Source organism: Ostrea edulis, chromosome 3 (genome assembly GCF_947568905.1).
Source record: "Ostrea edulis chromosome 3, xbOstEdul1.1, whole genome shotgun sequence".
Lineage (NCBI taxonomy): Eukaryota > Metazoa > Mollusca > Bivalvia > Ostreida > Ostreidae > Ostrea > Ostrea edulis.
Window position 1 is genome coordinate 52041547 of NC_079166.1, and position 57851 is coordinate 52099397.

Sequence of the window (57851 nt, forward strand, 5' to 3'; positions counted from 1 at the left end):
AATACTAACAGACTCAAAATAGGGGATCAAAGTTTTTCATGTAGATGTATAATAAAAATCTTTATTAAAATCTTCTTCTTAAGAACCACTGGGCCAGAAAAGTTGAAATTTACTTGGATCTGAAGCTTCCTGACATAGAGTAGGTTCAAGTTTGTTCAGATCATGACCCCTAGGGGTAGGGTGGGGCCATAATAGGGGATCAAAGTTTTATATGTGGTTTTAAAAATCTTCTTAAGAACAGAACCACAATTAGTCCTGTTAATATTCAATTAAGCATCCCTAGGTACAGTCCCTGAAACGTTTTACTTTACCATTTTCCCGTTCACTCACCGTGCGCTCTCCGTTTACAGTTTTGCGTTCACAAAGCATTCACTGTGTGTTCATTGTATGTTCACCATTCAGTCTTTGCATTGTCATTCAGAACTCCAAAGTGAAAGTGAACGGATCGATCTTCATAGTGAGGCAAAAATAAAAAAGGAACGTGTGCATAAGAGTGGATGGAAACTTTCTTACTATATCAGAAATTTAATTTTGAAGTACAAATTTTCAGGACAAATTGTCATCAACTGTGAAAATTCAAAGAAAACTGCAGACCACTCATCAATTTGTTATATTAAGACAAGTCATCCTAAATTTCATAAATTGATTGGACACGGAATACCTACATGTATACTGTTTGTATTGTTTGTTTATTGCATCTAACTTGACTCCTTTCAATGGTGTTTGTTAATTACATGTATCCCAAACGTCTGAGCTCATAAATATTGAAGCCATGCATGTGTACCTGTAAATTCTGGATGTTACTATGTAAGTGCTCATTCTTTATCACATACGTTATATATACTAATGCATTAAAAAATGAAATACCATGTATCATTTGTCAAAATGTAATAGTATACCAAGATGATGCCCTATTACTCATGATTTATCATGAAAAGGTCAAAAATTCTTAATATTATAGATACTGAACATGCATTTTTTTCTACTTTTTCTTGTACATGATTATGTATATACATACATACATACAGTAAATCTACACAATGTAATCTGATTTTTGTTTCTGTATAATTGCTGCGTGCATTAATCATGTAAAATTTACTATCATTTCATGAGAAATATACATTCAAATACTAAGGCTTGTAAAAAATGTACTATGCTTTGTTTAGACTGAATATATTCAGAACTGTACAGAACATGCAGTTTCCCGATTCCAGTTTATTTTATCGAATATTCAAATCTTTTTTCTTACCTGATAATGAAATAAGTACAGTTACCTCTCAATGAACTGCCACCTTTTGTTCTTTTGAATTTGTAGGGTTATAATGCATTTGGTGATGAATTGAATTTCCACCATCTTGGGGAGAAAGAGTTACTATTCTTGTATATGTAAGAGTTATCTTTCGTGATACTTATATGTAATGATGATAATGTAAAAAATATCTCGTAACATTTTTTCCCCCAAATTTTCTACCATGATTAAAATAGTTTTATCCATGATAAGGTTTCATTTTAAAACAATACATGACAAATGAAGACACATATATACAGTATGTTCAAAGTTATCTAAAAACCTCATTCAGTGTCGGTATTTAGCACACTACATGGCCGTTTCCAGGCAGGCTAGCCGTCATTAACTGGAGGGTTGACAAGAATTTCATCTTTTGCAATCAAGATATCACCCATTGTCCTCCTTTTTATGGACTTTTCTCATAAAACAGTAAAATGAGTGGTGATTTCCTGTTAATTGTACATTTCACATGGTTTCCGTGGTATGTAATAGTTTGCTTATTTTCTTTGAAATTCAACAGAAACCTCTTTCATAGCAAAGCCATAGCTAAACTGAAATATTTTTCTATGATGTAAAAACAACAAGACTACCTTTCATGTTAAGTATTTTTCTTGTTCATTTATGTTTGTAATACAGTAATTACTGGGATACTTCTGCTCACGTGTAAGCCAGAGATCGATAATGACCAATTTTCCGCTTCACTAACCATGTGCACCCATGGCGGTTTATCAAGACAATTAATACTTTGAAATCAACTTTTGTAATAAAAACACTGTGGCAAATGGCGATAGCGATCCTGGCGTTTTAGGAAAAACATTCTTGGAAAAATGCGGCGTTATAACGAAAATGGTGATGAATTGAGTGGTGATATTTCAAGAAATAACTGTATAATCCAAGGGAAAATCCGAATAAATAGATCATCTTGCGTTCACCGTGCGCTCGCCGTTCACTTTGCGCTCTGATCGCATTGTGTGTTTACTTACCGTTCAGCATTCACCACATTGCATTCACCGTGCGTTCACCATTCACTCATTGTACTTTTACCGCTTGCTCACCGTTTAAATTGGAAAGAAGAACGTTTCAGGGACTGTATAGTGCTGATTCAAGTTTGCTCAAATTGTAGTCCCCTGATGTAGGGTGGGGCCACAATAGGGGATAAAAGTTTTACATAGGAATTTATATGTTAGCATCTTATTTATGGAAACAAAGATTGAAAAAAATACTTAAATCACAGCAGGAGGGCCAAGGTCACCCAGGTGAGCCATATTTGCCGGTATTTGTCTGACTTCAATCTAAATTAAAAAACCAGCAAAATAAAAAGCTGTATATATGGATATGTAAAGGTGCAGATTTTTGTGAATTTGATGATCCACCCTGGCATACAGTAGAGATCCAAGTTTTATATTACCAGTGGGAATCTTTTAGAATTTTTACAATGCAAAGAAACAGAGATTTCTAGCATATATAGGTGTCCAAAAGCAGATTTTGACTTATTGTTGTATCAATGTTGGTGTTCTAAACATTTTTAAGTCTCAATCATCTTCTTGCAAGCAAGGTGGCATAAGTAAGAATAATGGCCCATGGGCCTCTTCTTTGTATGCATGTGTTTATCATGTGCTTTATGAATTCATGAAGGTTAATTTAGGATCTCTTTTTAGGTGAAGGTCAATTTGGTAAAGTCTATTCAGCTGTCAATATGGACAATGGTGAATTGATGGCCATGAAAGAGGTGGGCATTCATTAGCTCAAGTCAGCTTTTTTGATAAAAGTTTGTCTATCTGTCTTTTGATTTTTCACTTTTTCAACTTTTCAAGAACCACTTAGCCCTTTTCAATGAAACATGCTACAAAGCATTCTTGATATATAAAAGAGATTTAGTTTTGTTAAAATGAGGGACCATACCCTAGTTCTTCCAAGAAAGAGAAGTGAAAGTAAGGTGAAGTACTAAGTAAAAAATCTTAACATACCTCATAAGACCCACTGAGCCAGAAAAGGCAACACTTGTATAACAGCTTCCTCATACAAGAAAGATTCAACTTTATTCAAATCATGTCCCAAGGCCAGGATAGGAACACAAGATGGGTTAAAAGGACTTCCAGTCGTGTGATGAAGATAAAAATACTAAGTTTTGAGTGTTCCACAAAAAAATCTAAAAAAAAAAAAAATTCTTAAAAACATTGAAAAGCTTCAAAAGATACTGAATCAAAGAAAAAATTGTTTTCCAAATGTTTCTGTGAATTTTTGTGACTGGATTTGACCTTGTTTTTCTTTGAAGTATAAAAATCATCATGAGTACTCACTGGACTGTGTCTCAAAATATGGATGGGAAACAAAAGTCAAAATTTAATGGATTTAACAAATACTAGAGAAAAATTCCAAGAACATCTGAAAGAATTAAAATCAATGCAAAGCACAATGAAAAGATATCATTAACGGAATCTGCTTTAACTCTGGCGAATCACAATCAGCAATCCACAAAAAACCCCAAAAAAACCAATATTGAATTGTTAGGGTGGAAGAAGAAAGCACAGGAAAACCTTTGTGAAGATTTGTGCACCATAATGAAAGACACAGCGGGCGTGACCATCGACCCCTCAGATATACTAGCCATAATCATTAATCTTAGGATTCCCAGGGGAGAAGGAAAAACCAGGCCAGATATTGCCAAATTCAAAAACTCTGAAGCAAAATTTAAAGTAATCCAAAACAGGCCAAAGGAGGAAAAGAAAAAATTATTCCTTATGTTCGACCATCTAATGCAGATGAACTTGCAACTTCTAAGAGAACTAAACATAATGTGAGAATCAAGAGTGCCTGAAACATATATGGTTCAAATACTGATAAACCTCAATTCTATGAAAATGGTCACCAAAAAAAACTATTCAATCTGCAAGTAGCTAGTACTTGGATAATGTAGGAAGTATGAATTTTCAATGCAAAATTGACATTGATGAAAGTCTATTTCTTGAGGTTCAGGGCAATATCTGTATCCGTAGCGAAAAAAATCCAGAAAACTGTTTGACTTACTTTTAGCTTGAAAGTAGGTTACGGTACACTAATCCAGCTTAAATGCAAACTCACTTTTACGCTTCTCGAGGAAGAAATTGTGACCACATTTCAATGCTGTACATGCATCCGTTATGGAAAATATTACCTAGGACTGACACACAGATAAGACCAATCCAGCTGAAATGCAAACTAAACTTATACTCCTCTGAGAGGAAGCTTGTAACTAAATTTCAGGGCAATATCTGCATCCGTAATGGGGGGAAAAAAGTCGGAAAACTGCTTGACCGACTTTAAGCCTAAAAGTAGGTCAAGGACAGACCAATCCAGTCGAAATGCAAACTGTACTTGTATTCCTCTGAGAGGAAGCTTTTGACTAAATTTCAGGGCAAAATCTCTATCTGTATTGAAAAAGAAGTCCGCAAAACTGTTTGGATGGGGTAATTTAAAAATCTTCTCAGGAACCACTGGGTCAGAGAAGTTGAAATTTACATGAAAGCTTCCTGACATAGTGCAGATTCAAGTTTGTTAAGATCATTGTTGGGGGTAGGGGGGGGGGGGGGGTAGGATGGGGCCACAATAGGGGATCAAAGTTTTACATGGGAATAAATAGAGAACATCTTTAAAAATCTTCTCAAGAAACACTGGGCCAGAAAAGTTCAAATTGACATGAAAGCTTCCTGACATAGTACAGATTCAAGTTTGTTAAAATCATGTCCCCTGGGAGTGGTGTGGGGCCACAATAGGAGATCAAAATTTTACATGTGAATATACTGTGAAACTTCTCCAAACCTGCCCCTCAGAAAACCGGTTCTCCCTGAATATCGGCCAATTTTCAAAGTCCTGGCAGAAATCTTAACATTTCCTTACAAAGGGCCACCCCTGAAAACCGGACATCGGCCACTTTTTAAAGTACATTTGTTAACAAACATGTGTAATTTACCCTTATAATACCAGCCACTTTTGGAAGACTAAAAAATTTTGGCCTAAGGGTGATCAGGTGTGCAAATTGAATGCCCAACTGGCCAGGTGGGAAATTATCTACTGGAGGTGTGAAAAACACTAGTGGCCTCCCTAATTTCTTTTGTTTACTTGTGCTATCAAGGGTATTAATTGAACAATCAGAAGTATTGGGTGGCACCCCATGTGGTGGTGCCGCAAACATACACGTGGCATGCATGATGCCTCCTGCCTGCCTGAACTCTGAAGGAAAAGTCAAATCTTGAGTTTACCATTTATTGCAAGAAATTCCACAAGTATATACAAGATACGGATTAACATTGAATTGAACTTAGAGGTAAATTGGCGTTATGGCCACATTGTTACGAAAGATACAAATATTTGCAGGTCCAGAGGGGTATCCGGAGTACCAACCGAAGTATAAGGGCAAACCGGTGGCCTCGTGTGGGTACGAGAGCCGGCATCCCAGCCTGCAAACTTTCTCTGGGACCGAAAGTGCCCACCCGATCTTCTTACCCTGTTTCATAAGATTGCCTCCCTGGTGAAGCGTACCAGTCCTCCCCCTGGTACTCCAGATGAGGTCTCCCTTCCATTGCCAAGAGGGAGAGAGGGATACCAGGACTGAAGAGATGTCCTTAGTAGCCCCAATCAACTTTTACATTTTTAACTTAGGGTATTTTCATAATATACCTTTGTCACTTTCTGCCCTCTGTCTTTGTATGACAGAAGGGGGTGAAACAACGAGCCAGATCGGACGACCACTTTACTCAATTATGCCCCCCAAGACCTGCCACAGACATCGATATGATGTTCCTCCACTACCAGACAGAGTCCAAGACCGAAATTTATTCCCACTCAGTTGACAACTGCTGTAATTAAATTAGTTCCCAGGTCGAGTGGTAAAATTTTTTCCCCGATTGCCAAAAAACATGTGAAGAGCTGCCTGAATGTTACTGAGGAAGATTGTGTTACCCTCCCTAGATAGGTGGGTCCCGTCGTATCTAAAAAGGGGGGTATCACGTGGTGAAATATTGTCATGGGATATGACTGGGTTTAACAAGGCACATTGTGCCATTCTTAATAAAAATTTGGCCCTGAGATTGGAGTTGATCTTCCAGTTCTTGACCGGATTTTAACAAAATTGCAAGATGGATGTATTTGCCATCCCAGATTTGTTGTTTTATTTTGGGTGGGATGTGTGAACCGACTGAATCGAAAAAACTTGCCGTTGTGGGTGGGTTGTATTCTGTGACATTGAAATTGGGGCCTGAAAAATGGCTATATGTCTGCGTGACGTCTACCGGTGGAATTAACCAACTATTATCACACTCACCTGCCGTATCCAGCGACTCTATTTCGTTAGTTGTGCCCAAAAGAGGTTGCACGGGGGCTTCTTGTCCTGGTGCCGCTGCAGTGGCAACAGCAGGTGGCGTTGTTATAACATCTTGCCCTCGTGGCCGTGAGGGCTCAGTGTCCGGCTGTGTGGGGCGTCTTCCACGATGTGGTCGGCCCTTCCCCCTGGCTGGGGACGCAAAATTTTTCGTTCTATCTGCATTTGAACGTCTCGTGGTTGGCCTGAAGACCGGGGGCATTGTTGATGTAAAAGGATGTTTGCTGAGCTAACGAAAATGCTGTCTGTATAGTTCAGGTCGGTCTCCAAAAGGAAGCGGAAGTTGCGCATATATTGAAGGTTGAACCCGAGGTGATTGGGCTACCTGCCAGTTGACATGCAGATAGGTTTACAGACCTGCTAAGCTATGGGTTAAGAAATCCTTGTCAATTAAACAGGATTATTTAGATATAGAAATTGAATAATCCCCATTAATTGACACTTAAATTGGCTAATCCAAGGGACCCTTCCAAATTCTGTACAGAGTGTAAAAAAACAGGTAGGAACATATTGAATGAATAAGTATCAAAAGCCATATTGTTGCACCATACTATCACATGGATATAAGCTGTAGTTGATAAAGAACAAACCCATGACTGTTAATGATAATTATTAAATAATGAATTAATTTTCTTGGTTTCCATTGACTTAAAATTCCTAAGAAATATTCAAATTGCAATTTCATATTTACTATATACTGTACTTTTTTAAAACATCAAAACAAATTTGTTAATGATATAAGCGATGAACGTAAACAGTGTTTATAGGTAAGAGGAATTCCAATAATAGGCTTCTCTGTTTTCTTTAAGTATCCTGTTATAGATTTTCAGTTTAAAATTTGATGATTTGAGCAAGAATTTATAATTACTTGCAGGTAGAAACGAACTAATTTGATCTCTACCGATAATTTATCATAGATCACCAGAACAAATAGGGGATCAAAGTGTTAAATGCTGATATATAGGAAAAGTCTTTAGAAATGTGTCTTGAACTATTTAAGCTAGGGCTTTCATATTTTGTATGTACATTCTTTATGGAAAGATCTCTCATGTGTGATCTTGTGACCTTGACCTGGAAGTTTGACCTACTTTTAATAACAATCTGAACTATTCAATATGTCCTAAACTATTTAAGGTAGATCTTTCATATCTTGTTTATATCTTTCTTATGGCAAGACCTGTCATTTGATATCATGATCTTTGACCCTGTGACCTTGAACTCAGAGTTTGACCTACTTTTAAGAAAACATAACCTATTAAATATATCTGGAACTACTTTAGTTGGGGCTTTAATAATTTGTCTATAGATTTTCTATGGCAAGACTTTGCACATAATGGTAATTGATCTTTGACCTTGGAGTTTGATCTACTTAAAAAAAAACAACCCCTGATGTATCAATATCTGCTGAACTATTTAAGGTAGGGCTTTCATATTTTGTGTATAGATTCTTTATGACAAGACCTTATTATTTTTTTGAAGTTTGACCTTGTGACCTTAACCTTGGAGTTTGACCTACTTTTATGAAAACCTAACCAAGGTAAAATCTCCTGCACTATTTAAGGTAGAGCTTTCATATTTAGTATATAGATTCCTTATCACAGCGGCAAATCGCTTGACTTTCTGACAGCCAAAAAACTGTGTCAATGTTCTCTGCTTCTATCACATGTAGAACTACCATTTTAGTATAGATTTGTTTCTGAGAAAATCCTTCAACTGTTGGTATAAGTTATGTGACAATTCGTTATTGATAAAGATGTTGCTTATTCGTTTGAATTTTCCCTTGTGTTGACTTTCGTTACCGTTTTTTCCAGGTAATAGGTCATGCCAAAGTAATGAGATTCTTCACTGTGCTTATTGCAAGAAATTTCATTTGATGCCATGATGTTTGACCATGTTGACCTTGACCTTGGAGTTTTACCCAAATTTTAAACTTTAACCTTTCTCATAACTTTGAATAACTTTAACCTTTCTCATAACTTTGAATTGGTAGTGATAATCTTTAAAAAAAAAATTGGCCTTGGAATCTTGACCCTGGAATTTAACCCACTTTTGAGAAAAGTTAAAAAAAACAGTAGTTCATACTGTTAGGACTTTTATATTTTGTAATAGATTCCTTATAGCAAGACCTTACATTTCATACCATGATTTTTTTTAACTTGTGACATTGTAACATGGTTATATCATGATCCTATGGGACTAGGTTGGAGCCACAATATGGGGTAAAAAGAATTTCATGGGAATAAAGCTTGCAAAAAAGTCTTTTAAAAATCACAATAGCTGAACAACAGCAGGGTCAAGGTGACTCATGTGAATGATGTGGCCCATGGGCCTCTTGTTTAAATCATCATTTCAAGAACCACAAGAATAATATAGTTAAAATGAAAGTGTCCTCATGTGCAGACATGATACTATAGATTCAATTTTCTTTATTCCATGATTATGGAGGCAGATTTGGTCCACAACACAGTTGTTAGGATTTGCACTTTATTTAAGTATTTACTCCTGTACGAGCAATGATGTGAGCATTGTGGCCCTCTGGCCTTTGTTATGTTTCCCAATGTGTGGTACTTTGGTGGCCCTTGTATTTTGGAAATGTTGTAACTGTTATGTCTTCAATATATATGGGATTTATGAATTTTAGATGAAGTTTCAAGCTAATGACCATCAAGCTCTGAAAGAATTAGCTGATGAAATCATCTTGTTTGAAGGCATGCAACATCCTAATCTTGTGAGATATTATGGAGTTGAAGTTCACAGGGCAAGTTTTATTCTTATATCTAGGGGTTATAACACATCTTCAAAAAATTTTATGGATGAAAAGTATGTAAAATTATATTGTGTTATTGAAACTTAAAAATCTGTTTTATGTAGAGAATTGAAACTTTAGTTTGGGATATCAACCAATATTTCAAATTTTCTGTGTTACTAACATTGACCTTTCACTTAATATATAATGGAAACTTTAACACTGAACTACAAGTAATTTACTGAGGGGCTGGAGGTAAATCTTGGTCACAAGGCCTTAAATTGCCAACAGTACGATGCTTGTATGCTTGCCATTAAAAGTCTTTCAAGACTTTAAACTATAATGGATAGGACTTTGATATTTTTGGTATAATCCTTGTGGCCAGGCCTCCAACGGTATGTGTAATAGGGGTATGGCCAGGTTATATGGAACTATAAAGATATAATAGTTCTCTTTAGTCTTGTGGGACTGTGGCCCAGTTCTGTGGGACCACAGAGGTATATTTACACCTAGCCTTGTAAGGTTATGACCAGGTTTTATGGGACTATGAAATGCATAATACTAACTTGTATTAAACAGAAGAAGCCCCTGTGATTTTCAGATTTATGGGCCTTGTCCTTACGGAGTTATTTGAATTTGAATTTTTTGATATTTAAAAGATAATGGCATTTTTTATGGCATGCAATAACTTGAGATTGCTTGAAAAAATTATAATAGAATTCAAAGGTAATGTTTGGATTAGAAGAGGAAGAACCCTTTCAATTTTCAGATTTATCAGTTTTGTTGTTATGAGTTATTATCAGTTTTGTTGTTATGAGTTATTATTAGTTTTGTTGTTATGAGTTATTATTAGTTTTGTTGTTACGAGTTATTATCAGTTTTGTTGTTATGAGTTATTATTAGTTTTGTTGTTACGAGTTATTATCAGTTTTGTTGTTTCGAATTATTATTAGATGATGGCACTTTCTATGGCCGCACTTGATATTTTCAAGTTCAGAAAACAATTAAGGGTGGATGGTACAACCATGCTGATTCCACTGTGTGACCAGATCCACGTAGTTCAGTGGTAGAACACTTGATGAATACATGTATATTCATTGTGGGGCCCTCTCTGTATTAGTGGTAGAGCACTTGATGAATACATGTATATTCATTGTGGGGCCCTCTCTGTCTTGTCAGTTATCTAGTTTTAATTTGGGATTTAATTTCAAATTCTTGATCTCTCAAAGTTTTATCAAGGTCCCTTGAACTTTTAGTTATCGAGAAACACCTGTATTATTCAATAGAGAACCTTTTGTCCATTGGTCATCACATTTCATAGGCAGGTTGATTGTACATATATTAGTAAATGACCCATCTTGATTTCATGTCAAAAGGTTAAAGGTTTAATAGTTAATGGGCTCTATAGCATACCTTTAACAATTGTTGTCCAACCAAAAGCTAAGTAACTCTTTGCCCATTAGTTATCACATGTCATATGCAGGTTAGGAGCATCTGCAAGTCAAAGTTGATGGGACTTTTCAGCAAACATACTGTAATTGCTATCCAACCAACAGCCAGAGAACCTTTAACTGATAATTCACAGGCAAATTGATCAAACAGCCAGAGAACTTTTAACTAATAATTCACAGGCAAATTGATCAAACAGCCAGAGAACCTTGAACTGATAATTCACAGGCAAATTGATCATGACTAGTGAACAGCTGCTGTTGATTTTCAGATTTCTAGCTTGCATACAGCAAATGTTGTCCAACTAATAATTAACATCAAATTGATAATCACTAGTAGGTAACCTCTATTGTATTTCAGGTTACAAAATAAACAAATTTTCTAAATGCGGATTTCTGGTTGAGGGAGGGGGATTTTGATTAACAAACATGTCTTGTATAAGCTAGGTTTTACTCTTTCCTTTTTGTTCTCTTTTGGGGGACCTCAGGATGAAATGTTGGTGTTTATGGAATACTGTGATCGTGGAACACTGGAGGAAGCGGCCAGAATGGGGCTGCCTGAACATAACATCAGAGTATACACCAAGGAAATTCTGCTGGCTATCAATCATTTACATGAAAACAACATTTTGCATAGAGATATAAAAGGTATTATCATTATGCTTCTGTTTAGAAATGAAATAACAAAGACTGTATTCGGGTGTTGAAATATCCAAGTATGGACTAGCTAGCTTTGGCTTCTTCACGAGACATGACTTTTGGGAATCATTATTTGTTGTCTTCTATATATGTAAGAGTTTATTTATGAGACCTAAATTTTTGCGTCTTATGAAATGACCCGTAAATTATGTTCTTGCTAATAAAATGTGATCTACCATGTACTAATGCCCCTTATGTTATATTTCTTCTTACAAGTTTTGGTATGAATTATGACTGCATGCACCAGAGTTTACCTACAGTAAATACCCAAGGATTGCCTGTGTAAACCTTAAAATTCTTTTCAGTAGCAACAAGATGTTTAAAGCTTGTCAAACTATTGTACAAGCATCCTAGGATATACAGTACAGCTAACATGGATCCATTATTTACCGCATCCCCACAACAGGAAGTTACTGTAAATGTATTACATTTGGCTGTGTATTCTATTTAGCGCCTTTGGCGGAACGCAGCTTCCGCTAAATCAAGTACATCGCTAAATGCCATCCGTAAATCTAAATGTTTAAAGTAATTCAGGAATGCGCTAAATCAAATCTACGCTAACTTGTTGAAAAAACGATTTCCGCCAAATATCGTACACGCCAAATATAATATGTTTACAGTAATCCTTTCTGCATTACACCATCAGGGATTTTTATAGTGGGACTTCTTGGGACCGCGGCAGGGTAAACTACCTGTATTTTTACAGGTGAAAGCAGGTCTGAATACCGTATCTTGCCTCCAATGACAGTTACTTCTAATGGATAGAATACAATCTAAATCTTAAATTATTTTATGTATCTTCGCAGTATTTTGTAATAAATACATGTATGAGTGCTGTCCAAAAAGTTTGTAAACATGTGCTATTTTTCTCTAACTTTATGATAACAACTATGGCTATAATGTGAAAGAACATTTTGATATAGACCATGATATGTATATATAAGCAAAAATCAAAGCAATGCACAATACTCCTAAGTGTGTTACTTAATTAAGCATAAATACTTGTATGTACAAGCCGCATGGCCCAGCTCAACAGATAGGCATGTCTATAACATTGCGATCATAAGTATCCTTTATTTCGTATGCATACTGCAAACACTTTTCACATCTCCTTTGCTCTGAATTAAATACACTAGAATACCATTGATTACTTTCCTCGGTGAGTTTATTGAAAACTGAAGATTTGCTAACACCACAAATAGATGCTGCTTCACTTACTGTAAGGCATCTGTCTTTCATATTAACGTCATGAATACAGAATTTCATATTTTCATTACATAATAGTGGTGTTCCACTTTTTGAAGCATCTCTGTTTCAGAAATGAAACACACCATGGGGAAACTGTTTGTGTCACTTGTAAATCAACAACCAGAGTATAATCCAATTATTCCAGGTTACTCTGTTATTTCTCCCCTTCCCAGAAAGGGGACATATTGTTTTAGTGTGAATTATTCTGCTTCTTCCGCTTCTCATACAAAGTTTGTCTTGGCCCTTGGCCATAACTTTTCTTACCTTTGATATTTGGTATGTGGGTATACCATGATAAAACAGTGTGTCGTGTACCATTTTTAATGACCTTTGACCTTTTATCTAAAGGGGGCATTTTTGTTGTCTTGACTATTATAATAACTTTTGTCTTTTGACATAGGCCTTTGATATTTGATATGTGGGTATACCATGATAAGACAGTGTGTAACATGCAATTTTTTAATACCTTTGCAGTGTGCGAAATTAACCATGGTTCTATAGACAATGTCTATAGAAAATTGAGACGGTCTATAACGATCGAAATAGCTATAGACCGACTTGTCTATAGGAATTCTGAGTAAAAAACTGGTTCTCCGCTGCTTATTACTGCAAGGACACCTAGGTCGACAATTCGTCTACCAACCCGCCAACCTGTCTTATCATCATCTACAGGGGAGTGAACATCATCAAACACCGTAACCTCATCCTGAATACCGAAGTAATCATGATCTAAATGTACTTGTGTACCTGTACAGTCTGTACATGTACCGCGATCGCAATCGGACTCGCGGTTATTCTCAAATGCACGATTAAATACTGGTAAGGGTTCTCCCTTACTCTTTGCGACGCGCATTAAACGACCCTTCTTCAACCCGTCTACCTTTTTATGATGCCCTTTCCGTGAATATTGTCCGTTTTTCTTTCTCTGTTTGGACACTGTTATTTTTTCTGTCGCCGACATCATAACACAGATAAGTAATACTAACGTCGATAACGGTGTTATTAATCCGGAATAGCGCACGCGAAACTGATGACGTAACACGACAATCGATAGACCTTAAATATATATGAGAAGCAATCGGTGCACGCCCTGGAATTAAACTGAAAGCGGTCAGTACAACAAGTTCCAGCAAGGCTAAAGTGGCAGAAAATTATGAGAAAATGAAACGTTGTAGAAGTGACTTAGATGAAGAATCAGACAGTGAAACTGAGCTGGTCAGAACAAAATGAAAAAGAAAACGAAATTCTAATTGAAAAGCTTGTGCATGAAATTGAAAAAGAATATTATAATTAAACTATGAACGAATTACCAAATCGAATTTGTGTCTATTATTATACCCCCCCCCCCCCCCCCCCCCCCCCGAACGAAGTTCAGGGGGTTATATAGGAATCACTCTGTCTGTCTGTCCGTCCATCTGTCCGTCTGTGCAGATTCGTGTCCGGGCCATAACTTCTTTTTTCTTTGACTTAGGCATACCATATTTGGCACACAGGTGGATCACCATGAAACGATGTGTCGAGTACCTTCATGACCTCTATATGATCTTGACTCTTAACCTCAAGGTCAAAATTAAAGGTTTTTTACAATGGATTTTTGTCCGGGCCATAACTTCTTTGTTCTTTGACATAGGCATACCATATTTGACACATGAGTGTATCACCATGAGATGATGTGTCGGGTACCTTCATGACCTTTATATGACCTTGAACTTTGACCTCAAGGTCAAAATTGATTATAGGGTTTGACATAGTCATGCCATAAGACATGGGTGTATCACCATGAGACTATGTGTCATGTACATTCATGACCTCTTTATGACCTTGACCTTTGATCTCACTGTCAAAATTATAGGTTTATGCCATGGATTTGTGTTCGGACTATATCTTCCATTTTCTTCTACAAAGGCATACCATATTTTTACACTCAGGAAAGAGGTAATTTATACCTATTAACAACACCCTTTGGGAGATTGGGGTAAGCGGGGGGTATTTTTTGTGAGCATTGCTCACAGTACCTCTTGTTTATTTTTTAATAACAACACAGGTTGACCCTCTCTATTCTATATTTACATTTATTTTTAAATTTTATAGAATAGACGATGTCAAATTTTAATATGAGAAAAAATTTGTGACGAGCCCCTGTGATTACAATGAATATTGCCTTTTAATTTTCTGTCTAGAGGAATTTGTTGTGGTCTATAGGAAATGAAATGACTATATGGACCGAAAGTCTATAGGACTTTAAAGTTACTTTCGCACACTGCCCTTGACCTTTTATATAAAGGTCAAATAATAGAATTTTGGGGGCTAGGCCTTTGATATTTGGTATGTTAATTGGTATACCATGATAAGACAGTGTGTCATATGTGCTATTTTTGTTGACCTTGACCTTTTATGTAAAGGTTAAATAATATAATTTTTGGGGCATTTTTTGGTCCAGACCATAACCTTTTTATCTTTTGACATATAGGCCTTTGATATTTGGTACGTTTACTATCTTATGTTCACAACACTGTTCCTTGGTTGAAGCAGATATACATGTATAGGTGACTGTTATGTACCGTAACTCTCAATTTTCCACAGTAAAGATGATCTCTAAACATTGTTTTTTAAAAACTATGTAAAATGGAAGGGGAGAGACAGTTCAACACAAAATTGTGTTATTTGCATGCTGTTCCATTCGTATGGCTGGTGTTGCTTTTTGGGGCATTTTCAGAGACATATTTCTTGCGGTGTTTTCTTGATCCCCCCTTTATTCCTCAAATAACCACTACTACTGACATCAGAAAATGACATCAGTTTTTTTCTTGCATGAGAACTAATTCTATTTAGTTTTGACCTGTTTTATGAAAAATATAACCATTTGAATGCAAAAACTTAATTAGGAAGTTCGTATCATATTTTTACCTTAATTTATGTGCACCTTCCGCAACCTTTTAAGACCGCAATTTTTTCATTTAAGTAACAACATTCAAAACCAACTTATTTTGATTTGGAATTTCTCAAGAAACATTTTGGCAGATATTATGTCAATCTAAACCCATTTCAAATGACAAAAATGCCACACTGTCCACAGACTTTTTGGACAGCCCTCATATAAAAGTGTATTATACAAGTAATTGACAATTTAAAACATCATTTGCTTTAGAGATCTAAGCAGTGTAATTTAGTTTTCCTATTCTCTCTCTCTCTCTCTCTCTCTCTCTCTCTCTCTCTCTCTCTCTGTTGTTTTGCACAGAATATATATATATGTGTGTGTGTAGGTAGATATATATAATATATATATGTAATCTCTTTTTTTGGAAAGAAATTTAAAAAACTCTTACACTTTCTTGAAATATTTTGACTGTGTTACTGGTCTTCTTCAGTCAATCATGCATGCATAACAAGAAATTCATGATGCTTTTTTTTAAAACTACTCCACCCCAATGCTCATCTTCCTTACAATTAGTAATCTTTATAGATAAATTATGAATTGAAATAATAAAATAAAATAATTTAAACATGATAAATAAATTCATAATGAATATTTGATTAAATAGATCAAATAGAGAGCCAAACCATAGTAAAATCAAGGGAGATAATCACTTTTGTTCACACTGATCCAATTTTTATGTTACTGCAACTGGGACAGGAAGCTGATAGTCATCCCAGGATGACAACACTGTTAATCTGAGTTACCTCTATAATACTGTACTCTCCCGGGAACGGGGTAAACAATGGATTGGCTGTACTGTATAGTGTATACTGTTGTCTAATGTCAGGTCTTGGCTTTTTGCTAAGCCACTTCTCTGTATGAGCAAGAATACTAAAGTGCCCATTGTTACTTGTGGGCCTCTTGTTTTGTGGAATGAAGAGAACATTTATTTGTTTGAAAAACAGCTTGATATATTTTAGGTGCCAATATATTTTTGACATCAAGTGGATGTTTGAAACTGGGAGATTTTGGATGTTCAGAAAAACTGAAAAGTCATGCTACACTGCCAGGGGAGTTCAACAGCCTTGTCGGAACATTAGGTAATATTTTAACTTGGAAATTATGTATAATACAACAGCCTTGTCGGAACATTGGGTAATATTTTAACTCGGAAATTATATATAATACAACAGCCTTGTCGGAACATTGGGTAATATTTTAACTTGGAAATTATGTATAATACAACAGCCTTGTCGAAACATATTGGGTAATATTTTAACTTGGAAATTATGAATAATACATTGGGTTTAAATGGACTCTAAAGCTAGATACAGTTTTACCCATGACTAAGTAACCAATCACAATGCATCATTCCAGTTAACATAGGGAGTAAGATAAAGATTATTGACCTACAGCCTCTACTTTTGATCTCAAGGTCAAATTAAGAATTTGTTTTAATTTATCTTATTTGCATTAGATTTTAAATCCCTCTTCCACAGTGTTGGAAGTAGGGGTGTCTTTTTCCACACTATATGTTTGGCCCATGCTTTATATTAGCTCAAAAGTTGCTTATGACCAGATGGTATATCGACTTCTTTAATTTTGCTGAATCAGATACTGTATAAAAATTAAATGCATATATAGGAAAAGTGGAAAGGAATGTACCAAAATTGTGAATTTTGCAAACCCAGTGAATTTGCAAACCCAGAGCAGGGATGCAGGGATAGACATTAACTTTTTATTTCCCTTGCCCGTTGGGCAAGTAAACTCAAACTTTCACTTGTCTGAATGAAAAACTTTATTGTCCGAAAATGTTTAACTCTAATGCACCTATCAACCAGTAATTTTGATTATCCCCCTTTACTAGAAAAACTCATTTAGAAAATAAGTGGCTGCTGGAATAGGTTTCACAGCTAGTACTCATAGTGTATCACATATCTTACGAATTCACATTATATAGAATATCAAATATATGATACTTTTTCATATTGCATGTTATCTTGAGGTGAAATAATCATTATCATTTGATGAAAGATGCACTTTTCCATAATTTTTATACCCCCAAGATCGAAGATCGGGGGGCATATTGTTTTTGTCCTGTCTGTCATTCTGTCTGAAACTTTAACCTTGCTAATAACTTTTGAACAGTAAGTGATAAAGCTTTGATATTTCACATGAGTATTCCTTGTGACAAGACCTTTCCCTGGGTACCAACATTTTTTACCCCATGACCTTGACCTTGGAGTTTGACCTACTTTTTGAAAACTTTAACCTTGCTAATAACTTTTGAACAGTAAGTGATAGAGCTTTGATATTTCACATGAGTATTCCTGGTTACAAGACCTTTCCGTTGGTACTAAACCTTTTGACCTTGACATTTGACCTACTTTTAATTTTTTTTTTACATTGGTCATAACTTCTTAATGGTAAATATTAGAGCTTTAATATTGTACATGAGCATTTCTTTTGACAAGATCTTTCTCCTGGTACCAAGATATTTGCCCTTGTGACCTTGGCCATCTTCGGAATTGGCCATTATCGGGGGCATTTGTGTTTCACAAACACATCTTGTTGTAATTTAAATTGAACAGCATACATGGCACCAGAAGTTATTACCAGAAATGCATCGCAAGGTCATGGGAGAGCTGCTGATATTTGGAGTTTGGGTTGTGTGGTGATAGAGATGTCTACTGGGAAGGTACTGAAACATGTCTGCATACATTCAATTAACATAACTATTGAGACATAAGAAAATTCATTTTCATTTAATATTTTACTTTGTGTGCAAGACAAGAAAACATCTTGCAATTGGTCAGAATCTGTTGTGCATCAACAATTTAATATATTTAACTTCTTGTTAAGTGCCATTCTGATTCTTTTCATCTTGTATAGCTTAATAAGAAAAATACATGTCATTTATTCCTATAATGATATTCAATTAATATGGTACATACACCTCTAGCTGCAGAACTGTAGCTCTCGGAAAAAATATTGGGACAGATCAGAGAGCTACAGATTCACCCCTTATAAAATCCTTTGATTTATGGCACACAAAAACATGTGGACTGTTTAGGCCTTATATTGCTATATTCTTGCATCACCGTCTCATAAATTTAATTTTTAAAAATTCCTAACATATTTTCCTATTATAAGTGTTTTGAAACATACCTTCAAATATCCATTAACCCCAAAATTCATAGCTTTTAAATGATTTCGTTTGTTGACATAGCCATGTTAGGTAGCTAAGCTTATTTTCCCAGCGCATTAAAAAAATTTGAAGACACTGCTCATGAGCTATGATATTGGATGACTGTTGCAGATAAAATATGCATAATAAGCTAGTAAAATGCTTTTTGAGAATATAAATGCCAGAATTTGTTATATAGTCTTTTATTCATAAATTTAGAGACCCTGGCATGAGTTAGAGAATAGTGCACAGATCATGTTTAAAGTTGGCATGGATGGGAAACCCCAGATTCCAGAAAGTTTAAGTGCAGAGGGTAAAGATTTCCTGGTTCACTGCTTCAAAAGTGACCCAACAGAGAGAAGCACTACAGCAGAGCTTTTGGATCATCCTTTTGTCAAGGTTTGTTTTTATATTCAGTTATTTGCACTTTAGTGCAGAATAGCTACAAGATACATCACAAATGACAACCAGAAAACACTGGATATTTGAAACACCCCCATCCCCACCCCTAAGGTATATGCATGGGCCTCCAAAAATGTTGACATTTTTGAAGTCCACTCACTTTTCCAAGGAGAAACATGGTATGGTCAAGACTGTACAATTCCATGTGTATTGTCACTTGTAAACAAAGTATCATATTTACCTCACCTGATCTGAAAGCTTTTGTCTATAATTGAGTGACTTAAGTGACGTATTGCAACTGGTCAGTGTCCATCATCGTGCATCATCCGTAGAAGTTCTGACTGCAGGGCCAAACATAACAACCTTCAATGCTGTTGATACTAAATTGAATCTACATGGATATTTAGAAGTTGTAGGTAGCCCTTACCAAAATTGTAAATTTCCTGATCCCAGGGGTAGGACCAAAATTGTCATTGATTATTATCTCTCTCTCAATCAAAATTGTCATTGATTATTATCTCTCTCTCAATCAAAATTGTCATTGATTATTATCTCTCTCTCAATCAAAATTGTCATTGATTATTATCTCTCTCAATCAAAATTGTGAATTTCGCAACCCCAGGATTCTGACTCTAGGGCGGGTCTTCAATAGTCATACAGTGTTGATATAACATTTATATTATGTAAAGTATTTCATTAATACGGGCACTTTTTCAGACCTGATTTTCTTCCGCTTTTTAGCGGAATTCTGCTCTTTCAATTTGTGCAATCCGTTTATAAATTTGTATTCCGCTTTTTAAGAATAGACATACATGACCGTTTTTGTCCGGTGAATCCATTTTAGATCCTTTTATACCATCTTTCATCGTTGGACGTAACACGCAATTTCATTGGTTCTTGAAAGCTAGTAGTGTATGTTTAACCAATCGTTGGTAGTTTAACTGAGAATGTTGGTCGCGGTAAAAGTCCGTAATGGATGCCAAAATTCTACGACCTGGGTTGGAGAATAAAAGTGTTCAAGAAATCGATAAAGGTATCAAAACCCCATGGAGATGGGAGTGGTTGGAGAAAAGGTGAACGATGATCAATGTTAGCGGGAAGGGCTTTTGCCAATTATGCCATGAAGATATCAATTACTCGTCACGTAGATGGTTGGCACTAGAACAGTACATCAACAAGAAAATTGCATGAAATCTAGTTGAGCCAATCAAAGCTTTTCTGGTAACTACAAAATAATATAAATCCATTGATTTACGATAACAATAAACAGGGATTTATCAGTACCTTCTCGCGGGAACCGAAATTCGTCTTCCTAATATTTTTTTAAAGTCTTATTCTTACCTCCAATAAGTGTCAGTACCTTTCATGAGAAAACAAAGTAAAACGGTCATATCATCTGTAATTCACCCGTTTTCACCTTATTTAGCAATACTTCATGATTAATATGTTATAAAGGCACTATATAAACATCTCCCAACTTTTATAACCCACATTTTCTTAATTTCCTCTATTATGGTAATTGCTATGAAGATAGTTCATGATATCATTTTTACTTTCTCAGTTTTCTAAACCAAGAGGAAGACTAAGAAACTATAACAAAGCTTCAAAAAAGGCTTGACTGACTCACATCAAACATGTCAGATCAGTGTACTGACACTGGCTGAAATTAGGAAACGAAATAAATTTAAGTGAATTAAGAATTGGAATGCTGCAAGAATTAATACAGTCACGCATATTTGTAAATTCATGTAACTTGTTGTGTCTATGTAATAAGGTAATACTATGTTGATTAAAATCCCGTTACATTGATACATGAATGTATATCAATTATTATTGCTGTAATAATCTAGGGGTTAAGAAAACATATGTAAAAATTAAGAAAGTATATGTAACATAAAAGTTTAGTATAAGAAATAGACAATTTGAAAGTAAAAAAGAAGTGCCAGGAAATGCTCAGAATGCAGGCTTTTGCACCATTTACCCAAAGCTTCTGGGGGCCTAGGCGGCCCCAGACTCCCGGCCTATTAGGAGTGATCTTTAAATCAGCTTTTTTTATTTGCTTGCAAAATCAGTTCTACTGGGGGGGGGGGGGGGGGGGGGGGGGGGGGGCATTAATTTTGTATTTTAAGAACACATCTTGTTTAATACTGCTGATGAATATTAGAATTTAGCTTAGATATACATAACAGGAAAATTATTAAATATTTTGCAGCTCTTGGGGGTAGTGATACTTTTAACTAATACTCAGGTGACTGATAAGGCCTGTGGGTCTCTTGTTTATGGGAAGAAGCATACATTATTTAAGCTGATGTAAGTCAAGATCTGTATGAAGTAGCCCCCACCCCCTTAACTGAAGAAAAATTTTGATTAAAAATGCATTAAACAAATGAAATGGTTTTCATACATTATTTTCTCAATTTCCTTCAATTACTGTTAGTTTTAATTTGGGAACTCATTACATGAAAATGGCTTAGAAACATTGAAAAGTTTGATCTTGGGAACGATTATAATGTGAGGGTGAATGGTAGCATGATCAAAATATGGTAGATCTCATGAATTAAGTCAGAGAATCTGGAATGTATAGCCAAGGGCTAGATTTGACAAAAGTCTTTGCTGGCCCTGAAATTCATATAATAAAATTCAGTAATTTCCACATTGAAGTAGTCAAAACTGATTCCTCTTATGGAATATCACATCACAAAGTTTTTAACTCGCCTAAACTGAGAGCTTTTTTGATCACCTTTTGTCTGTCGTCTGTCCGTCCATCTATTCATAAACTTTTCACATTTTCATCTTCTCCAGAACCACTGGACCAATTTCAATCAAACTTGGTACAAATCATCCTTTGGTAAGGGAATTCAAGTTTGTTCACATGAAGGGCCATGCCCCATTCAAAGGAGAGACAATCACGAAAATACAAAAACAATGTGGAGTCATCCAAAAATCGTCTTAGGAACCACTGGGCCAGAAATGAAAGCTTTCTGACATAGTGCACGTTCAGTTTTGTTAAAATCATGACCCCCAGGGGTAGGGTAGGCCCACAATAGGAGATGCTAATGAATAGGGAAAATCTTTAAAAATCTTCTCAAGAACCACTGGGTCTGAAAAGTGAAAATTTACATGAAACCATAGTACAGATTCAAGTTTGTTAAAACCATGCCCTCAGGGCCATTTTCAGTTATGTTGTGATCCTTTGGGGCTAGGTTGGGGCCACAATATGGGGTAAATTTATCATGGAAATAAAGATTGATAAAAAAATCTTTTTAGAAATAACAATTGAACAATGGCAGGGCCAAGTTGACTCAGGTGAGTGATGTGGCCCATGGGCCTGTTTACATTTCCATTACTAACATTGCAGCTACTCATTCAAATAGAAAGCATAGCCTACATGTACATGCTTCAATCAAAACTAGATTCATGTATTTGCAACAGTAAGATATAAAGATCATCACATGTCACTCAGATCAAGATCAATGCATATTGCCCATAGTTTCTGAAGCCAAACACTGACATTAAAAGAATAGCAATTTGCAATAATTTCAAAGAAAAGAGTACAAGAAAATTCATGTGTTTGTGATGTCAGATATTCATAATTTACTATAATTATGAATGTAGTTTTATACATATACACCTTAGTATTTAACAAATGATTTTGATTTTTTATGTAGAATTAAATTACAATCAAACTATTCATGAACCTACATCTTTCTTTACAAATCTCCTCAAGAAGCACTGGATTTCCATTTGCAAAATAATGAGCAAGCACCCGTATGTAATATAGAATTTACTTTGCCCATGCCATGACTCCTATGACAATAAGCATTTGAAGTTTTGACTTTTAAGTAAAAATTTTCTATGGCTCTTAGTGAAAATGCTTTATTTCTTTTAAAATCCTGTATGAATTTTATACTGTTTCTGTTCTTAGGTCCAAGTTGAAGAACAAGATGGAGAGAACTCTTAGTACCAAGGACTCATTCTGAACTGTTTACATTTATCCATATTCATTGGTCTGGAAGTCTTAATTGATTGAATTGTTATTGTTCAACTTCAATATACCTGTAAAGGTATATATAGAAGATACACATTTTAAATTATTGTTTATAATGAAAAATAAAAATAGTTTGCCAATTGTGGAGTTTTGATGGTCAAATGAGCTGTTTTGATTACCTGGGTTACTTTTTAGTCTGTCCGTTAATCTGTTTGTAAACTTTTCACATTTTCATCATCTTCTCCAGAATTACCAGACCAATGTGATCCAAATTTGGCACAAAGATCTTTGGGTAAAGGGCTTTCAAGTCTCTTCATTTCAGAATCTATGCCCCCATGTAAGGAGAGATACATGTAATTAGCAATTTGTTAAAATAGGGTTGGGTAATTATAAAATATTCTCCAGAACCTCTGGGCCAAAAAAGACAACTTTTGTGAAAACTTCCTTAATGAATGCAGATTCAAAACTGTTCAAATCATGGGCTCGGGAGGTAGGATCTGGCCACAATAGGGATCAAAGTTACTTACAGGGTTTAAATGGAGATATATACAAAAAATATTTTTAAAATCTTCCTATCAAGGACTGCTGGGTCTTGATTAGTCATATCATTATACAAACATCCTCCTATAATGCAGATTCAAGTTTGCTCAAATCATAACCATCGGATGTTTGGTGGGGCCAAAATAGGGGAACAAAGTTTTATCTTTTTGACTTCTCCAGAACCATTTGGCCAATTTCAACTAGACTTGCCTTAAAGCATCACTGGGAAAAGGGGATTCAAAATAGTTCATATGAAGTGTCACACCATTTCAAAGGGGAGATGATTAAAAAATAGTGAACTTTTAAAAATATTTACTTTCAAGAACCACTGGTCAAGGAAAGGCAAACCTTATATGCGAAAGCTTTCTTAAAGAATGTGGATTCAAACTGTATAATCATGGCCCCCAGGGTTAAGGTGGAGCTACAATAGGGGATCAAAGTTTTAATCGGGGATATATAGAGAAAAAATCTTCTCAAGAACAGCAGTGCCTTGATTATATTAATACAAGCATCTTCAGGTAATGAAGATTCAAGTTTCTTCCAATCATGGGCCTGGGGATAGGATGGAGTCTCAGTAGAGGATCATGATTATTCATATTGATAGGCAAACATCCCTGGGTTGTGCAGATTCCAGTCTATTCAAATCGTAACCCCGGAAGGTAGGTTGGGTCCACAATAGGTCTTTTTTTTTTTTTTTTCTTTTTTTTTTTTTTTTTTTTTTTTTTTTTTTTTTTTTTTTTTTTTTTAGCTCATCTTAGTTAAAGCTATTCTGATCACCATAACCTCAAGCCCGAGTATGAAAATTCAGTAAATGTTTGAAAAATGTTAAAGGATACGCTTTCAAAATAAATGATTTGAAAGAATTTCCATGGATTTTACAAAATTGTTGTATCTAGAGTTTTCGACTTTCGATCATTTTCTTTGTTTGACTCCATATCATATTATGTATCTTGTATGACACATTGGGTGATTTATCATTAGGTTCTATACCCAAAACTATAGATATCTAATTTAAAGAATATACAATTTATTGAAATAAGCTCATTTTCTGATCCATCTGTTTTAAATATCGATGAGTGGAGCTGTGAAACCAAAGTACGATTAAAACAAACCAAAGACAAAATCAACTAGGAAGAATTGTGGTTTTAGTAGTCTCCCCTTCCATTTTCCATAGTTTTTATACGCCCGTCTTTAAACGGGACATATTATGGTACAGCGATGTCCATCCGTCCGTCTGTTCGGGGTTTTCTCTTTATAATTTCATTTCCTTTTCACATATCATGCTGAAACTTGCTGTGTAGCTTCTTTGTGGGTCACTCTAGATCATATTGCAATTTTGATCCATTTCGACCTTTTTTCCAGGAGTTTTGCTCCTTTATTTAGAAATGATTATTATATGGAGGGTACATAATTTGTCCGCCCTACTCCTCCCACAGTTTTCAAGTGAGAGCCTTCTTATTTTGTGGAGTATTTGTATGGGTATTGAAGATGTGCATGTGGGATGAATTTTGATTTTCTACAATTTTTGAGAAAATTACAGGTTGTTGAACTTAGTCTATTTGGAAATTAATATTCTATGGAGGGTACATAATTTGTCTGCCCAACTCCTCCCACAGTTTTCAAGTGAGGACCTTCTTATTTTGTGAAGTGTTTGTATGGGTATTGAAGATGTGCATCTGGGGAAGGATTTTGATTTTCTTCCATTTTTGAAAAAAAATTACAGGTTGTTGAACTTGGTCCATTTTGAGGAAATCTCGATTTTTAAGCTAAGACCTTTTGTTCATATGAAAATTTGTCACAGCCTCATGATGGCTGATACTACCTGAAGCAAAGTTATACAAATTATAGCACAAGAAAAACACCCTATGTAAGCATTTCACGGGCGTATTATGTACCGTTTGCGGTACTCTTGTTAAAAACAGTTTTAGCTATCATCTTTATAGTCGAAAATTAAGAGTTACGGTACATAACAGTCACCTATACATGTATATCTGCTTCAACCAAGGAACAGTGTTGTGAACATATGATAGTAAATTAAACTTGCCAACATATCAAAGGCCCAATGTCAAAAGACAAAAGTTATGATCTGGACAACAACAAATGCCCCCAAAATCCTAATATTTGACCTTTACATCAAAGGTCATCAAAAATAGTACGTGACACAACTACCAAATATCAAAGGCCTAGCCCAAAAATTCTTTTATTTGACATTTACATCAAAGGTCATCAAAAATGGCACGCAACACACATAATGGTATATCAAAGACAAAAGTTATGGTCCGGACTAAAAAAATTCTATCATTTGACTATACATAAAAGGTAATCAAAAATGGTACGCGACACACTATCTGGTCACGGTATACAGTGGCGGATCCAGAGGGGGGTATCCGACCCGGAACCCCCCCCCCCCTTTCGTCAGGTAATTTTGCTAAAAACAGGTAAAAATAACACATTTTGAAGGTGGACACCCCCCCCCCTTTGAAAACCAAAATTAATGGTAACCCCCCGTTCAAAAATTCCTGGATCCGCCCCTGTATACCCACATACCAAATATCAAGTCGCCAAATTCTTTTTCCATAGCTTGTAAAGAAGTAGGAACAGTTTCTACAGTCATTTGGCCCAGAAAATAGATGATTTCAGTAGGGGTCCCAAAATCTGGCATTCAAATAAGGAATATATAAGAAAATTCAAACTACGTTTAATTTGATCCAAAATTGCTTTGTGTTGTATGACAGCAGCGTGAAGTTGGCATAAAATTGCCAAAAATGCAAAAATCAATGAAAATTTTCATAAATTCAGGGTGTTTTCCTTTCAGAAAACATGCAGCGTCGAGCAAATTTATATTCAAACACATTTTTCATCTCTCAATACACAATATATATATTAATTTCATTTTGCTCGACGGATGGGCACACCTTTTCCTAAGCAATAATCTGGATGAAATTTAACAGTTATCAAGCTCTTTTTGAAAAAAGGCGGGAAAAACTCTTATTCATGACGTAATAATGCTATAAAATAAGAAATAACTTTTATTTAAGTTGAGATACTATACTTGGCATATATTTAACTTATTCAAAACACAGATCAAGCTTGATTCAAGACTCCTTTATATCAGAGAATTTTGGGGGCCTTTTTAAGTACACAATCGTGCCTTGTTCTTTGCTTTGGACCATATTTAAATAAGGCGTCTTACTGATTGAAGTCTCTGGGCTGCAATATTGATACCCACAAGGACTACGTAATGATCGCTAAGCCCAGGTAATTCAGAACACTTATTGACTAAAGAGGGTTTGTTTCTTGCATATATGCCCAAGATGTTGGTTTGGCAAGTAGGAAAATTACTATCTTTTGGTAGCCAATATCATTAAAAATGTCAATAAAAGATTGGCTAATAATGATGTTCAAATGTGTCACTTTTCCATTTGATATCTGGCAGGTTTGTGTCGCCTCCTATCCTGATATTTTCTTGTAGGTGGTGTATATTTTCTGCAGTGTGATACAGAGATCGTGGGTGTGTAACATAAATTGTTGTTAGTGGGCCTGTATATACTGCATATTACAATCGGCTCAGGAATGGATGAAGCAACTATTTCTGCATCTGATTGTAATGGGATCCCCGATGCATCTCAACGTTCTGTTTGGTGATGATAGAACCCCTCTATGAAAACTGCTGGGGCGGCCCCTACTAGCTGCAAATTTGTATTGGGATGGTAGGATCTCTCCCTCTTTGATGTGGGGTTAAGCCACGTTTCGATTGCGTGTATGATTTCGGGATCCGAGTATTCAAGCTGAAATATACTCCAACACTCCTCCATTTTCGATCATATACTTTGAAAATTTAATGACATTATACGAACTTTCTCTTTAGAAGTAGACGATTTACGTTGTTCTTGTGGGGAAGATGTTGATAATGGTCGTCCAAAGAATGTTTGAGATTGAAATTGGTTATCTCTAGTGACTGGGGCAATCCTCGCATTCAGTGCATGCTACAAACTGTTTTAGACCATCGGACTGAGTTCCCACAGATGCCACATGGATATTTAAGAGGTCTTGGGTTGGGGTTATTAACATAGGTGGAATATGTAAGCAAGGTGGCGTTTCAAGCATCTCTTTGGGGTTTTCCAGAGTTCATTTTTATTTTCACAAAGATATGAATGATGATTACTCAAGATACCTGCCGAGAATCTGAAATCCTCTCAGGTTTGTATAGGGTGGTCTTGTTAGTTTCGTGATTGGTGTGTGTTGTATAAATAGAGTGACAAAAATCAAGAACAACACGGAAAGATCCATGGGAATAGGGGGTGTTTACATTAGTTTAAAAGTATGACAGGAAGTAGGCATACAATTTCTTTGTTCTGAAATCAGAGGATCCGACTTCACATTATAATCAGTTGATACACTTTATTTACATTATTACGTACATTATTAATATTACGTAAATCCAGGCATTTTGAGTAGAAACGTCGGTCGTAGCGTAAATTGTCACCGGCATTTACGCGTTTTCCGGAATCAAAACATGGAGGGGGGGGGGGTGTAAAGAGAAGTGGATGTAGGACTTTTCTTAAGAGAATAATTATTACGCCAGATGGATATAACAACTGCTCCCCGGATACGAAAATAAAGACGACTTATGAGCCCGTTTCTCAAAAAGACATTTTGGTGTAAATTAGTCCGACTAATTAAATTATGCCAATATCTAGATGGGCCTAAATTGCGTTTTAGAAAGTGGCGTATGTCTCAAAACTTAAGACATCTTCGTTGACTACTAAGCATGCGCAGATCGTCTATTTGCTCAGAAACTATGATTACATGAGACGGTATCTCTGTATGCAAGGTGAATCTGTATCTCAGAAAAAATACATCAAGGTACATTTACGCGGTTGACATCTACAACTCAAAACGACGTACAAATAGAATGCTCACGATCTAGAAAAATTTTCAAAGGTGGGTTGCAATCTAAGTTTGTACATTTTCCGCTCATAAGAGAGGGTGGGGGTGAAGAGCCAAAAATGAAGAAAAACAAGCAACAATTTTTTGGTTTAAAATGTTCAACTAAATGAGTGGGTGCAATTCCATGTCAACATCAATAACTCCAGCACTGACCATCATCTTTCAGGCCTCAATTTTCATCAGTATTCACCACTGCAGACTTCAACCATGTTCCAGGCATAGGCAAGTCACCATACACCTCAGCTCCAGATATCAGTTACCATAAAAAACGTAGTGCAAAAACTGCTGGAGGGTTTCAATCCTCCAGTACTGATCATCATTTTTTTCAGTCCTTAATAAATCTAGGCAAAGTGCCAGATGACTGGAGATCAGCGTTTGTCATCCTGCTGTTCAAGAAAGGAAACAAAGCAAAAACTTCTAATTACCGCCCAGCGTCGTTAACATCAATCTGTTGCAAGTTGCTAGAGCATATCATACATGTACATAGTCAACTCATCAACCACCTAGAAAGGCATAACATCCTAGCAGATAAGCAACATGGATTCAGGAAACGCCGTTCCCGTGAGAGCCAACTCATCAACACAGTGTATGGCCTCGCCAAGGGACTCAGTTCCAGACAACAAATCGACGCTATCCTGCTGGACTTCAGTAAACACTTTAATAAGGCCCCTCATTACAGACTGGCAATGAAGCTATACTTTTATGGTGTGCGAGGAAAGACAATGGAATGGATAAGACGTTTTCCTAGCTGAAAGAACACAACAAGTTGTCGTCGACGGAGAAACATCACAAGCAGCCAATGGTTACATCAGGGGTACCCAGGGTACTGTCCTTGGGGCCCCTATTGTTCCCAGCATACATTAACGATCTACCATTCAAAGTCACTTCAACATCTACACTATTTGCGGATGATTGTATGCTATATCGTACCATCAACACCGAGGCAGACACAAGATCACTTCAAGAAGACTTGAAGAGGTTGCAGGAATGGGAGAAGGACTGGATGATGAGTTTCAACCCAGACAATTTGAGGTCATCCGGATGACAAACAAACGAAAGCTTGTACCTGTCTATTATAACATTCATGATCACACACTGAAGGAAACAGACAGCGAAATACCTTGGAGTGACAATTGACAGCAAGCTATCATGGGAACCTCATACTAATAATTTGACTAAGAAGGCAAAGAAAACCACAGCTTTCCTCAGCAGGAACAATGCCAACTGCACAAGGAAAATAAAGGAGCTGAGCTATAAGAACCTTGTTCGACCCGAGGTGGAATATGCTGTTGGATAACTCCCAATAAAACCCACCAAGCGGCTGTAGAAAGAGTCCAAAGAAGGCAACCCGATTCTTCATGGGTAAATACAGAAGAGAGAGAGAGCAGTGTCACTAAGATGATGGAACAGCTGCACCTAGAGAACATCCAATCTAGACGACAAGTGGTTCCTGTTACCATGATGTACAATATCATAGCCATACCACCCATCCCTCTACAGCCTACAGGAACATCAACAAGAGGTACCGCATTGTCAACAACATCATAGACACACCACCCATCCTTCTACAGCCTACAGGAACTTCAATAAGAGGGCATACAAAACGATTCCTACAACCTTTCTGTCACATCAAAAGATACCAAGATTCATTTCCCCAGCCATCATCCTGTGGAACTCATTGCCACAGTGCATCGTGGACACCGATTTACTTGAGACTTTTAAAAGCCTGAATCAGCGAACAAATAACACTATGAATAGAAACATCGTTTTTATCCAGTTTGAATCATAATATGTTTTAACCTTTTATCCATGTACGACTATGCTCCGGATGGAGCCATATACAGCCTCGTTTAAAGTCAGCATTTCGCAAATTCTATGGTCGTTATAACGATCTAGTTTGCCAATACAACCTATCATTGGACCAAATGCTGTCTGACGTGTTTCACACCGATTGTTAGACCGTTCTTTGCACACTGAGTTTGACTATGGATAAATCCGTTTACCTGATCAAGATACAGGGATCACGGCGGGTGTGACCGGTCGACAGGGGATGCTTACTCCTCCTAGGCACCTGATCCCACCTCTGGTGTGTCCAGGGGTCCGTGTTTGCCCAACTACTTATTTTGTATTGCTTATTCGTTACTCTTCGTTATCTTCACCTTTCATACATTAAAGGAAGGAGAGAAGAAGAATAGAGAAGTGATTTCCAAAACTTCAATATTAATTCACATCTGTCACAAGGAAATTAACAATTACTTACTGTTAATCCATTTTCACATGTTCCATGTCCCGGGTTTAAATTATGGGGTTATTTCGAATGGCGGTAGAAAAATAAATAGAAAATCTAAAGTCGGAAAATTTGGAAAAATTAGTACATGCATATGCATTTGGAAAGCTTTTTGGCATCGTTAAAATATGTATTATTGTTGATATAACAGAAGCACATGTTTAATCAAAGGTGAAATGACGAAAAGCTTTCCAAAGAACAACATGCATATTTACTAAATTTTTTTCAAACTGTTCGGGAGTCGAATGCCACATGATGGGCAACTTTTGTTCATCTCATTTGGTTTTAGTTCAACTAGTTAGAGTTATCCTTCTATAAAAACACTGTTTTTGTTAAGAAGTGTCGGGAAGTTTCAAAGTACGTAGTGGGTTTTTTTTATGTCTTCCCTTTCCAGAAGGGGGACATATTGTTTTAGTGTGAATTCTTCTTCCGCTTGTCAAACAAAGTTTGTCCGCTGGCCTTATTTTTTTTGCCTTTTGACATATATGTGTCAGCCTTTGGTATTTGGTAGGTGGGTATACCATAAGACAGTGTGTCGCGTACCTTTTTTGGTGACCTTTGACCTTGACCTCTTATGTTGAGGTAAAAAATACAATTTTTTGGACTTTTTTTGTCCGGACCATAATGTTTTCGTCTTTTGACATAGGCTTTTGATATTTGATATGTGGGTATACCATGATAAGACAAGTGCGGCACGTGCTCTGGTGTTTTTTTTTTTACCTTGACCTTTTATGTAAAGGTCAAATAATAGATTTTTTTCTCAGGACCATAACTTTTTCGTCTTTTGACATACCTTTGATATTTGGTATGTTTACTATTTTATGTTCACAACACTGTTCCTTGGTTGAAGATCATATACATACATGTATAGGTGACTGTTATGTACCGTAACTCTTAATTTTCCACAGTAAAGATGATTAATAAAAATGTGTTTAAAACCTATGAAAAATGGAAGGGGAGACATCAGTTTTAGTGTGCTAAAACAATTCTTCCAAGTTGCTTTTGTTTATGGTTGTTTTTTTTTTTTAGCTCTTCTGAGCCGAAGGCTAAAGAGTTAATCATATGGTCATATGTGTGGCGTGCGGTGTACGTCAACTTTTTGGAAAAAGGACTATATCTCAAGAACCCCTTAGTACAAATGAAAGCCCTTGCGCCAAGGAGACCCTGTGAAAAATTTGACAAAAATTGTTTTGTCAAATTTTTCACAGGGTCTCCTTGGCGCAAGGGCTTTCATTTGTACTAAAACTAGGGTTGTGACCTTTTAACAAGGGGAGATAATTAGAAAATGCAAACAAAAGTAGTGGTTGCTTCTTCTCAAGAACTACTGGGCAAATTATCACCAAACTTATGCATAAGGATGAGGATAGGTTGTAGATAACAAAATTGTTCAAGGCATCATCCTGGGGCAAAGGGTGTGGTCTCAAGGTCACTTCAAAGTTGACCTTAAATTTTGTTTGTTAAAACTTTGATATTTTGCTTATTATAATGACTAGGATCATCAAATTTTGTCAGTTGATGCATCTTAGGACCTAATATCATGTTGTCTCAAAAGTAGGTCATGGTGATCTACTTTTTGAATTTCGCAGGTAATTATTATTAAATGGATTTTGATGCATATCTTGGACACTTTTGAGCCTATGATCATCAAAAGTTGTCAGTTGATGGATCATGGGACCTTGAAGTACGTCATGTAAAAAGTATGTCACCATGACCAACTTTCTGAATTTTATGGCTAATCATTTATCAATACATTTTAGGTTGTTATTTCAGATACCGAAAGGTTTAGAATTATCAAACCTTACAAGTTGATGCGTTTAGAGGCCTCGAAACATATTTGTTTTTAAAAACGTAGGTCACAGTGACCTACTTTTTGAATTTTGCAGACATTCAAATTTCACATTTTCAATTTTAGATGCATATTTTGGACACTATGAAAGCTAGGATCATCAAACTTTGTCAGTTGATGCATCTTGAGTCTTCGTAGTTTGTTGACCAAAAAGTAGGTCACCGTGACCTACTTTAGGAATTTCAGATACTGTTTGACTTTCAATTATCAAAACTTTGTCAGTTGATGCATGTTGAGTCTTCAGAGTGTGTTGACTAAAAAGTAGGTCACCTTGACCTATTTTTAGATTTTGACGTCTATATTTGAATATTTCAGATACTATTTGACTTACAATCATCAAACTTTGTCAGTTGATGGGTCTTGAGCTTTCAGAGTGTGTCGACCAAAAAGTAGATCACTGTGACCTACTTTTGGAATTTGACGTTTATATCTGAATATTTCAGATACTATTTGACTTCAATTATCAAACTTTATCAGTTGATGCATCTTGAGTCTTTGGAGTGTGTCGACCAAAATGTAGGTCACTGTGGCCTTCTTTTGGAATTTGACGGCTATATTTGAATACTATTTGACTTGTCAGTTGATGCATCTTGAGTCTTCAGTGTGTCGACCAAAAGTAGGTCACCCTACTGTATGATATTCCCTTCATACACTATCATGTGATAGGTCTTTAAAACCTTGTTAATTGATGAATCTTGGTTAGTGAGAATTTTTGCCTGTTCTACAATGTATCAGAAGAGCGATTCTAGGCCCATGGGCCTCTTGCTGTTTTTTGGGTTTTTTTTTTTTTTAAATCGTGTTCTGAAAAATGTGTCTGGTTTCAGAGCTCCACTCATCAATATTTAAAACAGAGGGATTAGAAAATGAGTTTATTTCAATAATCCGTATATTCTTTAGGTTATATATCTGTAGTTTTTGGTATAGATCTGATCACTGATCGTTATCTTCATAAATCACCTAAGGGACATTCATTTAAGATACGCAATATGATATGGAGTCAAACACCGAAAGTCGAACAGTTTTCGACTCCAGATACAACAATTAAAATCCAGGGCAATTCACCCAAATCATTTGTTTTTAAAGCGTGTCTTTCAGCGTTTTTCAATCATTTACTGTATTTTCATAGACTCGGACTTGAAGTTATAAATTGAACCCATGTTGTGATAGACCCCCCCCCCCTTTTTTTTGAAAAAAAACGATGATACGTGCCTTCTGGAGAGGAGATATCGAAATGATAATTATCTGTTTTCTTTCCATCACAAATGTAAATTAAAATGGCATTGAAGACTAAAACAGAAAAATATATAACTCTAAATGGCGATATCAACACTTATTTGAATGATTAACCCACAAAAGAAATATCTTACTTACTTCCACATCTGCTTCGTATTTAGATATTTCATTGAACATAGATGTTAACGGCAAACTAACAATTCAACTTTATGACAAACTTCAGTTTCTCCATCGTCAACTTCCCATCTTTATCATTATCACCTGCATATGGTGTTTATGTCTCTCAACTGATTCGATACGTAAAAACTTGTTCTGCGTATGATCAGATTTTAAATCGAGGCAGGCTACTGACAAAAATAAAATATTTAAAAAGTGGTTGAAATGACAAAATTTTAATTTCAACAGTATAAAAATTTGCTACTTTATAAATATATAAAAATAAGAGTACCGCAAACGGTACAACATTCGCCCGTCGGACCTGTAAGCACGTTATGCACTCTTAATTGATATACACATTCCGAATAGAAAAGCTTTAAAGTAGGTCATGGTGCAACAATCTATCTGACATCCGAACAGGACAATACCTGTATTCATAACCAAAAAAATCTGAAAAATTGTTTGCTCTAATTTTACCCCTAAAGCAGGACATGGTGCACAATCCAGCTTAAATGCAAACTGAACTTATATTCCTCTGACAGGAAACTTGTGACTAAATTTCAGGGCAATATCTGTATTCGTAACGAAAATAAGGTTTTTCTACTTGACCTTGAGAAACAATAGGCATCCTCCGCTCGACATAAGGTGTATGTGTGACAAGTTTGACGGTCCTAGCCCCAACGGCTGTATCCTGCCTACAAGATTTTCCTACTATGACCTTACACTTTGACCTCTGACTTTGAAGAACAAAAGGCATCCTCCACTTGTCATGAGGAGTGTGTGTAACAAGTTTGACGGTCCTAGCCCCAATAGTTCGGTCTGCATACTGCCTACAAGGTTTTTTTTTATTAACTGATATTGTACTACGACTTTGACCTTGAAAACCTATAGGCATCTTCCTCTCATCATGGTGATCAAATGTACAAATGTAATCATGGAGCTTACAATTCATTTTGAATTTTGCCCACAAGGTCCGGACAGACAGACGGACAACGCCATACCATATATAATACGTACCGTACTTGACAGGCGTATAATTAAATGTGGGTATCAGAAAAAATCATTGTATAGTAAACATAAAATAGGAAAAATACCAGCAGAGGAGTTATTGCCCTTGACAACATTAAAGTTGTCCCACCCTCCTGTGACGTCATGAGATTCTGCAAAATCAATGATTTATTTAGATTTATGCATGATAGGAACATAAATTTTGTTGCAGTCTTTCCAATAGTTATTGTAAAAAAAAATCTTATTAAGCATGAAATATTTCAAAAGTTTATGTTATATTTGAAAAAATCAATGATATGTCTCAAAATATTGATTTCAAGGGCAATAACTCTGTTTTCATTGAATTCCTTATCAAGTCCATTATGCGATAGATTTCCTTTATTTTTCACAAATATTTTGCATATTTTTGTAAAGAAACAGTTTCTACCATGAATACTATTACATCGTTATAACCTGTTTTTGTAAAATTTTGATAACGCTGTTGAAGAAAAATTGCAATTTTCAAACATTGATACATGATTCTGTTTATGAATGTCTCGCATCTTTAAAATGTTATGACATATATATATATATACATGTATATATATAACGTTGCTATATTCGATAATCTTATGATGTATGTTCAATATCTTGTGATGTATGTTCGATAATCTTGTGATGTATGTTCAATATCTTGTGATATATGTTCAATATCTTGTGATGTATATTCTATATCTTGTGATGTACATGTATGTTCTATATCTTGTGATGTATGTTCGATAATCTTGTGATGTATGTTCAATATCTTGTGATGTATATTCGATAATCTTGTGATGTATATTATATCTGTGATGCATATTCTATAATCTTGTGATGTATGTTCGATAATATTGTGATGTATGTGCAATAATTGCATTGTGGGTAATATGACACAACAGCGTTCTCTTACAGTAAGGACAATTTTCATTGGTTGGAAATAACGAAAGTATCCGGTGATGCAAGAATAACGTAATTCTTCTTTAACGTTAATGATATGAAATTGAAACTTAATGAAGCAGGAAACCCTTTGCCAAAATTGTAAATGATCCTAGAGTAGGGCAATCTAATTAGAATTAGATGTTAGATCCGCTCACATACTCGCTACACTTGCATGTGTAGCGAGTATGTGAGCGGATCTAACATCTAATTTTAATTTGATTGTAGAGTAGGGCTATCAGGGTGGAACCAAAATTGTCATAGTGATTTTAAAAATGTCTTTATCATTTGAAGGATTTCTTTAATTATTCTGATACTATATAAAATCAAACAGAGACATATCAAACTTTGACAAAAGCTAAAATATGCATATATAGGAAAACAGAAAGGAATGAACCAAAGTTTTGAATTTAACACCCCACTTCCGCCCCTACCCGGGGTTGAACTCACGACCTGCGGAACCAAATCTCCTACTCCTAGCAGCATGTAACCAGCGCGCTAGACCGCTCGACCATCTAGGCAAGTCTAGATGGTCGAGCGGTCTTGCGCGCTGGTTACATGCTGCTAGGAGTAGGAGATTTGGTTCCGCAGGTCGTGAGTTCAACCCCGGGTAGGGGCGGAAGTGGGTATCCAAATAAAGTGAAATTTTCTGTGCTTTATATATATATATATATTATATTCGTTTTTAATGACGATGGTGTAGAGAGTTTGTACCATGGGATGAAAATAGAATTATTCTTGAAAATTACAGAAATCACATAAATTTAGAGGGAAAACTTCCAAAACAATGTAATTATGGAATAAAATGGTGGGAAGATAATGATATGGAGTGATTAAGTTCAAAACAATATTTGGTAGTCCGTACCATTGATGATCCGGATACGGTATTATATTTCAAGCTAATATATTTTTCAAGGTCAGACAAATTAAAGCATTCTAGAAATTCTGATATCGCAACACAAATAGCTATGCGAATCCAAACTTGTGTTAATTTAGAATAATGTTTTAGCATAGTTTAGAGGTTTAAAAATGATATATTAATGATATACTAGTCTTCAAGGTCAATACATTTTTTTCCTTATTATCACCCCCCTCCCTTATTTTTTAAAAGAGAGAATAAAAGCTGCAATATCGAGACTAGAATATGAGAGAGAGAGAGAGAGAGAGAGAGAGAGAGAGAGAGAGAGAGAGAGAGAGCTATATAAATTCATAATTGTAATGATTTCTTATGATGTTCTAACATACTTCCTAATTATTTTAAGCATTTGACCCGATTGCATGTTGTATTGGCAAACTAGATTGTTATAACGACCATAGAATTTGCGAAATGCTGACTTTAAACAAGACTTGAAACCCCTGTAACATCATCTTGTTTGTCAGTAGCCTGCCTCGATATACATGCAAAAACTGATCATACTCAGAACAAGCTCTTGCGTATCGAATCAGTTGAGAGACATAAACACCATAGACAGGTGATATTGAGATATTGCTACATAAACATGGGAAGTTGACGATGGGGAAGCTGAAGTCATCCCGTTTGTCAAAGTTTACAGTGTAGTTTGGTGTATCTAAATGTCGAGTTGAAGGTCACAGGAAGAGATATTTTCTTCTCATGTAGAAGCTTTTGAATAAAGTCTGCCTCATAAGAATATGAAAATAGGTCAGCTAATATAGGAACATAATTCGTGCCCATGGGATTTCCAACAGACTGTTGTAAGACCTGATCACCAAAGACTGTGAATATATTTCTAAGAGGAACTTCAGCATCTTTTTAATATCAACTACAGAGTACTTGTGCGTAGAATGAGAATCGTGTTTCACAAAGTAATATTTTGAATGACTGATCACTAGATATGAATAGTCCCCCCCCCCCCATTTTTGTTGATGGAGAAGCAACTGTTTATGTTGTAAAAATGTCTAGTCTTCAATCTATCGTGAGGAATGGTCGTGAAAAGTGTTGTTACCCGATAGAAGCTTAATATAATTCTATTACGAATGCCTGCAGAACAGTTCAATCTACGGCAAGACATACGCATCCGATACGTAGTTATTATAAGACTAGTACTATACTCAGCTGTTGATAGTTATTATAAGACTAGTACTATACTCAGCTGTTGATAGTTATTATAAGACTAGTACTATACTCAGCTGTTGATAGTTATTATAAGACTGGTACTATACTCAGCTGTTGATAGTTATTATAAGACTAGTACTATACTCAGCTGTTGATAGACTGCACAAACAGGGACTTTGATTTAACAGTCTAAGAGGCAACGAACATACATGGACTCCTCTTGAATTCTGATGGTTTTAACAACAACTAGCAAATGCAAAGAAATGTAAACCCCCGCTTCAGACAATTCTGATTTAATATACATGTACAATAAAGCGTGTGATCTTCATTTAATCATTGTGTGAACAAGAAATACAATCACACAACCTTTGATAAGCGGAAATACATATGTAAGTCTCGTTATATGTAAAATATCAGCAGTAAATGATATTTCATGGGTAATCCTGAACAAAAATTGTTAACTCTTATTTTCCTCCAACCTGTCCAATGAAATATCATCATCCGTATCGCTGTGTTCACCTCCCAGTGCAGATTCGTCTATCGTATTACCTTCCTTAACAAATTCGATAGTGTCAGGAAGTCGCTCTGGTAACTCGTAGGTGGCGTCTGACCCTGCGAAAAAACCGGGTTCTTGAACTTGATTTTCCTTAGGTAGAAGTGGCGGTTCGTAATGAAATTTTCTGCCACTTGCTTCCGATATAAAACTGACCTTCCTTGGGCTTACAAATGACGGGAAAACTGTTTGGAACTCAGTTGAAGCAGTTTTCTTTTTCGAAGGTTGATGGTTGAATCCCAGTGACCTGGATACTTTTCCAGAATTTATTTTCATGTTTAAATCTTCAATGTTTACAAAAAACATCGATTTGATTTTTGTCTGTATATTAGACTGTTTGTTTCGAGCGATCCCTATAGACTCACGTGCATGCGAAGGGAATATTGCGTCTCTATCACGTGACCGTTTATCAGTTCGACTTCGACACACTGGTCGAGAAAGTATATTAGGTTTCGCTATTTCCCCTCTTGCCAACTTAATAAGTATATCTTCATGTGTTAGATCTGGAAAATACCGCTTCAATAGTGCTGAGGTCGTGATATTTTGGCTTGACATTCTTAAACTGGGGAAACGAGCGTCAAATTTTTCTCTTTCTATTCGTCTCCTATGAGCCTGTATACATTCTTCACAAGCCTGGGGACCAATAACTTCACAACAGACAGACGGAGTATTAATATAGTTAATGGGATACTCGTCCGCCTCGTATTCTTCATCTAAGTCTCCTCCCGCCCGTGAGGAAACCCGAGAAGGAACAGGCTCACTGCGAATACTTTTTGTGGGCGTCACCATCTCTCGCCGATAACTATCGATGTAGCCACTAGCGCTTGTGTGCGGCCTTGACTTGTAAACTTCATCCATCTTGTAGGTCTGTCTCTGTGCACGAGCGACAGCATGTCGCCTGCCTCGGGCGGAGTAGCACAACCTCTCCCGCTCTGCAATATTGTAGATATCGTCAACACTAATGCTGATTGGATCTGCTAGTTTTATTGATGAGGACGTGACCATTGCTGGAACTGTTTGGGAACGGTTTAACTGAAATAAATCCATAATTGATTTGATGTAAATGTAGGTTGCAACAAGTATTACCCCATACCGAACGTTATACACACAATTGAAATTGAATGTAATATCTGACCATGTACATATGTTGTGCTGCAGTACATCTGTACATTAAAATGCACAGATTCAAGAAAAATATGAAAAGGATAGCGTAAGTGTTTCTACAAATCTTTAGAACAATGGGGTCTCATTCCAATTTTACAGTGAATTATCTCCGGACTATGACGGGCCGTGAATTGTAAATTATTGTCCTTTGACTGTTTAACTATCCTCTTTTTGGCTTGCTTTTCAAAATGTTATCGATTTTCACCTTAAAACCGATTGATTTTAAAGACAGACGACGTAATATATATAACACTTCAGAAAAAGTTCAGACTGGTGCTCTTCATTTGCACTTGATGTCAAAGCGATTGCAGGTCGACTTAATTTCTCGTATCATGTGCACAGTTTTGAGGCCACCTTTCTTTTCGCTGCGAGTTCTTTGTTTACAAGGAATGGAAGTAATACATGTAACTGTAATCACAATGATGGAACTTGTCACTGACTGATTAAATTCGAGAGAATTTCAGAAGAAATGGACACCCGGGAGGAGGGGGGGGGGGGGGACCAGGGGCCATGATATAGTAATATAAAGACCAATACTGTATCCATGGGTAATGTTTTAGTACACACACTCTAATTTCCCCAAACTGTTTACAAATTGAAGTGATGATCTAGATTAAACCAAAAATGCAAATTCACATATTAAGAATTATAAATTTTCTATCTACCAAAAATTGATTACGTTGACCATTGAAAGTGGGTCCCATGCTATGCATTTGTAGGGAGTCCAATTGAACTGTGGACTAACATGTAGCATTTTAAAACTAAGTACATACAGATAGGCAAATACATTTATGTTCTACGACAGCCCATAGGTGGTACGTGTAGACCCTATATATGGGGAATATATGCGTGCCTGACATAACCTCTACCAATGGAATTAAGATGTTTGGCGTACCGGGGTAAAAGAAAACGGGGGAAATCTGTAGTCTATTGAAATAGGATAAATAACTGGAAGCTCATTACAAGTAATGAGAAGGTCTTCCGTTACACTACTTCCGGTTCTTAGCTTTCTGTCTTTATTCATTTACCTTTTTGAGATATTAAGCGGACAAAATCTCTTCTTAAGGAGGTGTGCCACACCAGAGAAATTTGATGTAGCTGAAAAGTGGAGGATATGTACAACAATATTTTGAAGTTGAAAATTTTCAAATTTATTTTATTTTGTCAAAAAATAGTTTTAGTAGAAGGTTATCTGAAAAAAAAAAAAAAAATTAAAACCCCTGCTGTACTCGAACATGCGACCTACAGTTCAGCAGTCGGTATTCTAACCTAATGAGCTACTCGGCTACCTATTTAAATGGAAAAGGAAAAGTCAAATATTGCTGACATCGATTTTTTCATCCATGTTTTTAAAGGAAGTCAGCCATTATGACGATGTAGAGTACTACCTTAAAAAACGATAATCGGATATATCTCACGAACGGAAGTAAATTCAGAAAAAAAACGAACGACGGTTAATTCCATTCTCTTATCATCCCTGAAAGTTTCAAGAAAATTCAATAAGCCATCTCTGAAAAATCGTGAAGAAAAAATCCGAAATTGTCAATTTTTCTACCACTTCCTGTGTAGACCGGAAGTGATGGACAAACATGTTGACAAAATGTAAAATATGGATTATTGCTAATCCCTGCATATTTCAAATGTCTGCCCTTACTAATTTCTGAGAAAATGAGGAAACAATGTTTAAATTTTATCAACGCCATATCTCACGACCGGAAGCGAATTTTACAAAAACTTCTCATATTTCTCTAGACATTTATAGTGTTTACAACATATACTAAATTCAAGTCAAACACTTTATTCATAAATGAGATTTATGCCATTGAAAAACCGGGGAAATGAAAAGTTTTTTGAATAAACGAAAGTTGACGGTTCGACTTCCGGTGGGGTAATTTGTTTTTGACACTTCAAAAACGCCCCAATAAAGTGGTATAGGTTTTGATTTAAAAGAAAAAGTTTAAAAATTTCTTTTTCTTTATTACTTCCAGTGACGACCGGAAGTGACGGTGGACGTACTTAACCCGATTGTGCACGTCTACAACATATGCTAATTTCAAGTCAAGCACTTGTTTCATAAGCGAGATATATGACATTGAAAACGAGAAGATGGAAAGTATTTTTGAAATAAACGGAAGTTGACACTTCGACTTCCGGTGGGATCAACTTTTATTGACACTTCAAAAGGGACCTAATAAGGTGGTGCAGGTTTCATTTTAAAAAGTTTGAAATTTTTCATTTCTTTTATCACTTCCGGTGATGACCGGAAGTAACGTCTTAACCCCCAATTGCTCGCCTACTCCTCAAGGTTTCTGCAAGCTTTAGTGATTGACTTGGCCTTCTACCGGTATAATAGAATACACAAGGCAAGAAACAAAAAATTATAAACAAACAGGGGGCCCTGTCCCCGGGCCACATTTTTGGGAACACTCCTAGTATACCGGTCCTCTAAATATGGCGCTAAAATAAGTGGTGCCGAAGGCGGTTTAGTGTATTATACGATCGCGTGAACGTTAAAACGGCAAAAAATCGCAAAATTAAGCCCAAATTTGAATTCCTTGTGTAAAATGAAGTTTAAAGAACCGTGCTTAAACACAGTTTTTTAAAATTCGAAATAAAAGCAGAATGCAGAAAGACATGCAGTTTATGTTCCAAAATAGATAGAATCCGTTGTATAGGAAATTGTTACGTGTGCGTTATCTGACGTAATTATCCGGAATATTCACGTCAGTGATGTTGATGTAAGCAAATTGAAACTCATCTGGGATTGAGAAAGGATATTGATTCTTCCTATTTTACGAAAAATATTTTAGCAAGTACGACATTGGAAAAAACCCAAAGACTTTTAAAAACGTTTTTATCGACACGGACACTTCTGAAATGAAGAAAATGGGGGCTGACCCCAACATCCTTGCTTCATTTTTCTTTATCTATATAGTTAACTCACATCATCAGCTTGACTTGTCGGAGGCTGCCACCCCAAGCCCCCGCTTAATTACGCTCAAACGCCGCTGGGCTTTCTAATCAAATTTATTACACGAAACGAGCTTCATATATTAATTAATTGGTAACTGCTTAAAATGAAAAACAACAACTGGTTTTTTTTTCTAGAAAGTGCGGGTATAATTAGCGACACATGCTACCAACAAACTTCTCTAAAAATTATGAAAATGAAATTTATGTTTTGATAAATAAAACGAGTTCGATTTACCATATGAAATTTAATTAATTTCCATGATTTCTCAATGGAGTCCAACATCATAGAAAATATACAGGTCCCTTATTTTTTAAGCAATTTCATATTTGTATAAATTACAATCAAAATATGCAAAAAAAATCAACCCATGCTTCCACTTTTCTTTTGTATCATGTGTCCTTAAATTGTTTCTTAATTTTATTTCTATTTCTAAATAAAATATTACATATAACATTTACTGTGTGTTTCCTTGGAAATATTGCAGAATATTTAAAATTCTAGCGGCCGAATTGATGTTTTGCATACAAATTATCTCGTTATACTTTAGGCCTAATACGGTGCAATATGATAGGATGAAATTGAGATAATCTACGTGTGTTCGTAATTTGAGATCATATTTAAGAGATGTCACTTCGCGCGCTTTCGACCTTAGAATCTTAAAACTAATGCTAGATATGTATTTGATATATTCGATCAGTACATACTATCTATTCAAGATATATTATTGAATTCGGGTCTGAGTCACACAAAATATTGTGGTGGAAAAACTGCGCGCATGAAATAATATCGGTGAAGCAAAATGATCGGAATGAAATATAGTTCAGCCAAATCCGCATGTATAAACAAAAACTGGTTACCTACATATAACATGGCTACGTCAAAAAACGAAATCATTGGAAGCTGTGAGTTTTCGGGTTGCATGGGACTTTAATGAGTATTTAAAGTTAAGTTTAGACACAAGTATAGTGGGAAAATATGAAAGAATGTTTTTGATATTAAATGTTTGAGACGGTAATGCAAGAATTCAGCGATATAAAGACGCAAACGTTTGCAGATTTTTCTGCGCTGTAAATTGCAGGTTTTTAAGGGGTATATCTGGATCTCTCTGATCTGTCACAATATTCCCCCTAGAGAGCTACAGATGATCTGCAGATAGCCTGTTCCCAGCCTGTACATGATATCGGCTTTCAGCATTTTCAGTACTTTGATTTAATATTAATTGGACAACGACGCTATGGGATTCGCTGACACTATGGGATTTGGACATATAACACGATAGAGGATAATAGTATTGCGTCACCGTGCTATATCACATGTTATTGTGCCATCCTCATCATACCTTCGCGTCATCATACAGCTATATAGCGGGAAATAGTGAACAACGTGGTCCAACCCGAATTCCATAGCCTAGTTCTTAAACCAACCTGACAGTGTTTAAATCTTGAAATGAAATAACGTGTCTTGAATTACAATGTATGTTACGAAGAAGTCTAGTGATATTCGTTTGAGAAGTATCCAGGTTGTAGGATTGCGTGCGTTGTTTGAATTTACTTTTTAAATCGGACTAGGGTACTCTAAGTTTCACAGCTTTAGTACATTTTGAAATATGTTCAAATTTTTAAAAAATCTCATAACTATAGAAAATTGTTACAGTAATCAACAAATTTTACCGTAGAATACAACTATCATTGAAATCAACAAATTTTACCGTAGAGTACAATTATCATTGAAATCAACAAATTTTACCGTAGAATACAATTATCATTGAAATTAACAAATATTACTGTTGAATGTATAAGATATGTCTGAATATATTCAATCTTGCAGACAACAAAGTAACATATAACAGCCAATTTATGTACGGTGTAATCATACTAAGTGGTATATACACGTAACAAAATGTCTGAGTCTAAAATGTGTCATGGAAAGTGTGCCAGAAATAGGAAATTCAGTGTAAAAGAATTAGACTGCGGCAATAATTTTGATCTTTAATCAAAATATTAAAGTTCGTAATTTCATCATAAAAAATGCATTGTCAAATTTTTTATCCTACCTGCCATTTATATGGGACATCAAAAATGTGAATATCTGGAATCGGATGGAACGTCACTTTAGTTCCCATCTTTAAGATAGATATGTCAAACACAGTGAATTTTCCCTATATTTGTAACAAGCTGAATTGGAGAAGACGTTCTCTGTGCCGTGTATTTGTGTACACTTGTACCGGTTTCTCTTGGAAGTGTTTGCTCTGGGATCTGTCACACAACAATGCTAATTACGCAGCAAGCACAATGACAAAAGAGAGCGCAACATGGAAAGGTGGAGAAATATTTTTACAAGTGCTTAATGTGACAATGTCTCTTTACCTCGGAAAGATAATTAAAGTTCTATGACAAACTGCACACGGCCGGGTAGTTCAGGGATCTGTCGTCTGATTGAAGGTACAGGTGTGTAGATCGCCCAATTTTGTAGTGATTTCTAATCAATTCTTAAGACTGAAGAGCTCACTGCAATTTTATCAATGTATTGACATTTCTGTTTGTACAGGATAGATTTGTTTTCCGAAATATTTTAATTAAGGTTTTCAATAGATATTGAACAAATTAATCTGCATAAATCCTATCATACATATATCGAAAAGAAATATTCTTCATAATTTAAGCAGTGAGATAAACATCTTAAACCAGTTGTTAACATATGATAATGGGAGAGGAATTATATAAGTGCAGATGTACTTGTTTTCCAATCCCAACAATCTACATGTACACTTATAAATTAACAAATTTTGCCAATAAACTTCAAAACGCTTGCTCCAGGGTTATTGCTTGCACCTTCAATATTGTTTCATATGTTAGGTGAAGTCTGTAAGCTATAATAGTATCTTACTTGATTAGTAAATATCATGAAATCAATCAAAAACCTACTTTCGTTTTCGATAAACTACCATGAAATAGCAATAATGAAAGTAAGTGGCGGATCCAAGCCACTTTTCTTTTCCTTTTTTTAAACGACAACTTTAGATAATACGATGTGAAGTAAATCCGTTGTTTATTGATGCTTGATTTTGATTTTACAGAAGAAATAAGTTTTGATAATTATTGAATGTTGCATGTTCGTTTCTTCAATCCGTGACTTTAGTGTAAAACTTATACGGTACCAATTTTGATGCACCAGATGCGCATTTCGACAAATAATATCTCTTCAGTGATGCTCAAGCCGAAATTTTGGAAATTCGAAATAACAATAAACTTGTAAGAGCTAAAAGGAAAACTAGCGTGCCAAAAACTGGAGCCAGATTCGTCCAAGGATAGATCTATGTATGAGGGAGATAATCCTTAATTTTGAAATGAATTTCTAAATTTTATCCCAGCAATTAAATATACATCCGTATTTTCAAGCTAGTAAAGAAGTACTTAGCTACTGGGCTGTAAAGACCCTCGGGGACTAACAGTCCACCAGCAGTTTTGAATCAGCCTTATGGAATTTTCCACAACGAAACTCCAAGAACGAGGCAACATCATAGACGCTTAGGTCTACAACCAATCGCACATTCTCGTACCTTTCCGGCAAGCGGAGAAATTGTGATTGGCTTACAATATGATCAGTATAAAATCATGTTACTGTTAGTTATACTTATAGATTTTACTAGACCATATTGATCATTTTATGAAGGTTTATATATTATATTACTCATACATATTCAACGAAGTCCCCCCCCCCTCTCTCTCTCTCTCTTGCGCCTGGTAATTTTAATGTTATGAACAATTTAGCAGTTTTTCTGTTTGTCATTCATGTAGTGCATTATATTTTCGATTATTGCGTTTGACGAGAGGAAACGATGTGTATTCATAACTTTGTCCTTAAATTATCGCACTGGACAAAAACTACCATTACAAACACATTCGCAAAACTTGAGTTTCAAATTTTGAAATTATATGAACGACCGTTCATTTTGTCTTTCGGCATGGCGGATTGCAATTGCATTTGTAAAATCATTATCTGATTTTCAATACGGAGAGAGATCATGTATGTTACATAAAGAAAATTTGATTTGGAGCTCCAGGTGACTTCCTAATAATCAAGTTTTATTTACGGTACATGAGATCAATAAATATAACATAAATAATGTACGCAATTATTAAAAGATTATTCTTAAATTCATTGAAATTAGATATATCGTTCACTCAATTCATGTGCGCAACAATTCAAACCCATATATAAAAAGTCCTTCCTCTATGCAATATTATATAATTGTAATTTCCCGTACTTGAGCGGGTTTCATCTAGTTTTCATGATATGTACTTCATCATGTTTTTGTTTCTTTCAAATAAATACAGTTTCAACTAAACCAGTTCAGATTTAGTCATAGTCTATTAATATGTAGATTTGATTTAAAGGGAAAGGCAATCCTAACCACAATGTTGCTTTTATGAATAAAATACTACTTACTGATATCGTAAATGACAATCTTTATCAACAAAAATCCTTGCTTAACAATTAAGTTTGGAGCCCTACAGATTATGTAGATTTGAGCCCGTTCTTTCCCAAGAAGAAACTGAGAAAAGAAGACGTTCAGTCGAATCGCAGACCAGGCAGACGGTACACGTTCTTCATACAAATGTCCCGAACCCCAACTTGTCATTACGCAAATGATGGATCCACAGTTTACATAGTCTTTTCTTTTCAGATGACTTGGTTGGGCCCGGAATTAAAAAAAAAAAAAAAAAAAAAAACCAATGTGAAAAAAAAACCTTTTTTCACATCTCCCCTTCGTATTAGTGCAATTAACAGCTCGACAGGAAGGCATCAACCTATTTATTCGTAAAATCTACCACATGCACATCTTTGATGATCTTAGAATCCCATCAAAACCGGAACAGACGGTGTGACGTCAAAATTATTAATTTTTGTGATCTTGAATACAAAATATATGTCAGCCTCTATAGATGACGGGAATTTCAATTTCTAACGTTTTCAAATTAGTACTGAAGATTATCTTGGCCGTATATCAACAGAATAGCATGACAAATAATTAATCATATAATTAATTCGATCATTTATCATGTAATGTTTTTGGGGTTGCCTTTCCCTTTAAACGTTAACCTTAAACTCCTAACTTTGATTAATTCATTAGGTCCATTGCTCAGTATTTCCCCCAAGGTTCCGCCTTGTCCAGGGGTAGAGTTGTACATCGTTTAGACAGCCCGGGTAGTACGGAGAGGACATCATTTCGTGGGACTAGTAAAGTTGACTTTCTGATATTTATCATACTTTTAAATTTCATATAACTAATGTGAATATTAATCTATAATCAATAGTGTGAAAAGAGACATTTCAGAGAATTTGTGAAGTTACTGTTTTAAATATTCCATTGTCAAAGCTTTTCAATGACCAAGTATAGTTTTAAGTCGCCAGAGTCACTCCGGTGACTTATTGCATTTGGTTAGCGTCCGTCGTGCGTTAACAATTAAACATTTAACTTCTTGATAACTACCATTCCAATTCTTTTTTTCAAATTTGGTAAGAAGCATCTTTGGGACAAGAGGGACATAAATTGTAAATTTCAGGACTCATGCACCCACAAGGCCTTGGGGGTGGGGCAAAAATTAAACAATTTTCAATCATCTTCTTCTCTTCAACCGTACATCTGCAAGAAAAACTACACAAATCATGTAGAGCAGGAAGGCCTCTACCAAAATTGTAAATTTCATGATCCCCGGGGTAGAGATTCTGAATCTAGGTTGGGGCCAAACTTGGTATACTGTTTTTAACGTGTAAATATTTAGATAACATCTTTAATGCTTTTGATACCAAATTGAAACTAAATGGACGGGTAATTATCAAAAGAGAGTTTTAAAATGTCACAATTGTTAAAGCACGACGGACAACGGCGGACACACACCAATAGCATTGGTCAGCTTAGTGACTCGGGGGACCTAAAATATCAACTACATGTACATGTAATCAAAACAAATACTGCTCACAATATTCCAAGAATTAAATACACCATCTCTTTAGAGTAATGAACCAAAGAATTGTCATCTCGTGACTTAAGTGCAAATCATAGATTTTGTCAAATCTTGCATTTCATAAAATATTACTATCAACTCTTAGATTTTACAACTCCTGCAAATCATGTTAATTACTGTTTCATCCCTTGAATTGTTCAATTCTTGCAAATCATATTAATGTTTCACCTCTTGAATTTTTCACCTCTTGCTAATGATGTTATGTTTCATCTCTTGAATATTAGTATATTTTAATTTACTCCCCCTGATAATCATTACCTGTGTGCACTTCTCAAATATTAATTTTTGTAAAAAAAAAAAAAAAAAAAAATAAATAAATATCCTGGGCCGGCGTGCGTTAATAATTCTTACTTATTACAAATACAATATTTCACCATTACCCTTTCATTTACACTTTTTTCTCAATACACTGTACATTTTCATAGCAGATACACACACCACAAACTAAACAACTCAAACTCTACAACATTTGCTCTACACGACAATTACACAGAACGTTCAAATGTGAAAGAAAACAAAAACAACAAATAAATGAATAGTGATATTAATAATATCTCTTAAACTCTAATTACTAGAGGGTCAATATTTTCCCTACAATTTTAGATTAAAAGCAACCTGAGTACAACTCTATGTAATCAGTTAAAGAGATAAAATCATATGCAACTGAAATGGCCTATATCAATTGACATGAAAAATATACGGATGTGACCTATATTATATGCACTTCAAGTTGGTCAATACAAAATTTCACAGGTCATTCAAATGACCTCGATAGACATCCTGTCTAGTTTTCGTTACCAAAACAGTTTTACAAATATAGAATAATCAAAAGGAAAGTTAAATATCTTCGATAGATGACAATAACTTCGAAAGTCTTCTTGAATAATGGCGCAGACTACGGTTGTATGGTGTGTAAGTGTAGCGTTCTGTTACGCATGTCGTTCCATACAATAGACGTAGCTAACGAAATTCTAAACTGTAATCGATTTAGGAATATTGTGCTTCACTACAATTACCTATATTTTCGGTAGAAGCTGTTTAATTCATCAACTTATTTTTTGACAAAAGCGCGGGAACGTTTCTTCCCAGATTCCTACGGGAAATACACTAGCTATCGGGTGAAAACCTACATTGCGTATATAATATAAATTATTTTCATTTTTGTATAGAATAACTCATAAAACAATGCTGATAAACGGATTTTTCCCCTTTTAGTTAGAAAATCTATTCATTACATTTCTCAATGAAAAAAAAAAACAAAAACAAATCAGAAATCGGTAATTTTCGACCCCATTCTGAAAATTTTAAATCAGATCTTAGTATAATGAAGTTGTATTTCATTATCGGAAGGTAGATGAGTTCGTAAAATTTGTAATATTCAAGGAAAATGAAAATCGTAGTACATATAAATCGTCGGACAACCACCTGAGCTGACTAAAATAACAGGTTCCCGACGTCAACCTCGTAAAACTCACACATCTCGAAGTTCGGTAACGATCTGTAAAACAAAGTGTCATCAGGCCAGCTTTGCTTTAAAATAAGGGACCGAGGATTATGTTTTGTGTTATTGTTTTGTCAACTCAACGGAATACCCCCCACAAGTCTAATCAATAGGTGACCTGTGTGAGAGATTTAAAAAATCGCTACCTTATCAGTGACTTCAATCACAGAAGAAATATCGAGCCAATTTTTAAAATTTCAGTTCCCGTAAAGGGAAAATATTGACACTTCCGACATTAGACCACTTTCCAATGTTAATAAAAATGTGAAGTTGGTGTTGATTTGTTAACCCCATCACAGAATAAAAATCATAACGGGATATACAACGTACAACTGTTTTATACAGAGGGACAGTCAGATATATGAAGTTACAAATTATACGAACCGTTATGGTGTGGATAGTCCGTTCTCTCACAATCATACCGTGGTCAGTCTCAACGCCATTGTCCGACGCAGAATTAATGAACTCTCCCCGAAACCCAGTCTTTGTAACAACATGTGCGGTGTCGACCACAATAAGTTCTTAAACCACAGTCACAGTGTTATACGGAATTCTTAATTATTCGACATGGATTTAAAAACCCGAACGATCTATTGTAAAGTAAGAACAAGTTAGAGATGGTGTAATTCGTGGAATTTAATACATATGTATTTTACGACTAGAGGTATTTAAACGTAACATTACTTTAATTTGTAGCAAATGGCATACTTCCCGGTTTTACTTAATCATTTATATCTGATTATTAAACCAAGATACATGCACATATACATGCCCTACAATGAGGATGTAAAATTCTGTATAGTTCGATGTCCCCCGGGAATTTTTTTTTGTTTCTTAACCAATTCTGGAAGACTGTCAAATGCACATTGAAGAGTTCCAACAAGTCTACATAATCTTTGTCTTTTATACTAATCTATAAACATGCATATACGTGTTGAAATATCTCCTAGATACAAAAAAGGAACATTTAATCTTCTCGAGTTGAAAAAATGGGGTGGGGTATTCAAACGGTGCTGAAAATATAATCAAATTATGTGCTACATACATACATTTACACACACACACACACACTTGCGGTTCTTTGTTTTCTGACCTGTTTTTATATTTTTAAGTTTTTATATTCCTATGAAGCAGAATTTATTAAAAAACTTCTACGTGAGAAGAAAAAATCTTTTTTGCTGTGGCCTTCAATTCGACATTTAGATATATCGACGGCGTTTTATCTATTTTAAACAATGATAACTTTCATTCATATGTCAATTCGATATATCAATGTGAACTCCAAATCAAAGACACCACAGAGTTGTCCACTTCTGCTTCATACCTAGATATTTTAATGAAAGTAGATACTAACGGCAAACTAAGAACTCAGCTGCTTTATGACAAACGGGATGATTTCAGCTTCTCCGTCGTCAACTTCCCATATTTATGTAGCAATATTCTATTATCACCTGCATATGGTGTTTATATCTCTCAACTGATTTCTCTAAACAAGAGCTTGTTCTGCGTATTGTCAGTTTTAAATCGAAGCAAGCTACTGACAAACAAGTTGATGGTACAGGGGTTTCAACAGTCTCGTTTAAAGTCAGCATTTCGCAAATTCTATGGTCGTTATAACGATCTAGTTTGCCAATACAAACTATCATTGGGTCAAATGCTGTCTGACGTGTTTTATATCGATTGTTAGACCGCTCTTGACACACTGATTTTGACTAAGGATAATTCCGTTTACCTGATCAAGATATAGGGCTCACGGCGCGTGTGACCGATCGACAGGGGATGCTTACTCCTCCTAGGCACCTGATCCCACCTCTGATGTGTCCAGGGGTCCGTGTTTGCCCAACTCTCTACTTTGTTTTGCTTATACATGTAGGAGTTATGAGATTGATATCGATCACTGTTCGTTATCTCCACCTTTCATACAGACATATAAAAACACATACATACATAGATACATACAATGTAATATATACATTATTTTTAAAGGTACCCTAAATTACTCAGGAACGTTCATGTATGTTCTATTTCCATGCTAATTTTCAGCTAAGTAGGATTAAGCCTTAAACCCATAAAAATTACATTGTGTGATTAAATAACTAAATACAAAAATAGAAAAGAAGAGGGTCGTGGACTACTTCCTCTTTAATGCACTCCCCAATCAATATTGCGCATGCATGTCATTCACTCTGATTCATCATGATGTTATATGTGTAAATGTATATACTTCATCATGATGTTATATGTGTAAATGTATATACCTCATCATGATGTTATATGTGTAAATGTATATACCTCATCATGATGTTATATGTGTAAATGTATATACCTTTGACGTGTTTGAGCATATCTGTAAAATTTTAAATTGTACCTTAGTTCTAATTTGACTATCAAACCAATTCTATATCACTATTAATGTTGCATTACTTAATGTCTAGGTATGTGAATTCCATGATAAAAACTATCACTAAATATACAAGTAGGTATGTGGAGATACAATGTATCAGTGATATGATAGACTGTAGGAACTCTTCAATTTCGGGAGAAAATATTGCGCCGTGGAAGTCATCATTTGAACGGAAAATAGTGGTAGTTTTTATACACTGAAAAAAACCCAACAACAACCCAGGACCTAGTACAATATACTAGGCAAATTAGTCAAGTAAAGTCAAGTCAAGGAATTATCCATGGGATTACTAGCCTAAAAGTAAGTTTACTAGATAGCCTAGTAAAGTTACTAGCTTTTCATAGTTAGTTTACTAGGCTGCCTGGTAAAGTTACTAGCTTTTCATAGTAAACTTGTGTCTAGTACAATTACTAGTTGTCTAGTAGAGTTACTGTCTGTTCTTAGTAAAAAATACTACTTATGACTAGTAATTTTACTTGTTGTTTAGTTGGTACAATTCCATATGGAAGGGTTCCCCAACCATGTTTTGGGGGTATTTTAGTGTCTGTTTTTATCCCAGAATAAAACTATTTATTGAATTGTATGCATTTTATAACAGTAAATTCAGAAATTATTGCATGACATATTTTGATATTGAAAATTATGTGATTTACAATCATAAAACCTTTTAATTCTTAGAATTTTAACTGGCATAAATCCTAATGTTAAAAATAATAAAGAATATGCTTTAACTAAAAACTGAAAATAGCAATATAGTTTCTGAATTTGCAATAAAATGTTAACAAAAACAATATATAACATTTAGAATATCATTTATTTACAGTATACTCTTGTTTTAGAATTACAGTCAAATGATAACTGCCACCAAATGATACAGATGCACTCTGAGAAAAAGAAATGACACAAAGAAAACAAGTACAAGAATCCTTTTTAAAAACATGAAAAAATTACTCCTACAAAAATAGGAGAGTTTTTATATGGTGATATATAATGAATATCATCATGACTTTGTACATCATTACTGCAAAATTTAATCTTTGGAAACAGAATTTACCATACTTTTGGTAAATATACAGGTACAATGGATACAAACCTGAAGTCATTATAATTATATACATATGTACAACAAGCAAAATTAAATTTGAGGTTACAATGGCACTCAAATTCAATCAGTGTTACCCTTAAAACATATCAGTTTTGAAAATAGAGAATTGAAATGAGGAATGTGCCCTAACAAGGAAGCTACCCCCCTAAGAAAAAAACCCCACAAAGGCCACCCAAGAGGCAGCTGCATTTGGCCCTTAAATAACAGTGTAAATCCTAAGTACTATTGAGTAAGAATACGTCTTATATGTGTAATAATGTTTGAAAATTGTCTATGGTTGGAATCACGATACAAGGAAAATGAAAGTGCATTACTTGCTACATACATGTACCAGCTTGGATGATTCACATTAATGCATAACATGTATGAATAGAGTTAAAGAATACATGCATGTTGATTTAAGACCTTTTGAATTCTGCATTGACCAACGATAGCACATATACAATTCTCTTAAGTATCCTGTAATCCTAATGAAACATCATTCAAACATTTCGGTTGAGCATCACTGAAGAGACATTATTTGTCGAAATGCGCATCTGGTGCATCAAAATTGGTACCGTATAAGTTTTACATTATGACCCCTGGATCGAGGCCTCTGCTGGTGGACTGTTAGTCCCCGAGGGTCTCTACAGCCCAGTAGCTAAGTACTTCGTTACTAGCTTGAAAATACGGATGTATATTTAATTGCTGTTACAAAATTTAGAAATTCATTTCAAAATTAAGGATTATCTCCCTCATGCATAGCTCTTATCCTTGGACGAATTTGGCTCCACTTGTTTGGCACGCTGTTTTTGGCTATATTTAGATCTAAAACTTCATAGTTATTTCGGATTTCAAACATTTCGGTTGAGCATCACTGAAGAGACATTATTTGTCGAAATGCGCATCTGGTGCATCAAAATTGGTACCGTATAAGTTTTACATTATGACTCCTGGATCGAGGCCTCTGCTGGTGGACTGTTAGTCCCCGAGGGTCTCTACAGCCCAGTAGCTAAGTACTTCGTTACTAGCTTGAAAATACGGATGTATATTTAATTGCTGTTATAAAATTTAGAAATTCATTTCAAAATTAAGGATTATCTCCCTCATGCATAGCTCTTATCCTTGGACGAATTTGGCTCCACTTGTTTGGCACGCTGTTTTTGGCTATATTTAGATCTAAAACTTCATAGTTATTTCGGATTTCAAACATTTCGGTTGAGCATCACTGAAGAGACATTATTTGTCGAAATGCGCATCTGGTGCATCAAAATTGGTACCGTATAAGTTTTACATTATGACCCCTGGATCGAGGCCTCTGCTGGTGGACTGTTAGTCCCCGAGGGTCTCTACAGCCCAGTAGCTAAGTACTTCGTTACTAGCTTGAAAATACGGATGTATATTTAATTGCTGTTATAAAATTTAGAAATTCATTTCAAAATTAAGGATTATCTCCCTCATGCATAGCTCTTATCCTTGGACGAATTTGGCTCCACTTGTTTGGCACGCTGTTTTTGGCTATATTTAGATCTAAACTTCATAGTTATTTCGGATTTCAAACATTTCGGTTGAGCATCACTGAAGAGACATTATTTGTCGAAATGCGCATCTGGTGCATCAAAATTGGTACCATATAAGTTTTACATACAAACATAAAGCTTTTCCCCAAACTCTTAGGATATGTCAGGTTCGTGGTATAAATGCAGGCAAGGAGTCCTGTGTATTCTCCAAAAATTTGTCACGTTTGAAAACTTCAACTTCATCAACTGAGATTGTTTCCGCTACGATTCACATGGATTATTGGTAATTTTCACGTCTCCATATGAGTGAAATATTCTCGAGGGGGACGTAAAACAATATACAATCAATCAATCATGAGCAAGGCATCTGATTTCTCCTTGAATAGAAGTGACAATCCGGTTACAGACAGACAAACCACCACCATCTGCATGTAAAAAAAAATATACCAAGTATATAAACCACACAGTAAAATTTTAGCAAAACTTTCAAATCCCTGAAATTTCCTATGTTCAAAGTCCATAACTCTTTCAAAAATAGCTCAAGAAAGCCCAAATTTTCAACTTGACCTGTAACCATCGATATATATAAGTTCATAACTGCAGGGATAGACAAAAACAGTCCTGAAAACTGTCAATCCACGGACGGACGGACAGACAGACAGATGCATATTTCGTATTGCTTACAGGAGTTATGGTGAATGACCACTGATCGTTATCTTCACCTTTCATGCATCACTACAGGAGTCCTGCCTGTAAGCAGAGCCATAATTAGTGGGATTTTTGAAATCAAAACAGAGCCCCAGAAATTTATAATGATATAATAGAAAATTACCCAAAGCATGTTTGAAATGCAAATGTAGTAAATTTGAATACTGACAATTCCTCTGACCCGACCTTTGTTCTAGATCTGTACTGTGCTCTCATATCAGTGATTTCTTTTAAGAAACATGGCAGCGTCCTCTGTTTGAGAAGACCAACCACGCCTTGTCTGTATTTTTGACATCCTTCATGCAGTCAACAACTCCATTTAGGCTCCAAGCGTTCAAGTCCATTAAGTAACTAGATGAATAAAGGCGAAAATACATATTTAATACAGTATGTTAGTAATTTCGATATGATATTATACAATTATGGCACTTTAAAAACAGATTTGATGCTTGTAAGAGTAGTACAACACAGAAGTAGTAAAGTAAAACATACTTACAGTATCTATGCTGCGAGTTTTCAAAATGAACAAAATGTCTGCCCGCTTTTCTCAACGATGATAAACTGACTCCTGGAGAGTGTAACCCGAAACCCCACATTCAGTAGAATTACGACTCTAATTAATAATCGCCTTATTAACGAAGCACAGCTGGCCAACTACTAGTCAGACTACTAACGAATACTAGTATTTTTTTTCAGTGTATACCTAGACGGTAAGTAATGCAGGACGAATAGTGATATGGTTTAATACTAAGTCAAATAACTTTTTTAAAGCGAGCGGCAATGTCATCTAGGTGTACATTAATTGCTAGAACTGAAACGAATTTGGTATTATCTCTGTGTGATAAATGTATTCCTATATATTCCTTTATTCGAGCTAAAGTTGTGAATCCGGAAGTGGATTGAAAGTTACCGATACATTGACCAATCAAATAGCTAGATTTTAGCCAATCATAATGCTCAGTCACTATTCAATCAGCTTGAAGCTGTAGGGTATAAATACTGCCAAACAAAGTCAGTCTACACAGGTCAAAATCATTACACGCTTGAGGGTGGGGAAAACCAATCTATTGGGCGATTTAGGTTAGTACACCAGGCACACAAACAACAAATGTACACACTGCCAGGTCCCAGAAACAATCGCTCATTACCTTTTACACTGTCCACTTCACAACCACTACAGAACAAACCTCATACAAACACTACACGCAGCAGGAGTCACTACCTTTGACCTTCACACTCTGCTAACCATATCCACCTGCCACATTAACACCATCATACCAGCAATATTAAACTTTATTATATAGCTAATAAGAAGACTGGGATAACATCAAAAATGGAATTCTACATGCTGCAGAAAACACCATTGGTAGGATTAAGCATAAAAGAAAAGAATGGATTAGTGTTCAAACAGAAGAATTGGTGGAAAAGAGACGAACAGCAAAAGCAAGGAAGGATTCAACTGGAACTAGGCGAAGCTCAGAAGAATACAGAAAGCTTGATGCCCTTGTGAAAAAAAGTGCAAAGAAAGACAAACAGAATTGGTTTGACAAATGTGCTAGTGAGTTAGAGGTAGCATCTGGTATGAAA

The 57851-nt window shown here is 35.5% G+C and overlaps 2 protein-coding genes across 5 annotated transcripts in view; one reads left to right on the forward strand and one right to left on the reverse strand.

Annotated features, from left to right (window-relative positions):
* The window catches only part of LOC125675655 (mitogen-activated protein kinase kinase kinase 4-like), a 132112-nt gene extending 108692 nt beyond the window's left edge, over positions 1 to 23420 (forward strand). For both annotated transcript variants that reach the window (XM_048913433.2, XM_048913434.2), the window contains exons 18-24: positions 2947 to 3017; positions 9286 to 9402; positions 11327 to 11486; positions 16683 to 16802; positions 18294 to 18400; positions 19109 to 19288; positions 23217 to 23420. In XM_048913433.2, coding sequence (XP_048769390.2) covers positions 2947 to 3017; positions 9286 to 9402; positions 11327 to 11486; positions 16683 to 16802; positions 18294 to 18400; positions 19109 to 19288; positions 23217 to 23252 — 791 coding nt within the window. In that variant the 3' untranslated portion in view covers positions 23253 to 23420. The remainder of the gene's footprint in view (positions 1 to 2946; positions 3018 to 9285; positions 9403 to 11326; positions 11487 to 16682; positions 16803 to 18293; positions 18401 to 19108; positions 19289 to 23216) is intronic.
* Positions 23421 to 38604: 15184 nt separating this feature from the next.
* Positions 38605 to 51190, reverse strand: LOC125675661 (uncharacterized). Of its 3 annotated transcripts, none has more exons than XM_048913448.2 (2): positions 50933 to 51190; positions 38605 to 39912 (listed from the first exon to the last, which is right to left on the reverse strand). In XM_048913448.2, the coding sequence occupies exons 1-2, from the start codon at positions 50966 to 50968 to the stop codon at positions 38785 to 38787; spliced, it is 1164 nt and encodes a 387-aa protein (XP_048769405.2). In that variant the 5' UTR covers positions 50969 to 51190; the 3' UTR covers positions 38605 to 38784. The 3 variants fall into 3 exon arrangements, with proteins under 3 accessions (XP_048769405.2, XP_056014075.1, XP_048769404.2); XM_056158100.1 differs by lacking the exon at positions 50933 to 51190 and adding an exon at positions 45385 to 45526; XM_048913447.2 differs by lacking the exon at positions 50933 to 51190 and adding an exon at positions 45072 to 45364.
* Between the last annotated feature and the right edge of the window lie 6661 nt (positions 51191 to 57851).

What these genes read in the sequence shown, in the direction of transcription:
- LOC125675661 (XM_048913447.2), bottom strand. Translation starts at nt 45,140, where the DNA reads ATGGGAACTAAAGTGACGTTCCATCCGATTCCAGATATTCACATTTTT. An exon ending in ATGTCCCATATAAATGGCAG is followed by an intron (nt 39,913 to 45,071) that starts GTAGGATAAAAA and finishes GATTTATTTCAG; the next exon opens with TTAAACCGTTCCCAAACAGT.